Below are 59,900 nucleotides of genomic sequence, written 5' to 3'. Positions count from 1 at the left end.
TTTGTCACTCCTCAGAGAAGTTCTTGTTAAGCGCTGGCTCTGCTCCCAGCATTTTTGGAGTCTAAAAGGCGCCAGAAATGAGGGTAGTTGGAATTGACCGTGCTGTGGTGCTGGCCAACTGGGCTCTGTATTATATATAGGACTACATCCTCACACTGCCATCTGATGAGATTCAGGTTAAAAAATATTTTGGTTTTTGTCAAATAGTAAATTCTTATCCCCAAAGCTTAGGTCTTTGGGTTCGTCACTCTAGATTACTATAGTCATTGACTATTTTGTCCTTTGATCCTAACCTATTTCACTTAACCAGTATCAAATGGCTTTGATGACTGCTGCTTTATAATAAAGTTTTAGGACTGGCACAACTAGACCATCTTCATTGGTATTTTTTTTTTTTCATGAATTCCCTTGAAATTCTTGACTTTCTGTTCTTCCAGATGAACTTTATTATTATTTTTTCTAGATCTGTAAAATAATTTTTTGGGAGTTTGATTGGTATAGCATTAAATAAATAGATTAATTGAGGTAATATTGTTATTTTTGTTATATTCGCTTGGCCTACCCATGAGCACTTGATATTTTCCCAACTGATTAGATCTGACTTTATTTGTGTGGAAAGTGTTTTGTAGTTCCTGACTTTCCCTTAGCAGATAGATTCCCAAATATTTTATGCTATTGACAGTTATTTTGAATGGAATTTCTCTTTGTATCTCTTGCTATTGGACTTCATTGGCAATATATAAAAATGCTGATGATTTATGTAGATTTATTTTGTATTCTGCAACTTTGTTAAAGTTGTGAATTGTTTCTAATCGTTTTTTAGTTGATTCTCTAGGACTCTCTAAGTATGCCATTATAACATCTGCAAAGAGTGATAATTTGGTTTCCTCATTATCTACTCTAATTCCTTTAATCTCATTCTTTTCTTATTGCCAAAGCTAACATTTTTAACATAATATTGAATAGTAATGGTGATAATAGGCAAACTTGTTTCACCCCGATCTTATTGATCAAATAAAACTATTGTTCTAGTTTGTCCCTATTACATATGATGCTTGCTGATGGTTTTAAATAGATGGTTTTAAAAAGATGGTTTTAAATAAATCATTTTAAGAAAAATTCCATTTACTCCTATACAATTAAGTGTTTTTAATAGGAATGGATGTTGGATTTTGTCAAATGCTTTTTCTGCATCTATTGAGATAATCATAGGATTTTTGTTAATTTGGTTATTGATATAGTCAATTATGCTAATAGTTTTCTAATATTGAACCAGTCCTGCATTCCTGGTATAAATCCTACTTGGTCCCGGTATATTATCGTGAGGATGATTTTCTGTAATCTCTTTACTAATATTTTATTTAAGATTTTTACATCAACATTCATTAGGGAAATTAATTTATAATTTCCTTTCTCTGTTTTGACCCTACCTGGTTTAGGTATCAGTACCATATCTGTATCACAAAAGGAATTTGATAGGACTCCTTTTTTCCCTATTTTTTCAAATAGTTTGCATAGTATTGGAATTAATTATTCTTTATATGTTTGGTAGAATTCACATCCATCTGGCCCTGGAGATTTTTCCTTAGGGAATTGATTAATAGCTTGTTCTATTTCTTTTTCTAAGATGAGACTATTTAAATAATTTATTTCCTCTTCTGTTAATTTGAGCAATCTATATTTTTGTAAATATTCTTCCATTTCCCTTAGATTATCAGATTTATTGACATATAATTGAGCAAAATAATTCTTAATAATTAATCTATTTTCCTCTTTATTGGTGGAAAATTCTTCCTTTCCATTTTTGAGACTAACAATTTGTTTTTCTTCTTTCCTTTTTCTAATCAAATTAATTAAAGTTTTTTCTATTTTGTGTTTTTTTATAAAAGCAACTCTTTTGTTTATTAATTCAATATTAATTCTTACTTTCAATTTTATTAATTTCCCCTTTTATTTTCAGAATTTCAAATTTGGTATTTAGTTGGGGATTTTAAATTTGTTCTTTTTCTAGTTTTTTTAGTTACAAACCCAACTCATTGATCTTCTCTTTCTCAATTTTATGCAAGTAAACATCTAGAGATACAAAACTTCCCCTTACGAACTGCTTTGGCTGCATCCAATAAATTTTGGTATATTGTCTCATTATTGTCATTCTCTTGGATGAAATTATAGATTGTGTCTATGATTTGTTGTTTCACTCACTCATTCTTTAGCATTAGATCATTTAGTTTCCAATTAATTTTTAGTCTATTTTACCCTAGTTTTTTTTTTTTTTTTTTTTTTTTTTTTTTTTATTGCATCATGATTTGGAAAAAATGCACTTACTATTTCTGCATTGGATTTTGAGGTTTTTATGTCCTAATACATAGTCAATTGTTGTATAGATTCCATGTATTGCCAAGAAAAAAAAATATTATTTTCTGTCTCCATTCAATTTTCACCAAAAGTCTATGTACTTAACTTTTCTAGAGTTTTATTTACTTCCTTAATTTATTTCTTATTTATTTTGTGATTCAAGTTATCTAGTTCTGAGTGAGCAAGGTTGAGATTTCCCACCAATATATTTTTGCTGTCTAATTCTTGCAGTTCTCTTAACTTCTCCTCTAGGAATTTGGATACTATACCACTTGGTGCATATATGTTTAGTACTTCTGTTACTTCATTATCTATGGTTCCTTTTAATAGAATGTATTTTCTTTCCTTATCTCTTTTAATTAGATCTATTTTTGCTTTTGCTTGATCTGAGATCAGGATTGCTACCTCTGCTTTTTTCCCCTTCAGCTAAACCATAATAGATTCTGCTCTAGCCTTTTACTTTTACTCTGAATGTATCTCTGCTTTAAATGTGTTTCTTGTATACAACAAATTATAGGATTCTGTTTTTTAATTCAGTTTGTTATCCACTTACACTTTATGGGAGAGTTCACCGCATTCACACTCTCAATTAAAATCACTAACTGTATTTCTTGCCATCTTGTTTTCCCCCAGTTATACTTTTCTTTTTACTTTCTCCCTTTCCCTCCTCCCCAGTATTTTGCTTCTGACCACCCCCTCCTTCAAATAATCTCCCCCTTTTACAGCCCTTCTCCCTTTCTTATCCCTTTTCCCATTTACTTCTGTTCTCCCTTCTATTAGCTTCCCCCTTTCCTTTTCCCTTTCCCCTCCTATTTCCCTATAGGGTGAGACAAGTTTCTCTGTGAAGCTAAATGTTTTTGATATTCTCTCTTTGAGCCACTGATGAGAGTAAAATTCATAGAATGCTCATCCCCCTCTCTTCTTTCCCTCAACTGTAATAGGTCTTTTTTTTGCCTCTTCATAAGATGTAATTTATCCCATTTTAAGTTCATTTTCCTCTTCTACTGGAGTAGAATCATTTTTCCTTCTCTAGTTTTTTTTTTTTTTAATATCATCACAATAAAATTAAATTATACCTGTACCCTCTAAGTATACCTATAACAGAGATACATATCTGAAGAGTTAAACATATCATCTTCTGAAATAAGGATATAAGATTTTTAACTTTTAATACAAAGTTATTTTCTCTTTCCTTTTTACCTTTTTATGCTTCTCTTGAATGCTACATTTGAAGACCATATTTTCTATTCAGCTCTGGTGTTTTCATAAGAAATAAATGAAATTCATCTGAATTTCATTGAATATCCATCTTTTTCCCTGAAAGATAATTTTGCGGGATAGTTGATTCTAGGCTACAATATAAGTTCCTTTGTTTTTCAGAATATCAGATTCCATGCCCTTTGATCCTTTAAAGTGGAAGCTGCTAGGTCTTGGGTAATGCTGATTATGGCTCCTCAATGTTTAATGTTTAAATTGTTTCCTTCTGTTTGCTTGCAATATTTTATCCTTGATTTGATAATTCAGAAATTTAGCTATGTTGTTCCTTGGAGTTTTTATTTTGGGATCTCTTTCAGGAAGTGATTGGTGAATTCTTTCAATGGCTATTTTACCTTCTGCTTCTAGGACATCAGGGCAGTTTCCTTGATGATTTCCTGAAAAATTATGTTTAGGCTCTTTTTTTCATCATGGTTTTCAGGAAGTCCAATAATTCTTAGAGTGTCTATCCTATGATTTCAGAGAGGCCTGGAGAGACTTACATGAACTGATGCTAAGTGAAATGGGAAGAACTAGGAGATCATTATACACCTCAACAACAATATTACATGATGATCAAATCTGATTTACAATGAACTGATGCAGAGTGAAGTAAGTCTGCCAAGAGCATGATACACAATGACTATAACAATGTATATGGAAAGAATAACACAATAACACAAACAAAAAAAAAACAAGTATGGCTACAAAAAAAGAGATCTGAGAAAGCTCTCTCCTATGCCTTTGTAGTGGTGGGTGATCCATCAATGGTGTATTTTCAGACTTTTTGTAGGTGATCAGTTTGCTGAAACTTTTTTTTTCTCTTTAAATAGTGTTTAGGACAGTACCTTGCACATAATGGGCATTCAATAAATGTTCATTGAATTGTTTAATTGAATTGAATATGTAAAGAAGGATAGGGGAAGAAATAAACTTTGTTTGATCCTAATTTTTATGGGATGCCTTTTACTTTTGTGTTAATTATTTCCATATATGAACTTCTTTTCCAGCCTTCTGTTCATAATAAAGGAATATATATTCTCAACTTTTGTGGAGATAACATTCCTGGAAAATGCCATGAAAATAAAAAATACCAATGCTGATTTGTTGAACTTGTGAGAAATAGGGGCTTACGTTTCCAATCATCAAAAATTGTAATCTTTTAAAATATAATTGGTTACATGGCATAGCTCTCTGAAAAAGAGAGAAGAATAGGGGAGAACTTTTGTGATATTAAAAAAAAACACAATACAATTTTATTTTAAAAACTTGCATAAACTCATTGAGAGAAAGAACCATTTCCCCTTTGCATATGTATATCCGGTGCTTAAAGTTCAGCATAGTAATAGGCTCATAAGTACTTAATAAATGCCTGCATTCCTGAGGCGCCACAACTTGACTTTTAACTCTCTTTGTCTGCTCCATCTTGGACCCCTCCTCATTTGGCAATCTTTTCCCAAAGAAAAGTTCACTGGGAACACGGCCTCCTAATACTCTTAACATTTCCTTAAAACACTAGAAACATAGTAGGTATTTAATAAAGATTTAATAAAGTTCATAGTTTATAGTTCTTTAGAGCTTATAAAAAAACTTAATAATAAGCTTAGATTATAGAAACTATGTAAATCAATCTTAGTTATAATCCTTTATAGGCTATACAGTTCTTTCCATAATATGATCATATTTCATTCACACAACAACCCTAGGAAGGAACTGCTATTACTATGCCCACTTTACAGATGAGAAAATAGAGAAAAGAATACATGATTTGGCCATGATCACAAAACTGGTGAGTGTCTGAGGCAGGATGTAGGTCTTCCTGGCTCTAGGCTCGGTGCTCCATCCATTATACCTTTAGAAATTACCTCAGATCAATCCCCCCCCCCTTTTTTTTTTTTTACAGATGAGAAAACTGCCTTTTTTGTTCATTTGTTTTCTTTTTGAATATTTTATTTTATTTAATATTTTCCACAATTACATTAAAACATTTTTTTTACATTTTTTTTTTAAAATTTTGAGTTCTAGGTTCTCTTTCTTATCCTCCTCACCCACAATTAGGAAACCATGTGTGAAGTTACACAAAACATTGAGGAAATTATATCTTAAAAGAAATTGGGGGACCTTCCCAGTGTGACAACTAAAATCCACTTCTCCTGATTCCCACCATACTCCTTTTTAAATTTTGTTTCGAGATCCAGGGACCAGGAGAGTGGTGAAATTTGCCAATAGGCTTCTAGGAAGCACAATGGACCATGGAGTTAAGAAGACCTGAATTCAGATCCTTCCTAAAACCCACACTACCCTCGTCTCTCTCAGTTTTCTCATCTTTAAAATGGAAATAATAATAACCCTTACTTCCCAGGGTTGTTTTGAGGATCACATGATACGATCTTTATAAAGCACATAATAGGCACTACAGTCAGAATTTATGGTGGAGAGTTATGATTGTTGATTAACCACTGTGCCCTCCATGTCTTTGAAATCCTCACTGTGGCAATGAAAAAAATGTTAACATTTTATTTTGTTATCACAGAGCAGAGGAAAAAGTGTAGTTGCTAAGTTGATAAAAACATATAAATCCCTGAATCAGAATCCAAATTAGGACGAGAATTACGATAAGAACATAGAAGTCTCTGACCTCCTCAGGCTTAAGTCAAGTCTGAGTTCAAATAGTGCAGTCAAGCAAATAAAATGAATGCAATATGCAGAGTCAGTATGATGTCTAAAAGTAAGTAGACTAGGGTGGGGAAATAGAATTTGAGAATTGAGATGGACCTCAATGATTGCTTGGTCCAGTCCCTTCTTTGGGACCGGTCCTTTCTTTTTAATAGATCTCAGAATTAAAGGACTAGAAAGCTCAAGCAATTTGCCTAAAAAGAAAAATGAGCTTTAATTCCTCCTCCTCGTCTCCTAATGACTTTCCACTTGACCTTAGCTGGTGTTGAATTTCGAGAGAACAGTACATCTATAATCAAGAAAACCTGAGTTGAAATCCAACCTCAAACACTAACTTTGTGACCTTCGGCAAGTCACTTAGCCTATCTACTTCATCTGTAGAATGTAGGGTGCAGAACTTACTCATCTTTAGAATACGGATAATAATAGCATCCACCTCCCAAGTTTTTTGTGAGAATTAAATGAAATAATATTTATAGAGCATTTTGCAAACCCTAAAGGGCTAATACAAATGGTAGCTATTTTTTTGAGGGACATGATTAGAAGAATATGGGGACAGGGGGTGGGGGGAAGATAGAACTTAAGTCAAAAGACCCTTCATTTCTTTTCTGTTCCAAAGAGAACAAAAAGACTACAGCAGGAGAGAACCATTCTTTGGAAACTTCAGCTAACCCCCCCCCCCCCCAAATGGGAAACTGAATGGCGTTTTGTAAAAGCTGGGCTGAGGAGGGACTGCCCTTCTCCATCCATTTCCAAAGGCCAATGGCCAAGGAAAACAAGAAATGGAAACAGCCATCAGTTTGGTAGGCAGACTGTTCTAGCCCCTGAAGCTGGGACCAAAGCCAGTGGAAAATGTTGACAGCTGGGGAAGCTGCTTTGCACAATGTCCCCTGTCTTCTTTCGCTGGGATCCCAGATAACGGTTTCAGAGAATTGCACAATTTTATAGATAGAGGTCTTCTGGTCCAGCCTCATTTTACAGAGAAGGAAATGTAGGCACAGAAAGGGGGAAGAAGGAGGCTCTCCACACTTATTACATGCTAACTCCTCTTCACATAAATTTCTTTCCAGCCAAAAGGATTATGGATATTTCTTCATCTGTCTGTAATACAAGCTATCCCTTATCCCTAACCTGGAATGCTCCTCCCTCCTCCTCTTCTCCGATTTTGGACTCGCGGGGTGTTCCTGTACCAGTAATGGGAGGTGCTTGTGTGGCTGCCCAGGAGGTGCCTCCGTAAGCAGGCACGAGTGCCAGATGGAGGGGAGCCTTGCAAGTCAGGAGCCAGTGCTAAGATGGAGAGCATCGACAGCAAACCAGGCTCCAGTGTGCGTGTAGGCGAGGGGGAAGAGGCGGGGTAGACTGAGATGTAGGGGGGGCTGAGAGAGAAAGAGAGGGGAGGAGAGGAGAGAAAGGGGTGCCTTTGAATTCTCTCAGGCACTGAGATAAAGGGGGATTGACTGCAATCTGGGCAGCAATGTCCAGGGAAAGAGGGATACCTCGCTATCCAAGCACCCATGAGAAGAGGTCATATGCAATTCTAGCATACTCACCTCCCTGGCTTCTTTTTAAGTCCCAATTAAAATCCCAACTTCCACAGGATCCTCGCTTAGTCCCCATAAATTCCAGGGCTTTCTCTTTTTAAATTATTCCCTGTTTATCTTGTATATGGCTTGCTTTATATTTATTTGCACTGTCTCCCAAGCTAGATTGTAAATTCTCTGTGCCTGAGTCACAGTAGGTGCTTAATAAATGCTTATTGAATTTAATCGTGATGGGTGTTTGTGTGCCTTGGATTCATGGTGGGAGATATGTGGGAGTCAGGTGGTGGTGACGCAGGGAGGGGATGAAGGGATGCTAAATACTTGGGGCAGGGCATGTCCATTCACCCCACTGGCGCCACCCGGGTGGAGAAGTGCCCGGCTTTCCTAGATAAACCCTTGGGGATTAAACTAACTACCTAAAGGGTCATTTATGCAAAGCAAAAATTTCCCTATTGTTAGCTAATCTTAGAGCTGGGATGCCCAGTTAAGGAGGGGCCAGAGTTTCCAGATTCCAAAATCCTTCCCTGAGGGACTTTAGGAAATTCATTACTTATTCTGATTAATTCCTGCCGGTGGGGTGGAGTGGTCTTGGGGAAATGAGTTTAAATTTTTATTCAAATGCTTAGCTGGGCCCTTTGCAGGAGATTAGGGAGGATAATGGTGATTATTTTCCTTAATGTTCCTACTTTGATGTCTTCCTTCCTAAACCTCGGGGCAGAAAAGGTGAGCAGTGAATAGAGATCTAGGTCTAGAAATCTGATAGACTCATCTTTCTGAATTCAAATGTGACTCAGACAATGTGACCCTGAGCAAATCATTTAAAGACTCAGTTTCTTTATCTGTAAAATTAGTGCAGAAGGAAACAGAAAACTCTGACTTTGCCAAGAAAACTCCAAATGGGGACATAAGAAGTTAGACACAACAGCAACAAATTCCTCATTTTACTGATTCCTCATCCTTTTCCTTTTGAGGAAGGATTGACAGGAATGGGGCAGAATGAGGGGGAGGGATTCTGGGTTGGGGAGGGGTGCAGAGCAGGGAGGATTGTGTGAGAGATGTGATGGAGAAAAAAACGCTTTTTTTTGGTCAGCTTTTGGCCAAAACTGACAAGAGAAATCCTTAGTGACTAAAAATGGTGGCTTCAGTCTAAAGTAGGAATTCCTAAACTAAAAGTACCTGTATCCTTGGAATATGGGAAGTTTGTCAAGGGAATACAGGGAACTAATTTTAAAATCTCATTTGATTCCTTATATGGACATGCAAAGTAAACAATAGAATGTTTTATCTTTTCATATTGAAAAGATGCAAGGGTTGATTTTCTGAGGGTTAAGAGCATGAGGCCATGGCAAGCCCAATGGTCTGCATGAAGGCCCTTCACTCATGGGAGTACATCTCCAGTTTTGCTGTCTGACCATCCTTCCCTATCCACTTCCCAAAGGAGCAAGGGGGGCTTCTAGCTGCAGAGAAACAAGCAAATCCAGTTCCTCCCTTCTTGACCCAATTCACTTTCTGAGGGGAACCTTCACTTTTATACTCTCTCCTACTCCTGTTTCAACAAAGCTTCCTTGGGGAGCAGAGGAGTAGGCACCAGTACCCCGGGGGAGAAGGGATACCAAATAGTACCTGGAGGTGGAGGTGGAAGCAATGGTCTATGCTGTCCACCCCCCAGGGCTCTGCCCCCTGCCCAAGACTCAGGGCTGCAGCTAACACCTCTGCAGGGGCTTCCACTGTTGCTGCTTCTCCCTCTGGCCATTCTCTGCCCCTTCCAGAACAACAGTTTGGGGAGTGTTTATCCTGCAGCCACATTGCCTGTAGGGATCGGCCCCTCCATCTGCCTGGGGATGCACACAACCTCAGCCCCCAACCTGACAGTCCTGCTCACCTCTGCTTTCCCCAGGGAGGAGCTGCCCATGGCCAAGGGCAATAGCAATAGAGAGGAACATCTCTTTGCTCAACCAAGACAACAACCAAATCCTTTGAATGCCAAATAAGTATTCCCCCGGTTCTCAAACATTTTTTCCTTGTCAAAAATGCATCAAATAACTGAATTCCTTGAGTTCTGAAGCAGATGAGTGCCCAGATACTGCTGTATTTGTGAAGTGCTTAGTACAGTATCTAGCATGCGATGTTAAACAAATACTTGTTTTTTTCTTTTGAGGCCTTTTTTCATATCAAGGCTAGTTAATTCTTGCATTTTGCAAGGATCAATAATTTGAATTTAAAAGGCTGAGAAGATGGGCTCTGACCTTTTCTTGGAAGGACTTTTCTATGGGAGTTAGTGAAAGCGTGACATCGCATTTACTTCTTCCTTTTGAGTCTATCATAAATCTTTCTTACATTTGAACTCTTGTCCTCTCTCCCTCAACATGTCTCAAGACCCTCATTACATTTTCCCCAAAATTCCCTACTGTAGTGGCTTAATGACAAGGAGACTTGAGTTGGAATCTTACTTCAGATATTTATAAAATGTACAAACCTGGACAAATCCTGGATAGCTGACAACCCCATTTGTCTTGTTATCCTCAACTGTTACAGTGGGGATAGTTAATAATAGCACCTATCTCCCAAAGAAGCTGTGAGCATAAAATTAAAAAATACCTGTAAATCGCTTTTTAAACTTAAAAATGCTACATTCATTTCTGCTATTAGTACTGTTATTAATTAGTTAAAATTATATCCTATTTTTCTATTTCATTTTTTATCAGACTAATTATATAAAACAGGTTTGTAGATTACTAGCCTGGTACAGATAATTTTTCTATTTTGTTTATAATTTTTCTATGTGTGTATACACGCACAACACCCAGAGATTTATGGGGAAAGCACTAATCATTAAGGGAAAGAGTTCAAGATGAATTTGAGCTAAATTGGGCAGAGGCAAGGACATGCACTCAAAGCAAGTGCAAAGGAAAAGAAATGGAAAATGAAGCAAAACGTTTCTATTGGATGCTACTAGACATGAATTAATCAACAGAGGGCAGCAGAGCACCTATCACACAGTAGGTATTCAAAAAAATGGTTGTTAAATTGAATAACAATAGCTAGTATTTAGAAAGATCCTTAAGTTTTACAAATCACTTTTACGAATATTATCTTATTCTATTCTTCCAACAATTCTGGAAGGAGTATTATTTTTATTACGATTTTATAGATAAAGAAATTGAGGCAGATAGTGTTAAGTGATTTGTTCAGGGTCACACAGCTAGTGTTTTAAGGCCAAATTTGAATTCAGGTCTCCCTGAAAAGAAGTTAAGAGAGAATATAAAGTTAATATGCATAATTCTACTGTGAAGATGCTTAGCAATCAAGTAGAAAGGTAAGATTTCTGCTATATATATATATATATATATATTTTTTTTTTTTTGAGAATATGGTTATTATACAGGAGAACTTGACTTTTAAATGAGGAAATCAAGAAGGATTTCATAGAGGAGTGGTGCACGGTGCCATTTATTTGAGACTTTAACAAAGAAAAGAATTTCACTAGATCATAATAAGAAAAAAATTCAGTTTCAGAGCTCAGAAGAGACTTCCAAGACCATCTAGTCCAACCCTCTCATTTGTGGAGCAGTTAAGATCCAGAGGGCTTAAATTAGTTGGCCAATGTTATCTTGTTTTAGTTGAGATTTAAACCCCGGATTATCCTGCTTCCAAATCCAACATTTTATTCACTGTGTCATGCTATCTTGCAAAGATAAAGAGAGAACTAATTTCACCTAGAAATTAAAAAGAGCAAGGAATGACTTGCATCCAAGTTTAGCTGGACAACTGAATACTTGAGAGACAATACTGGAAAGATTATGCCAGATTATGGAGGACATAATTTCAGGACAGTATTTTATCCAGCGAGGGTTTTTGAATAGGACAAATTACACTGACCTTTATATTCTTAGAAGACAAGCAATGTATGATTGCCTAGATTTCATCATCATGATTCAGCTATCTCTTCCTCCTCCCCTGCAGTCCTTTTCTTGCAGGAGTGAGATCTCCCAGGAACTTTTATTTTGAAGAAGGGCTCAGTACAACCATCCTTCATTTTCAGAACATTATCTCCATGCCTCCAAGACCCACCTGTTTTCAGTCCCCTTTTCTGTGTGGTTTTCTCCATTAGAATGAAAATTTCTCTGAGGGCAGGGACTGTTTTTATATCTTCAGCATTTAGCACAATTCCTGATACATAATAAATGCTTAATAAATGCTTATTGACTTGATTTGAAGGATGAATTAGAAGGAAGAGGGATTAGGGGCAAGGCGGTCAGGGTTTACAATAGCCAGGTCCTAAAAGCCTAAATTAGGGCAAAGGCAGTAAGAGTTAGAAAGAAGAGGAAAATTATTGCTGAGGCAGAATTGATAAGACTTAGCAAATTATTGAACGTGGATCAAAATTTTTTAAAGTCCAATTCAAAAGTCTTTCTAATTCCTTTAGTAAAAATCTTCCCCTCAGAATTTATAGAACACTTTGTAGTTTTCTTAGTCCACATGATATGATATATGCTGTATGGTGTATCATTGTATTGTATGGTATCATATGTCATAGCACATTTCATTGTAATGTATCATATTATATTGCATTATATTATAGTGATTTTTGTATGTATGTGTATGCACACACACATATCATATATCCCTATAGGCTGAAAGGTAAATGAAGACAGGAACTGTACTGGGTAGATTCCATAGTGTGGTGAAAAGAGCATTTGGGTTTGAGTTAGGACTTTGTATGTCCATGAATAAGTCACTCAATTGTTCTAAGCTTAGTTACCTTATCTTTAAAATGAGATGCCGATATTTATTCTAAACCATACCTCATAAGTCTTAGAGTTCAACATAAACATGAGTTGTTAGTATTATAGTTTATATTTTGTATGTTCCTTTAAAACCATCTGTCCCTAAAGCAGAAATCTTTATGATGAAAACATTGTTCCTTATTTTGGGTTTTATTGCATGACTGTGCATGAAAGAATTTGTCTATAGTGGGGAAAAGTAGTATTTAATATTGAAAAATTGTTAGAATTTTTAATGTCCCTTAAAGTGAGTTTGCAAATACAGCTGATTCCCACTTTCTACAAGTAGCACTTGCTTAATAAATGTTTGTTGAATTGAATCATTTAATTGAATCTTAGATTGTTATTCAAAGCCCAGATCTGGAAAGGATGGTCTCTTCTGGTTTACCCTCTTGTTTCAGACAGTTTTAACCCATCTATATTAGAAGGTTCCATTTATGCCTAAATAATGCTTTTAATTACATTCCAACTACCAACTTCAAAACCAGGGGCCAGTTCCAAATTTCATTTCCACCCCTTCCCATTCTCCACACTAAGGATCACCAACAGATTATTCCTTTCATCTGGGTTTCTTAGGGATGAGGTTGTTTTGTTTTTTGTTTATTTGTTTGTTTTGTTTTTCCCTCTAAGGCACGAATTTCTTAACCATTTTTGTGTCATGGATCACCTGGGCAGTCTGGTAAAGCCTGTTGACCCCTTCTTAGAATGATGCTTTTAAAAAGAAATAAAAAGGACCAAAAAAAAAAAAAAAAAAAAAAAAAAGATTGGAAATGAATTCAAGGGGCAGCTAGTCAGCATAGTGGATCGAACATTGGTGCTGGAGTCAGGAGAGCCTGAGTTCAAATCCAGCTTCAGACCGTTAATAATTTCTAGCTGTGACCCTGAGCAAGTCACTTAACCCCAATTGCCTCAGAAAAGAGAAAGAAGAAAAGAAAACAATTATATTGGAGGACAATTATAAAACAATACCAAAATTGCAAGTTTAAGGACTCCAGGTTAAGAATTTTGAATGGTGGATCAGAAAATGCCGTGTTCATCATAAAGTCAGTTCTGTGTAAAGGGATTGTGTTACAGAACCATTTTCTCTAATTTCCTGTGACGTTTCCTCCCCCAAAGAACAAGAGCTTGATTCAGACCGCAGTCTCACTTGTACAATTTACCTCACATCTAAGTACTAAAAACTCAGTAATAGCAAATGCTATAGACACAATCATTAATTTCTAAATGCATTCATATTGTTTCCACCCCACAATTCCTTCTTCTAATCCAAGCCTACACCAAGATCTAAAATATATCCAAGAGGCATCAAATGAGAGAGGTATAAGTACTGACAGCCTCAGAATATATACGTAGCCCAGTGGTTAAAGTTTTAGACACAGACTCATGAAGACCTGAGTTTGAATTCCATCAATTGATCAATAAGAATTTTATTTAGTTTATTTTTATTTTTTGCCTCAATAGCATTTTATTTTCCCAAATACATGTAAAAATGGTTTTCAACATTCATTTTTGTAATATTTTGTTTTCCAATTTTTTTTTCTCCCTCTCTCCCTTACAGCAAGACAGCGAGTAGTCTGATATAGGCTATACATTTGCAATATTTTTAAACATATTTCCGCATTTGTCATATTGTACAAGAAAAATCAGACTAAAAGGTAAAAAAAAAAAATGAGAAGGAAAAATCAAATAAACAAAAAGATGAAAATACTATGCTCTGTTTCACATTCATTCTCCGTAGTTCTATCTCTGGATGTGAATGGCATTTTCCATCTCGAGTCAATTGGAATTGTCTTGGATCACTGCATTGCTTAGAACTAGGTCCATCACAGTCGACCATCACATAATCTTGTTGCTGTGTACAATGTTCTCTTGGTACTGCTCACTTCACTTAGCATCAGTTCATGTAAGTCTTTTCAGGTTAGTAAGAATTTTATTAAGCACTTACTATGAACCAGACACTTCTAAGATAAGAGTACAGGAAAAAAGAAAAGAAAATCAGTCCCTACCCTCAAGGAGCTTATATTCTATTGCTAAGAGATAACATGTATGACTTTGTGTGTATGTATAAGATATGTATAAGAAATATACAAATAGATACAAAGAAACAAAGGGGGAGGCACTAACACATTGGGAGAGTTGAAAAATTGATTGAACTGATAATTTAAAGAATATAGGGCTAGAGTGAACCATGACTATTGTCCCTGTGGCTGGGGAAGCTCTAAGGTTGTCCATCTGTCTATCCCAAGAACTAGTTCCCACAGATGTTACTGGAGATTGAATACCCCTTCCAGAAACAAAGGCAGAGTTAACATGGTCATAGTTTCAAAAAGGAAGAAAGGAGGGTGGAAACCTTTTGAAATTGTTTTTTTTTTTTTTTAAAAGATGCAGAATAGGGAGTAAAAAGGTGTGTCTTAGGTATTCTTCACATAATGATCCAGGTGAGGCAGAAGTGAAGTAGGGCTTATTTCCTAGAGATAAAGTGAATTAAAATCAACTGAAGCAAATGTCTTGCATTATCTCCTCTATTAGGATGTAAACTTCTGGAAGGCAAGGACCAAGACTTTTTGTTTATTTTGTTTTTGCCTTTCCTTTGAATCCCTAATCCGTAGCCTATTGTAAGTACTGAATAAATAAATGAAAGTTGGCCCATTGACTAACAGGGCTGGTGAGAAGATGAATGGGAAGTACAAAGAAAAATAAAGAGCTTTGAGCAAGTCTTTAACTCTTGGGGCTCAGTTTCTTTGTATGTCAAATGGGCATAATATTTGTGCTGCCTCAGAGGATTGGGATGAAGCTCTAGGAACATATGTATGTTTATTCATTAGAGAGGAAATGAATTTACTCGTAGTTAAACAAATAACATAGGGTAGCAGTATCAGGACATTTTCACAAAAAATTTCTTTAGAAAGGTAATAAATTCTCTGCGGTCCTTCCAACTTGAAATTCTATGAAAGCCTACCATTCCTTAAAGATGTTCTGGGTTCTTCAGTATCAAAATTATATGATCTCTGGCTAGGAAGGGAGGGAGACAGTTTGGAACCTAAAATGTAACAAAAAAATAAAATAAATCATACCAAGGTGGGGAGGAAATTATATAATCTCTGACATTCCTTCCAATTAAAAATCCTACAAAAGCCTACCATTTAAAAAAAATATTTATTTTTTCTGGTTACACATGTATATTAACTTTTTATTTATTTATTTATTTAGGGTGAATGTACTTTATTGTCTCCCCCCCCCCCCCGTGGGCTTTGCTTTTGCTACATCCCTTTTTTTTTTTTAAATAACTTTTTATTGATAGAACCCATGCCAGGGTAATTTTTTACAGCATTATACCTTGCATTCACAACTTTTTAATTTTTTAAAAGATTTTTATTTTCAAAACATATACATAGATAATTTTCAACAGTCATCCTTGAAAAATCTTGTGTTTTAAATTTTTCCTCCTCTCTTCCCTCCATTCCCTCCCCTACATGGCAAATAATCCAATATATGTGTGTTAAACATGTAATTCGATACATATTTCCACAATTATCATGTGCACAAGAAACATGAGAGAAAAAAGGGGAAAAAATGAGGAAGAAAACAAAAGGCAAGCAAACAACAACAGCAAAATGTGATAATACCATGCTGTGAGCCACCCTCAGTCCCCACAGTCCCCTCTCTGGGTGCAGATAAACCTACCATTTCTTAAGGAAATTCTATGTCCTTGGTCATTTTCACATGAAAAATTCTCCTTATTTCCCCTTTCTGCTAACAGGCTTTCAATTCTTAGGTGGCTAAACTGTAAACACCTAAAACCTTAATTCTCTGGGGACTGCTAATCCCACAGAGTCTTCAAATTGACAGAGACAGACTGGGCTTGTGAGTTAAGCTCTTTAAATAGCAGCAAATGCTCCAGGAGTCACTGGGGGCATGTGCTGGAGGTCAGTTAGCTCCCCGGTACGCTTTAACAAAGGACAGGGGCCTGGTGCTGAGTGGGAAGGAGGGTGAGGCACGTAGAACTATGAATTTTGTGGCCCGGTTGCTTTACTTGAAGGAACCACTGAACCGAAGTCCTCGGGCTCACTTTGGAGGTGAAGAAGAGTATGATCTATTCTGGCCAAGGTTGGAGAACTCTGGGATCTAAGTTAGAGCTAGAGCTGTGTCTGCCCCTGTCCACCCCTAACTTCTCTTAGAGGCTCATGGATCGCCCCCCAGCTAGGAACAGACCTAGGCTCAGGGGAACTGACCTCGTAGAAATCCAGTCACCCTGGCTGCCTCCTTACACTTCTGTGGTTAAGATTCTGCTTCAACTCTTTGTCTATGTGGCTGTTGTATTGTTTAGGTAATGCCTTTTACTCATTTTTCTCTTCTCGGTCCCTGGGACTCAGGTCTACAGCTTTTAGCTGGCTTTTATCAGGAAAGAAAACTGGGTGTTTCAGGGTGAGAGTGTTTGGGGGTGGGTAAAGAAGTAACCGAATTCCTAGTGAATTTTATCTCAGCTCTATAATCTTGGGAAACGATTTTATGTGTATGCATATATAATATATGAGGAAGTGAGCCATTTTCCTGTGAAGTCATGTGTATATTTTTATTTTGATGGGAGGGTGGTGTGTACAAATTGCCACTTTAGAAAACTATTAGTGACTGGCATTTGGGGTGTTCCCAGAATGCTTGATAGAGATCATCCAGTTTTGATTCTAAACTTTCTGTGGCTTTCATGGGCAGAAAAATGTTGTAATTGAAGTCATAGATTTTTCTTGGAGCCTACCATTCCTTAAAGATGTTCTGGGTTCTTCAGTATCAAAAATCTTATTGGAAAAAAATTCAATGAAGTTTAAAAACTTCATTCTATGTATAACATTTTTTCTTGGTTGTCACAAGTTTTTTGGGGAAGTAATTCTATTCCTTCCTTATTATTGCTACATGACAGCTTTGTCACAATTAGCTTTTTCATAGGTCGGAGCATGGATTATTTGAATCCAAAAGTCATTTAAATATCATGAGATCTTGGTTTTTTATCAACTGTAAATTGGTAATAAGAGCAATAATATTTATACTACCTCACAGGATTGTCATGAAAAAGTTGGTTTGTGCACCTCAAAATTCTACAGGATTCTGAGGCTATTTCCTAGCAAGGTCTAGTATCAGTGAAGAAAGGAAATACTTTCTACCAGCTGGGAATTTTTATTCACTACAGCACTTCAAGGACAGACTAGATGACCACTTGCTGAGCCTAGTCTATACACAGAAGGAATGCTTTGGATTAAATGGCCTCTGAAGTCCCATCTAAAAAAGAAAAAAGAAATACTAATCAACTCTTATATAGTTTTAAAGTATATGCATATTAAAATTTAATGTTTGCTTATTGCAATTTTATCTGCACCCCATAACAGTCATAGGTACTGGAGGAAGTCCTGGGAAGTCTCATAGATAGTAAACGTCTGAAGTTTTGAGTCCAGATCTTCACTTTGATGCTTCATTTTTTTTTTAAAGCACAATTGTATGATTATTTTTGTAATGAGAATTGGTGTTATCAATAACCTATCTCAGATTTCCTTCTAGGCATATTAATGCATACTTTAATACAATGCATTAGTAAAACTAGATTTTCACAAAATAGGTAGATGAGACTGGATTAAGGATATCTGTGACATTTTATTTAATAGTGGGTTCAGGCCCATAAGGATTATTATTAAAGCCTCTTTAAATTTACATATCTGTATGGAATGGGATTTCTTAAGATCCCTAACTTCAGTCACAGTTTAAAGTTTAAGAGGTTTTGATTCACAGTATTGCAATACCTTATCTAATTTGGTCCTTACAATACTCCTGTGGGGTAGCTTGCATAAATATTTTTATACCTGTTTTATAGATGAAGAAACTGAGGTTCAGGGAGGTTACGTAATTGGCCGTTCTTACACCGCCAGAATGTGGGATAGCTAGCTAATCAAGGCTTCATGTTTTCAAGTCCAGTTCTCTGTGCCCAATATTGTCGTGCTAGATAATCTTCTGCCTTGCTCAGATGGGACAAACGTCAAGAGTTCTGTTTCCCATAGGGCCTTTTGGGTCGGAGCATTGAGACTTCTCAATCAAATACAATATCACAGATGGGAAAAACAAACAAACAAACAAACAAACGGATTCGATATTGCCATTCAGGGAAATAAAATGAATAAAGTAAAAACGACAGCTTTATTGTGTGGTTTTGCAAGTCAGCCTTTTTCCTCAGAGTGGGGTTAAGAAATCTTTCCCCCTAGTCCCTAGAATGTGTCTCATGTGCCTTCCTGATCTCATTTTGCTGTTTTTGCAGCTATGCTGAGGAGATGATCTCCAAGAGGTAAGTTTCTTGAATCATAGCACTCCTTCTTGTGTACAATGTCTAACAAAACTAAAGACTCCTGAAGCCCACCTGGGTGAATGTGAAGGGCACAGAAGGGAATATACGTATGGTGGATGCATATATGTATACATACATATATATATATATATATATATTCACAGAGACACAGAGAGACAGACAGACAGATAAAGAGACAGAGATAAAGACAGGGACAAAGCGCACATTCAGAAGCATTTGATATTTGTAGGGAAGCGTAGTAACTGCTAGGGATACACATACAAGCAAAAGTCAAGGTAATTTCTGCCTCTCCTGGAGCTTAATACCTGAAGAGGGAAAGGCAATGCGCATGTACACACACACACACAAGCTGAAAGGGCGGTTGTATGGAAAGGAATTGGGATCATGGTGAAGTCTGGAAAGTCAGAATTGGAACTGGGAGAGGAATGAAGGTAAGCTGTCCCTGCCATTCCTCCAAATGGAAGAATCCTTTCATTAGTATATGATGCATTTGGTTTAAGTAGATGTTTTAGTTACTTGAACTATATGAAGCCACTTTATCCAATACCTACAACACCAAGTACCTTTACTCCACTGGCTCCTCTTAATCCCTACATGTGCTCAATTGGGACATGAAAATATGGTATTGACAGCTGACATATATGAAGTGATCTGTTATGTACGTTATCCCGGGGGAATCTAGATTCCCCAGACCATCGCTTTTACATAAATCAGGCAGCCAGGTGGCAGACTGTCTGATCTGGGAGTCAGAAAGACTCATCATCCCTAGTTCAAATCTCGCCTCAGACACTGACCTAGGCAAGCCACCTAATCTTATTTCCCTCACCTCCGTTTCCTGATTTGTAGATGAGCTGGAGAAGGAAATTACTCTACTATCTTTGGCAAGGGGAGAGAGAGGGAAAAATCCATATGGGATCTTGGAGAGTTAGAAAGGGCTGAACAACAACAAAATTAGCAAATCACTTTTGGAGTCGTTACAACAACCTTTCCGCTGGAATCCCAAAACCAGTAGAAAAGAGGTGTTTACTCAATGACCCAATGGAACAAGTCAAGAAAGTGATTCTAGAAAGCTGAATTTGTAAACACCCCTAGTTCTTAGAATAGTTCCGTATCAGGAGTGTTATGGGATTCAAATGAGGTAATGAATGTAAAGCACTTTGCAAATCTTATAGTGCTATATAAATGCCAGTAGTAATAGTAATAGTGGTAATAATAGTCCAATGGCAGTGCATGATGGCATCTGAGGTAGCAGCAGTAGCACCAGTACTACTAGTAGTAGTAGTACTAGTAGTAGTTATAGTAGTTAGTAGTAGTAGTAGTAGTGGTAGTAGTAGTAATAGTTATTATTGTTTTTACCTTCCTATCATGTGTTTGGTGATGATTTCATACCCTGAGTCACTTCCAATTGTACTTTCATGGAGTTCAAACAGTGTTTGTAGAGCACACAGGGTTGGGCAGATAAATGCTTAACACCTGACTCCAGAGGAAAAGAATGTTTGCATATACTGTTCAGTTTATTCTGCATTAACATTCTATTAAGCCCAATCAACAAAACATTAAATTAAACCCTGATTTGTAAATCTGAGATAGAGGTGTAAAAATTCACGTTGAAAATTTAAAATTTCAGCTCAATGGCTCCAACCAGTCTCTGAATAATTCCCTGTGAACGCCCTATGACCTGTATGACCTTATATGTATGTGTATATATGTGTTAATGCATGTTATATATGTATTCACACACCATTCCTATTTGTGTAAATTTACATGTGTTGATATAGGTTTCTATTTGCACATGTATATTTGGACACAAAAATGTGCGCATGTATATCTATGTGTGTATAACATATATTTACATAGTTAGTTATTCGCTTATTTGTGTCTCACTTGTTAGAAAGTTAGTTTCAGCTCCTAGAGAGCCAGGACCCTGGTTTTTTACATTCTTTGTATTCCCAGAAATTAATACACTGCCTGGCAATGATGGGAACTCAGTAAATGTTTGTTGATGGGCTGATTGACGGACCTTGGATTTCCATTGGGGGTGTGGGGGGCGGGGATGAGAAGAGGAAAGGGAGGGAGGGAGGGGGAGAGAGACAGAGAAACACAGAGATGACAGAGAGATAGACAAACAGGTAGAGAAGCAGAGACAGACACGGACACAGAGATAGGGAAAGGAGAGCTAGAGACAGAGAGACTGAGAGAAAGATGGTGGTGGTGAGAGCCAGAATTTGCCCTGGCAAAAGAAAAGTTTTTCTTTGTCCCTGATTAATATGCTAACGTTGATTCTAAATAATACTCAGACTGATATAAATCATTCCAGGATTATTTTCTAATTATGCATGCACCTGATAAAAGGGTGGGTTGGATCTGGAGGGCTGGTCTAGTTACCCCAGGTTATTTCTTAATGGGGTGGGAAACCCATTAAGTTTACTGATGTCGGGGCAACTAGTGGCACAATGGATTGAGCACCAGAAATAAAATACTACTTTAAGAACTTTATAACCTGTAATGTTAGGGCTGAAAGGCACTTTATATAGTATTGATTCTCGGATTATCTCTGATTGTCTTATATTTAAGGAAAACGAACCTAAATTGAATGATTTTGATCAAGCTTGGGAAGCTGTTAGGTCTAGGGCTAACGTATATACCCAAGCCAAGAGTTAGATAATCGAATGCTGGCACCTTTTTTTCTGAAGAGGGATGTAAAGGAAAGAAGTGAGCCAAGCTAGAGACTTGGAACTGGGAAGAACATGGAGGACTAGGAACTGATTTTACAATGACAACTTTTGGAAAAAGTAATAGCCTTTCCTGTGGTTGTGTTCCCTTATATTTCAAATTTGCTCAGCAAAGATTTCCCTGAGCCCTGAATGTGAAGGACATATTTGTTTTTCAATTATTCTTGGAGATTAAGAAATTGAGGACCTAAGGGGATGAAGGGGGAAGGAGAGAAGGGTAAGTCACAAAACCAGACAGTAAATGGAACTGGGCAAAGAACCCAGATGGCCCTGCTCCCAGTCCAGCTTTCTTTCCTTTATTGAATTTAGTAAACCTTTTTCCCTCGAGGCAATAGGCGTTAAATGACTTGCCCAAGGCCACACATCTAGGATGTGTTAAATGTCACAGGCGGATTTGAACCTGACTTCAGGGCAGGTGCTCTATCCACTGTGCAACCCAGCTGCCCTGACATCAGTAAACTTAATGGGTTTCCCACCCATTACATTCTAAACTCCTTAAGAGCAGGGTTTATTTTTGTTTGTTTCTTTTTTGTTTCTAATCTTTCTTTGTAAACCCAGTGTTTAGCATATGTGTGCTTGGAACTGAGTCAGTCAACAAGCATTTATGGGGACTGGAGGGGAAGAGGTTTGGGGGATGGGATAGTAGATAATCTACATAGTCCATTTCATTAAATGACTATATATATATATATATATATATATATATATATATATATATATATATATTTTTGCTGAGACAATTGGGATTAAGTGACTTGCTCAGGGTCACACAGCTAGAAAGTGTTAAGTGTCTGAGATCAGATTTGTATTCAGGTCCTCCTGACTTCAGGACTGGTGCTCTATTCACTGCACCAACTAACTGCCCTATGACTATAATTTTTTAAAAGTAAATATATATTTTGCAGGTTGAAGGACAAATGTGATACATTTATTTATACATATTTATACATATACATATATATTAAAATATAGAGATAAATAATAGCTATTATACCAATAGTAATTAATACTAACTAAAATACAAGTGCAGTTAAAGGGATTATCAATTACATAGTAGCTTTTTGATATTGCATAAATTCTTAATTGATTATTACAAATAGCATTATCTAGAATTAGGAAGGAAACAAATTTGAAAAAAATTTTAAGATATAAATTTCATTATATCTTCAGACAAAGATTAACCTTCTTTCCCACTCTCTTTTCTCCCCTGCTTCCCTATCCAAGAGAGCAAGAAAAACAAAATCCCTGTTACAAACATCTATGGTCAAGCAAAACAGAATTTTTCAATGGTCATGTCTGAAAAATTTACATTTTAATCTGTATTCTAACATTATTTCCTCTTCATCAAGAGGTGGTGAGCATGTATCATCAATAGTCCTCAAGAATGATAGTTAGTCATTGCATTCTTCAGTTCCCATGATGTCTCTGTCTCTCTCTGTGTTTCTGTGTGTGTGTGTGTGTGTGTGTGTGTGCAAGCCTGTCTCAGTCTCTACTCAGTCTCAGTCTCAGTCTCTCTGTCTCTCTCTCTCATTGGCCTAGATCTGCATTCTTATCCTCTTGAACAGGTAGAGTCAATCACAACAAATTTCTACATTGATCATATCCTAAATGATATTTATCTCATTTTGCATTCTGAGTCCTTCACTTCTCTATCAGGAGGTAGGTAATATGTTTCATCATTAATTCTCCAGAACTCTGGTTGGAATAAAAATGGTCATATAGATATTTATCTAAGCACTTTGACATGAGACAATTTTGTTCCTAGCTGTGCATAGAAATCTAACTCACCCAAAGGGTTAACAGGAGGGGAAGGAGATAAGAAATAGAAGGGCAGGAGTTTGTTGATGAAAAGGAGAGAGGATTAAGAGAGGCAATAGTTAAATGCAAAATAGACTTTTAAGGGTGGAAAGGATAAAAAGAGAAGAAATGAAAGCAAAGGGGCTGGAGGATAATACAGTTAATAATCATAACTGAATGTGAATAGAATGAGATTATCGTAAAATGAAAGCAGATAGCAAAATGAGTCAGAAACCAGAATCCAATAATATGATGTTTATAATGATGCTTGAAAGAGAAAAACACAGACTTAAACTAAAGACCTGGAGTAGAATTTAATATGTTTAAGCTGAAGTAAAAAGGGGAGAGAAATCAAGGTCTCAGACAAAGCAAAAGCAAAAATAGACATAATCAAAAGAGATAATGATGAAAACTACATTTTGCTAAAAAGTATCATAGACAATGTAATTTCAAAATTTTTACAGCAAGTTTCTCTGATAAAGGCCTCATTTCTTAAATATGTAATGACTCTAGAACTGAGTCAGATTTATAAAGAATCAAGGGCACTTTCTAATTGATAAATACCCTAAGTATATAAATGGCAAGTTTTCAGAAAAAGAAATCAAAACAATCTATGGTCAAATGAAAAGATGTTCTAAATCATTATTGATTAAAGAAACGAAAATTAAAACAACTTTGGGGTACACCACACACATGAGAAGTTACAAATGCTGGAGGAGAGGTGAGGAAAATAGATACACTAATGAATTATAGATAGTGTTCAACCATTGTGGAGAACAATTGGAACTATACTCAAATAGCTATAAAACTGTGCATACCTTTAAAACCTGTGCATACCCTTTAACCCAGAAATCACTGCCAGGTCTTCATCCCAAAGAAATAAAAAAGAAAAGAAAAAAAAAGAAAGAAAAGGAAAATAGTGTTATATGCAAAAAAATATTTATAGCAGCTCTTTTTGTAGTGGTGAAGAATTGAAAATTGATGGGATGCTCATTAATTGGGAAATGACTGAACAAGGTGCAGCATATAATTGTGATAAAATACTATTCTTATCTAAGAAATCACAAGGAAGGTAGTTTCAGGGGGGTAAAAAACCATGGAAAAACCTACATAAATTCGCTGAAATAAGTAGAATCTATCTAAAATCATTAGCAAGCACAATCTGTAATGCAGATAAGCTAGAAGCCTTCTCAATAAGATCAGGGGTGTAGCAGGGATGCCTATTATCACCACTAGTATTTATTGTTGTACTAGAAATGCTAGCTGTAGCGATAAAGTACTTGGGAGTCCATCTGTTAGGAAGTCTATGGACATAAATACAAAACACTTTTCACATATATAGTCAGATCTAAACTGGAAAAGCATTAATTGCTTGTGGGTGGGACGGGACAATATAATAAAAATGACAAGTCTATTCAAATAAATGTACTTATTCAGTGCCATACCAATCAAACAACTCAAAATTATTTTATGGAGCTGGAAAAACAATAAAATTAATTTGAAAAAATTATCAGGAATATCAAGGGAATAAATGAAAAAAATGTGAAGGAAGATATCCTAGCTGTATCATATTTTAAACTATATTATGGGGTTGTAATCATCAAAACAATATGACTGTCTAAGAAATAGAGTAATGCATCAGTGTAATAGATTAGGTAGACAATATATAATAGTAAATGACCATAGTAATTGAGTGTTTGATAAATTAAAAGAGGCAAACTTTTGGGACAAGAACTTAACATTTAAAAAACCTGCTAGGAAAACCAGAAAATGATATGACAGAAACTAGGTATAGATCAACATCTCACACTATATACCAACATAAAATCAAAATGGGTAATGATTTAGACCTATCATAAGCAGATTAGGGAAGCATGGAATAGTAATTGAGAAAACTATTTTTTTTTTCTTTTTTGGCTGAGGCGATTGGGGTTAAGTGACTTGCCCAAGATCTCACAGCTAAGAAGTGTTAAGTGTCTGAGGTCAAATTTGAACTCAGGTTCTCCTGACTTCAGGGCTGGTGCTCTATCCACTGCACCACCTAGCTGCCCCTCAAAAAAATTATTTTTTAAAAAAACCTATGTGAAATGATACAAAGAGAAAGTCTGCAAAAACAGGAGGTCATTGTGCACAGGAACAGCAGTATTGTAATGAAGATTAACTGTGAAAGACTTGCCTACTCTGATCAATAAAAAACTCATGATGAAAAAATGCTATCCATCTTCAGTGAAAGAATTGATGAATTCTGAATGCATATCAAATTATAATTCTCTATTTTTTCTTGCTTTTTAAAAGATGTGGCTAATATAGAAATATGTTTTGCATGATTTCAATGTATAATTGGTATCATATCTCTTGCCTTCTCAGTGCATGTTGGGGGTGGGTTGGAGAGAAAGAATTTGGAACTCAAAATTTAAAAAGAAAAGAATGTTAAAAAATAAATAATAGTGTTTTCTTTCTTTCTTTCTTTTTTAAAGAAAAGGAAACCTTTGGGATTATAATCAAAGCTAGATATGGATTAATGGACTATTCATCCAAGATTGGTTTAATATCCCAAGATGTGTAGTTTTAGTGATGAAAGATTAAAGAGAATCTTATAACCTCAATACCAAATCATATAAAATAATTTACACTGCAGAGCACTATTATTTCATATTAATTTTTGTAAAGATGGAAAAAAGAAAGAAATATAAGTTGGGCAGGAGAGAATTATAGATTCAGCTTTGAATATGGTGAATTTGAGATGCTGCCTATAGAACATCCGATTGGAATTGTCCAGTAGGCAGTTGGTACTGGATTTCTAAGGAGACAGTAGGGCTGAATACATAGTTTTAGGAGTCATATGCACAGAAATAAGAATGGAACCCATGGAAGCTGATGAGATGATCAAGTGAGAGAGTGTAAAGAGAAAAAAAAAATAGGGCCTTGGAGGACACCTATAATTAGATGATGGGGTGGGATTGATGACCCAGAAAAGAAAAATGAGAAAAGAGAGGTGGGGTAAATAGGACAAAAACTAGGAAAGAACTTTGTCATGGAAACTCACAGGAAAGAGAGTTGACAGCAGGAAAGGGTAGTTTAAAAGTTGGTACAAAGAGGTCAAGAGAGATGATGACTGAAAACAGGTAATATTTGTTGCTGTTTAGTCGTTTTTCAGTTGTATCCAACTCTTTGTTACCCTTTTAGGGTTTTCTAGGCAAAGACATTGGAGTAGTTTGCCATTTCTTTATTTTTGTTTAGATTATTTTTGCAGATGAGGAAACTAAGGGAAACAGAGTTAAGTGTTAAGTTCCAGGGTCAATCACATGGCTAGTAAGTATCTGAAGCAAAATTTGAACTCGGGTCTTCTTGTCTCCAACCACGCTCTGCCCCCTTTGACACAGCGTGCTACCTTGCTGCCCTTGAGAAAAGGTCACTGTATTTATTAAATAAAAGACCATTGATGCCTTTGGAGACAGAAAGTTAAATTGAATAATATGGTAGGAAGTTAGATGGCAAGAAAAAATAAAGTGGTGGACAGAGTTTGTTTTTTTAAATGGAGTTTATCTGTGAAAGGCAAGAGAGAGAGGACAAAGTAGCTTGAGAAGATTATGGGATCCAGTGAAGGTTTTTTAGGGATGGGAGAACTTGGGCGTGCCTTTAACAAATGATATCTTACTGAGAAATTCCTAGTACTTAGATCCCCCATTGCGAGTAGCTTCTTGGCTAGACAAACTTCTAATGCTTCCTTTTATTTCTCTTTCCAGGAACGATGATAAAGAAAAATCTGAAGCTCCCATCCTTCCAGAATGCATCTATGAAGAAGAGCCCTTGGAAAACAGCAGCCTTAGTTCATGTCAGTCACCTGATCAGCTTGAGCAGTTAAATGATTATTTAGAAGAGGATGATATTGAAGGGAATATTAAGACATGGAAACTGATGGTGCTAGAGCATGGAGATGAGCATCCAATCATACCATCTACACCCCCACTCTGCATCCAAACAACCAACTTCCAGTTGATCGAATTGGAAGATATTAAAAAAGCAGCCTCGCAGATCGAAGGGAGTGTCCAGGTCACTCCATGCATGGTATGGTATAAAATAAACAGACCTAGATTTTAGTTGTATCTTTGCCACTAACTAGCTGTGGGGTTTTGGCCAGGATATAACTTCTCTGGTCTGAGTGCTTTCTAAAGTATTTTCTAAATATTGTTTCTGTGGCAAATGTATCATTTTGAAGACCAAATGGGATGAGGTCTTTAAAAAGTTCTGGATGCTAGTCCAGTGTGAGGGACTCTGAGTATTAAAATTAGTTCTCTAATTTACAGGCCATTTTGGAATAGAAAAAAAATGCTTTGAAGCAATTGGTGATGGAATCAACAAGCATTTTTAATTGCTTATTATGTGTGCAGCAATGCACTAAATGCTAGGGATGCAAGAAAAAAAGCAAAAATCTGGGTCCTTGACCATGAGGAAATTACAGTCTTATGAAGGAGACCATATGTAAACAACTGTATAAATACCAAATATACGTAGGGCAAGGGAGGAAGAGTATAATCTCAGCATGTTCTTAATAATAGCTTTTTTTTTGCATTCTCATATGTTTTACTTTATGCCTTTTAAAAGCAATATTCTGATAAGAGGTTCTGAAGCTTCATAAAACCATCAAAAGGATCTGTGGAATATGATTTTAAAAACTTTGTCTTAGAGAGAAAGAGTCATTCTCTATAGGCAACTCAGAACAAAGAAGGGACTGATATGGTGATGACTTTAGAACTCTAAAGAGAGTAATAGCATCTTTCTAATATCCAACTTAGTAATTCCATGCCATTTCATTAAGATCACCGATGGCTGTTTTCTGTTTTCCCCTTTTCAGCTACTCTTAAAAAAGAATTCTACATAAGATGCCTACATTTCCTCTCCTTATACTCTGTTCTTAACTTTATGTAATATGACTTCTGACATCATTTAACTGGAATTGCTCGTTCCAAAATTACTAATGAATTAAGTAACAAATCTAATGACCTTTTCTCAATACTCATCATTCTTGATCTCTGAGCCATCTGTCTTTGTTGATAAATGAAGAGATTGTAAGAGACCATTTAGGTGGGCTTGAATTCCAATCATTTGTACTAGTTGAACTAAATCATTGATTTTTTTTTGAAAGAACAGGCAAATAAAATAATTAAAAAATTCAAATTAGAGCAATTTCTGAGGTTTCCTTTATATTCATCAGAGTGGCAAAGGTAACCAAAAAAAAAGAAAATGATAAATGTTGAAGAGGCAATGGGGAAACAAGCACATTAATGCATTATTGGCAGAATTGTGAATACTGCCTGTAGCATCCTGCTGAAGACTTCCAGCCAGGCAAACATCCAACAATTACTGTTTGAGTCTAGTCAGGCTAACTTTTTAAAAAATTCTGAAATTAACAAACAACAAAAAAGAGGCAATATTAATAGCAGAAGAGAAAGAGGTTAATGTGAAACCACAAGTCTCTATTATGTACTTGCTTTTAAATTTTTATGTAATAAATTCTGTAATTCTCAGAACTCTGTTTCCTTCCAAACTTCCTCCTTTTCTCTTCTATGCCTTAAAAAGTGCTTGGGAAAAAACCCTTTTTTTCCTTCCTTCTTCTCTTTCTTCCTCTTTCCCTTTCTCCCTTTCTCCTTCTCTTCCTCCCTTTCTTCCTCCCTCCCTCCTTTCCTTCCTTCCTTTCTTCTTTCCTTTCTTCTTTTCTTTCTCTCTTTCCTTCTTCTTCTTCTTCTCCTCCTCCTCTATCACCTTCTTCTTATTGTTATTCTCTTCTTCATAATTGCTGAGCCACTACTAGTAATAATTGAAAAAACCATAGAGAACAAGAGGTATCAGATGACAGAAGAAGAGAAAAATATCTTGATTTTTTTAAAATATAGAGATAAGAACAGGATTTGCAAACTTTAGGGCAATTGATTTGATTTTAATTCCTAGGAAAAGCACAGATCATTAAAAAGAAGTCTTGATTACAAAAGACCAGCATGGTTTCATCCAGAACAACTCAGGTCAAACTAACAACTTTTTTTTTATTATAGCTTTTTATTTACAAGATATATGCATGAGTAATTTTTCAGCATTGACAATTGCAAAACCTTTTGTTCCAATTTCCGCCCCCCTCCCCCAGATGGCAGGTTGACCAATATATGTTATATATGAAACTAACAACTTTTTTGAACAGGATTATTAAACAAGTAGGTGAGGGAAATGCTACAGATGTAGTTTACCAAGATTTTAGCAAAGTTTTTGAGAAAGCGATTTCATTCTTATGGTGAATATGGAGAGATGTAATTTAGATGAAAATATAATTTATCAATGAAAGACTCTTGAAAATCAATTATAATAAAGCATGCTAGCCATCTCCTGACACAGGAGTGATGGACTTGAGATGTGGAACAAGACTTATTTTTTGGACATTTTACTTGATTTTGATTCTTTGTTTTATGGCTATGCTTGGAGGAAGGCAATGTATGTGAGAGGGGAAGCTAGTGGTTATATGAGTGGAGAGAAGAATGAGAGCTACTATGAAGGTAAAAATGAGAATTGGTGACTGAATAGATAAAAAGATGAGGAAGAGAATGTGGAAGAGGAAAAAAGATTTTAGATCTGGACGACTAGAAGGATGGTGGGTGATACCCTCAAAAGAAATTGAGAAGTTTGAAAGAAAGAGATTACAGGGGATGTTTTGCTGTCAATGAGTCCCTATGCAGTTCCAGAACAGAAGAGAACCTTCTGGCCAGTCACAAGGGAACAGGGACCTGATCAAAGTTTCAAGGCAAAGGGAAGCAAAGACCCTTCTTTGGTAAAAATTAAAGCTCAGACCAAAAGAACAGGCTTTCCTGGATCACAACTCCTTGGAACATCAAAAACTTGCTCATTCCCAAACTAACTCTGAAAACAGCATCATAAAAAATCTTAAAGCTTGGGACAGTGCCTCTCTACCCACAAGTGAGCAGAATCCAATTTTTATATAAAGTTCAGAGCCAAGATATAGCCTAGAAAAATGAGCAAATAACAAAAATAGAACTATGATGGGGAAGATCTAGACATGAACTCAGAAGCTGAAAACAGCTACCAAAACCAAACCAAAACTTTTTTTTTAAAGCCTCAAAGAAAAATGCCAATTGGAACCGAGAACAGGAAGAATATCTGGAAGAATTAAAACAAGACATAAAAGTGGTAGAGAGAGCATTTTCTTCTCGAGGTCATTCCCCTCCCACCACATACCTTACTCCTATGGACCCTTGTACTTTGGTTCCCCTTATTCGTGTTAATTTTAAGTTTCTTAAAGCTTCTCCCTTTTCAAAATCCATTTATCTTCTTGTTGGGATCCAGGTGGTTCTTTGAGTCTGGATAATTAATAGACTCATTTAAATTCACCTCCTCTCAAACTGGTCACCTCTTAAAAGAGTCACCTTAATGATGTGGCCAATCATTTCATGGCCAACTATAATGTGGTTCTAATCCAGTAAAGGAATATTTTTCATACCTTATAAAATTTTTATTTTTATTTTGAATTAGTTTAACACTTCCTTTTGTGTTCCTTATTTTCAGGATTTGATCAGGATTATTCTTCAATTTGTGCTCTAGAGTTTATCACTTTTCTCTCTAGAGGTGGGAAGCATTTTTCATGGAGTCTTTGCTAATTGTCTTGATTCATTATATTGATCAGAGTAGTTGTCTTTCACAAGTGATCATATTATAATATTGCTGTACTGAATATAATAATCTCCTGGTTCTTCTTACTTCACTTGGTATCAGTTCACATGGACCTTCCCATGTTTTTGGAAATCATGTCCCTTGTCATTTCTTATAGCACCATAGTATTCTATCACAATCATAACACAACTTAGCTGTCCTCCACCTAATGGACATCCCCTCAAAACTCTGCCACAATAAAAGAATTGTTATAAATATCTTTGGATATGTAGGTCATTTTCCTTTGCTCCTTGGGATACAGACCTAATAGTGGTATTGCTGGGTCTTTACATATATTTTCAATGTAACACTCCTTTTACTCTATCTTCTCTTATGACCAAGCTGTGGAATCATGAAGCTTTGTGTATATGTGTGTGTGTATGTGGGGGGATAATCAAGAAATTTAAGCCCTATTTTTTTTTGCAGATTTAATTTTTAAAATTAATATAGCTTTTTATTTAGAAGATATATGCATGTGTAATTTTTCAGCATTGACAATTGCAAAACCTTTTGTTCCAATTTTTCCCCTTCTTCCCTCCACCCCCTCCCCCAAATGGCAGGTAGACCAATACATGTTAAATATGTTAAAGTATATGTTAAATACAACATAAGTATACATGTCCATATAGTTATTTTGCTGTACAAAAAAGATCAGATTCTGAAATAGTGTACAATTAACCTGTGAAGGAAATAAAAAATGCAGGCAGACAAAAATAGAGGGATTGGGAATTCTATGTAGTGCTTCTTAGTCATCTCCCAGAGTTCTTTTGCTGGGTGTAGCTGGTTCAGTTCATTACTGCTCTATTGGAACTGATTTGGTTCATCTCATTGCTGAAGATGGCCACATCCATCAGAATTGATCATTATATAGTATTGTTATTGAAGTACATAATGATTTTCTGGTCCTGCTCATTTCACTCAGCATCAGTTCATGTAAGTCTCTCCAGGCCTTTCTGAAATCCTCCTGCTGGTCATTTCTTACCGAACAATAATATTCCATAATACTCATATACCACAATTTACTCAGCCATTCTCCAACTGATGGGCATTCACTCCAGTTTCTGGCCACTACAAACAGGGCTGCCACAAACATTTTGGCACATACAGGTCCCTTTCCCTTCTTTAGTATGTCTTTGGGGTATAAGCCCAGTAGAAACACTGCTGGATCAAAGGGTATGCACAGTTTGATAACTTTTTGAGCATAGTTCCAAATTGCTCTCCAGAATGGCTGGATGTGTTCACAATTCCACCAACAATGTATCAGTGTCCCAGTTTTCCTACATCCCTCCAACATTCCGCATTATCTTTAAGCCTTATTTTAAGCACTGTCTTGTTCACTAGTTTGTATATGACTATACAAAGTAGAAGAATGAGAATATATGGGCAAATAGGAGCTAGATGTATTGCATTGAATAAGGGAGTTTGGTAAATTTTTTGTTCTCATCACAGCAGACTATTTCCTTCCATCTCCAGCACTCTAGACTGTCCAAGAAATATGGCATGGAGCTCTTTCTAAAGAAGGAATTTCTCCAGTACACAGGCTCAGTGAAGGAGCGAGGAGTATTGAATATCTTGACATCCCTGAAGCAGGTAGGAATTGATGGAAAAGTAGCTTGTCAGTAAGCATATATAGAATATTATATTTGATTGGGAGAGTAAGGAATATAGGTTGGGAGGGTAGAAGCTAGTGATTGGTTAAATAGTTATGGACAGATAGGTGATGTAGTTTATACTTGTAAGTAGACTGTGGCAATGGCAGTGCTTTATTGAGCATATTAGGCATTCTGAATGCTGGCAGATGTTGCAAATATCAAAGAGATTAGAGATGGAAAGAGACCCTGCCCACACTCTCTGAAGAGTTCTGCCTTATAATACTTCTCTTTATAATTTTACCTGCTTTTTCCTTCTTTCCTTTATGGTGTCACAAAAAATATATATATATCATATTTGTTTGTATGTTATATAAATTTAAATATTTAAATACATTCAAAATATTTATATTAATATCTGATCTTGGGGGGGGGCAAGTCAGGGTCAAATGATTGCCTAGGGACACATTGCTTATAAGTATCTAAGTTCAGATTTGAACTCAGGACTGGCACTCTAAACCTGGGTCAACTAGCTGTCTCAAAATAATTGTGTTCCCAAAGCTACCCCCAAAATGGGGTAGATTTGAAATATTGGGTTTAATTTTTACTACCTTATTTATGGCCTTGCTTTGATATTTAATACTCAATATATTTTAGAAGCTGCTTATTATAGTGAGCAGGGCACCTAGGTAATTCAATGAATAGACCACTGGGCTTGAAGTCAAGAATACTCATCTTTCTGCATTCAAAACTGGCTTCAGACATTTATTAACTGTGTGTTCCAGGACAAGTTACTTTGCCCTGTTTGCCTCAGTTTCCTCATATGTTAAATGAACTAATGAAAGAAATGGCTAACCACTCCATTATCTCTGGAAGAAAACTTCACATGGGATCATGGAAAGTCAGAGAGGACTGAAATGACTCAACAGAAAAAAAAAAAAAAACAGTGGGCAGAGCTGTAGATTTACTTAGAAAGACCTGGGTCTAATCTTACCTTTAATGCTTAATAATTATGTGACTACATGCCAACCACTTTGACTTTGAGCCTCAGTTTCCCCATCTGTAAAATGGAAGTAATGATATTTATAGTACTTGCTTTATAAGTTTTGAGGATCAAATGAGATAGGCATTTAACTTCCCATGTAAATAGAAGCGAGGTGCATTACTTAGCTACCTACTTTATATTATTTAAAAAATTTTTCCCCAGATCAAAGAATATGTGATGGGGAATAAGGTGTGAGAAGATGTGGGGTGGGACAGAGTATGAAAAGTTTTGAACACCAAACAGAGGGTTTAGGAGTTTAGGAGCCATTGGAGTTTATTGAGTGGAGTTGAATGGGTGACGTGGTCAGACTCTGTATTTTAGGAAAATGACTTTAGAGGGTAAATGGAGGATGGATTGGTCTGGGGAGAGGCTTGTGACAAGAAGACTAAGCCAGTGGGGTATTGCAATATTACAGGAGATGAGGGACTATACCACGGTGGTGGCAATGTTGGATGAGAGAAAGGAGACTATATGAAACTGATGGGAATCTAAAATGGGCAAGATTTGACAAGGTGGATGAGAGGGTGAAGAATTAAGGATGACATTTAATCTCTATGAGAAATGATCCAGTTGGAACCCTACACTGGCCCAATAAGTATTGATCAGTATTGATCAATTGATCAAATTGATGATAAATATTGATAAAATTCCACAGGGGTAGTGATTATTGTAAGTTCTATATGTAAGACTCCGGAGCTGCAGATTTTAAGTTTACTTGCTTAATCATAAGAGACTAATTAGAGACCCTCTTGGTATTCCTTGATACAGTGACCGAGCCCAGCACAGCAGAGGTGACTCAATCACATGGAACGTCCTCAAACTTATTTTTGTGTCTTTGCATTGCTCTCTCTTGTCCAACTTGAGTAGGTTACTACCTTATGAACTATGAGCGGAGATGCCCCATGATTTGCCCATCCCAAGATATACCATTTTAGATGATGTGCCATTTTTTTGACCCTTGAAGCAATTGCTGAGGTTCTGTAGTGTAGTAGCCTTTCTAGAGTATTCACGGATCAACTCTATCATCAGGCCTTATAAAAATAAGGCCCTGGCACAAGGGGGACATCTCAAACCATGAGGAAAGTCTGGGGTCCACTTCATTAGAGGGAACTGTGGACCTTTAGTAAAGTGCTGTTGGCTCAGAGTTCTGCCTCAGTTTCTTTTATTGTAGATTGGACAATTTTAAAATCCACACCTGGAATACTTGTATTTTCTTTGAACAAATCAAAACCTAGGTAGTCGATAACCAAGGGGGAACAGATCCTGGAAAATTGCACAAGGCAAGGATTCAAAATTCAAACTACCAGATTTCATAGGATCTGCAGGAGTGGAGTCAGAGTAGAATTAGCAAGAGAACAAATTCAGATTTGTGTATATTCTATCTCGGGTAACTGGTTCCTGCAAGTGGCTAGTTTGGAGCTTTTTAATAGAGGTCAGTAGTCACATTTGATTAGAGTGGAGGAATAGGGGTGCTTCTAAGAATCAGGCTTTACCCCAGGCAGAAGCTGACAGGGTCATATGTTTGTACAGATCCAGCAGAAAAAGGGAGTGATCGTTGCCTCTGACAGCAACTTCTCCATGGCTGTGGCCTTCCATGCAACTGAACTTCAGATTCCGGTGTTTGTCATCATGCCCAGCAATACCTCTGTGGCAAGCGTGAAGATGTGTCGGGACTACGGCGCTGTGGTGATCACCTTTGGTGGGTCAGCCAAAGACTCCCGGACTCATGCCCAACAGCTAGCCAAGAAGAATGATTATCTCTTTTTGGAGGAGTAAGTGAACCAGACCTGAAGTCTGTCAGGTTCGACTGGGAGACAGGAGGTAGTGACCATCCTAGAATCTAGAAGTCTAGAGGGCAACTTTTATCATGAGAATCAGGTCCTGAGCCCTTTCCCTCCCTTTTCAGAAATATTTATTAGGTGTCCATTATATGTATAGAACACTTTGTTATACAGAGAAGAGATACAAAATGCATGTAATACATAGCGTTTGTCCTCAGAGGACTTATTATATTTAGTTGGGAGAATCTGTGAAGCACTCAAGCTATTTACCTCTTATTATTTGTTCTCACAACATGACTAGCCCATATAACTTATTTTAAAATTTAAATTGTATTTTTTCAATGAAATAATTACTTTCTCTACCTCCTATCTTAGCAAATCCCTTATATACATTGAGAAAAAAGAAAAAGAAAATCCTTGTATCAAATGTGCATTATTCAATAAAACAAATGATAGATTTTAAAAAGTCCTCTTTCACATTCATCACCTTTATGTTAGAAAGTGGATAATATGCTTTGTCATTTGTCCTCTGGAATCATGGTTAGTTACTGCTTTGATTCGAAATTTCCAATCTCTCACGATTGTTTTTCTTTATAATGTTGCTGTCATTGTGTACATTGTTCTCCTGGTTCTATCCACTTCATTCTACATCAGTTCATACAAATCTTCTGAAGCCATCCCCTTTGTCATCTACATTTTTTTCAGCACAATAGTATTCCATTAAATTCCTATACTATTATTTGTTCAGCTATCCTTCAATTGATATGTACCTCTTTAGTTCCCAATTCTTTGCTGACCTGGAAAGAGCTGCTATCAATATTTTTGTATATGAGTTCTTTTCCTTTCTTTGATCTCTTTGGGGTTTCATCCTAGTAATAGAACCACGATTATATAATCTGCTTGTACCCACAATACATGTATCCATTGCCATCTGGATCAATTCTTTGGAGATGGCAATTTGCAACTATACAGTATCATTGGGAGAACATATGTCTTAAAAAGATTGGTTTCTGCCCCAAGGAGTCACTTGGGATCATTAAAGGCACTGTTCAATATCCTAATTCAACCTCCTTTCTTCCTATTAATCATTGATGATCTACCTTAATGAAATTATCAAAGAACTTCCTGCCTGATCAAAATTCAATTTGGGGGTTCAAAGAACTTTTGAGGGCAAGAAGGGGTAATTAGGTTCTTCTGCCCATCTTCCCTACCATTTAGCAGCAAATGTTTTCTAAGTGGTTGATTTTGTGCTGGGTCAGAGGAACCCCCCAGAAAAAATGAAAGATCACCATACTTATGGATCCTAACAATGTTTAGTGAAGGACTTCTTCCAATTAGCTAAGACTTCCATTAAAAGAGCAAAGACCAAAGATACCAGGACTTCAGTTTCCTCCAGGTAGCAGATGAAGTCTCTCCCCCAAGTACCAGTGCTTAATAATGCTGCTGTTCTGAGATCAGTTTGTGAGATACAGCTTCCACAAAGCATTTTTTGCTTGTTAATAAAATGAAGGGTCCTGTTCCTTACATAACATTTTTATAATTTCTCTCACTTCTCAAAGATTCTAGGGCAATGGATTATTAAGGAGACAAGGTATTACCTGTTGCTCTCATCCCAAATCTAGCTGTGCTGTAACTGTGTTCTCTACACAGCTGCTAATCTTTCTAAGACACGTAGTTGACCATATCCCTGTCTTGCTCTAAACTCTTCAAGAAATCTTTACTGTTCTTGTATACAACGCAAATGTTTTAGTCTAACATTCTAGGTCTTTCAAAATCTGGGTCCTTCCAGAATGGGGCCCCCTGTAGCAGGAGGGCCTGCAAACTCATAAATTGCTCCCTCCCTTCTGCCCCATTTTCTTCTAAGAGAATAAATCAATTTTACCCTAGTGGCTTTTCTGTCCACTGGTTTCTCACAAATGGAGGTGCCCAGTATGTCCATAATTCCAATAGGCCCTCTGAAGGACTAGAAACCTCATATACAGATGAGGAGAAGTTCCATGTTTATATAGTCTCTTTAAATCACCTTTGCATAAAAAATAAACTTTTTGATTTGTAAGAAAAAAAAAAATCTGGGTCCTTCCAATCTTTTCAGTTGTTTGACATTAGTGGTACACACTTTCCATTCTGGTCAAATTGGATTAAGTTGTTCCTGAGTTCAAAACTCTTTCCTCCATGCATCATTCCTACCCCTGGAATCTTTTTTTCTCATCTCTGAAAAATCTTTGAGACTTGTTTGCAATGTTCTGGTTAGCTCTCTGGAGGTTCTCTGAAAGGATCTTGGTTTCAGCAGAATAATCACAAGAATAGTCAGGAATAAAGTCCAAAGTCTTTATTATCTCCTTCACCTGGGGCTGGACTAGCTTTGGGGGGACCTTCACATGGACCTTGGTCTTAATGGAGAAATGAAAGAGACAGGACAGCTCCCATGAGGGTCTTTATCTTCCATTCTGTCTTCCAGTCCACTGTCTTCTCTATCTCAGAGTCTGTCTTCCCTTCCAGATCTCTTAGCTCTTATGTACTCTATTATGAATATATCATCATAGGTGTCAATCTTATAGAATAGGTATCAACTTGTGGAATTATATATACTAAGTACTAAGTACCTGTAAACTAGAGAATCATTATCTCAATTCCACTGAGTTAACACCTTGTTGTAAGATTACTTGTTTCAAGTACATTTGGCCCTCTCCACTTGTTACTTTCTCTCTCTATTTACCTTAGGTTCCCTCTCTTTTGAGAAAACTTTGCAGGTCCCAGAAGATTCCTAGCTTTTAATCTACCTTAAATTACTTTGTAATAATCTTAAATGGAAGAAACTGGAATTACCTAAAATTCAAATCACACCACATCCACTTACTAGCTTTGACTCTAGAAAAGTCACTTAATCTCTTCAGCTTCAGTTTACTAATTTGGAGAAAGGGAAAAATTATGGCACTTCCTCCACAAAACCATTCTTAGGATCAAATGAGATCATCTATGTAAAGCTCTTTGTAGAACTTTGTTGTCCTTGTTCAGTCTTGTCTGATTCTGTGACCCCATTTGGGGTTTTTTTTTGGCAAAGGCACTGGAGTGGTTTGCCATTTTCTTCTCCAGCTAATTTTACAGATGAGAAACTGAAGCAAACTGGGTTAAGTGACTTGCCTAGGGTTACACAGCCAGTTCAGGATCTGATGTCATATTTGAATTTGGGAAGATGAATCTTTCTGGTTCCCAGTTCTGTGCTCTATCATTCAATCAACAACTGTATCACCCAAATGCCCCTTCCTTGCACATATTAGGTATTTAATAAATGTTTGTTTAATTTGTTGATCCAGTTTTCACTGAGTCAGAAGTGGATTTTGTTTTTCTTTTCCCCTCTCATATTTTCTTCTATCTTCCAACAGAGAAGACAGCCTCGAGTACGTCTCTGGTCTGGGAACTATGGGGTTGGAAATCTTCAGGCAGGTACCAAGCCTGGATGCAGTGGTGTTCCCTGCTGGAGGCCCTTGTGCACTTCTGGCAGGCTCTGCAGCTGCACTGAAGCAGCTGAGCTCCCAAATCTCTGTGATTGTAAGTTCCCACCTCCTCCAACACTCCTGGCCTTGATGTGAGATTCAGTGGTACTTGTACTAGTACTCAGCCTGCCCTGAACTCCTTATGGGACAGCTGATCAATTCCCAGCCTTTCATTGGCAAAGGAGAAAGAGCAACATGTAGAAAGGAGAGCAGAAGAGAACAAATAGGGAGCCAGGCAGAAAGCTAGAGCTGGTATAGACTTTGAGGTCATCCTCCCAAACCCCCTCATTTGACAGATGAGCAAAATGAAATAAATGCTTTTCCACTTGTGCTAGTGGCCCCGCAGGGAGGGGAATCGGGGCTTCCTGGTTCCTCACCTCAATGTTTTTTTTTCCATGCAACTACATTTCTCCTAGTCACTTGATGCCATTCTCTTTCCCTAGGGTGTCCAACCTGAGAGTTTCCCTATCCTAAAGCATTCTCTGAAGGTAGGTCATCCAGTGGAGAGCCAAGCCGGGGGCGGCCACCTGTTCTATAAAGGTAGGAGCCCTCCCAACCTCCTCAAGACCTTGATTTTATAATGGTCTTACCCTGGGTCCTGGATCTATCCCTTATTGTATGTTTTTCATATACCAATTGATTAATTAACCAACCAATTGATTTAGAAAACACCTACTATCCATAAGGCATTATCCTGTGCTCTAGCATTGTGACAGGGAAAAGGATTTTGCCTACTATACCACTGGTACAGTATGGATGCGGAAACTCTTCCCATCAATGCAGGTCATCACCTTCTCTGTAACTCAAAAGTCCCAGAGTTATTCAGAGCCCTGAGTTGTGATAGGCAGCATATGCCAGACTGACTCTCTGACAATGTGGCTTCCTGGGGATACAAAACAACAATAAAACAGTATCTGTCCTCAAAGTAGTTATTTTTTTGATCATAGGTTTCCTATTTCATTATTAAACCAACTTTAATTCAACATTGTGTCTTAGTTAACACCAACTATCAAGCTAACTCCTGCCATACTTTCAACTTTGTAGAAACTCATAAATTCCAGTCTTTTCCCTAAGAAACTGACTGGAAAGGTAACTAAGATGGGCCAATAGGAGCTTTATCTTAGGGCACTGAATTTAGAAGGTGCCTTATTACTTGAAGTATTAGAGCAGAAGTTAAAGAGTAAAGTTTTTTTGTCTCAATGTCACAAGAATAGATAAAGTTGAAAGTTATTAGGTGGTGGCTGGTGGATCTTTTCCCCTAGCCAAGTTGGGGCCAATTTGACAACTTTCCTAAAAATTAGTGTCACACTTATGGCCCAGATTGCCTATTTTCTTAGGGATTAGTATCCTGATTCCTTCAACCCAAAGGGTATCATCCTGATACCTCTCTTTTCAATGTAGGGCTTTTGCCTTTCTTTGGACAAGGAGTATGATACTTGGCAGAGAGCAGAAATCCCCCGTTTCTGACTCTGCCCCTAAATCTACCTGACTACAAAGTTAGTAGAACTTTGGGAGGGAGCTCCTTAATCCAGGACATTTTTTCTCCACAGACTTGAGTGAACCATGCTCCAGAAAAAATACCCTGCAGCTGGTGGGGCAGCTTGTGGACAAGATTGTCACAGTGACGTATGTTTCCTAGATAGCTCCCATGTGTAGAGGGTACTCAAGACTTGCAGCTATCATGGAGGGAAAGGGGGTCCCGTCTTTTTTTCCTTATTTCTTTATTTTACATCCTTCTGACAGGGAAGAAGACATTTTGATTGCCATGCTGAGGCTGCTGGAGTATGAAAGAGCCACTGTAGATGCAGAAGGTGCCATTGGTCTAGCTGCTATTGTGGCCGGGAAGTTACCAGAGTTAAAAGGCAAAAGGTACCTAATGGATAGACAAAATCCTGAAAAACTAATTTATTTGTGGTTGTCTATGTGCTCTGAGAGCTGAATCCAGATATTTGGCATCCATTTACGTCAATATCAAATCAACATCCATATAACCCTTATTATGTTCAAGATGCCATGATGGGTCTGTGGGAACACTGTTACTCAGGATGTAATTTGCCCTGACCCATCTCCAGTCATTCTGATTTATGTCTGGTCATTGGACCTAGGTAGGGGAGAAAATGAGGCTGGTGATTTGCAACTACTCCCTCCCTTAAATCCAATTCATCGCCTCCTTAATATCACGGTCCTCTTTAAGAACAAAGAACATACAGCAATAAAAACTCTAGTTGTATATAGGAGATAAAATTCATACCTAAAAGACATAAGACCTCTGTCTTATCTGTCTCAGTGGAAATTAAGTGATTAAGTGATTTGCCTAAGTACAGTTTGATAGTATCAATACCTGTTTTTGAACTCAGGTCCACATGACTCCAGAGCTGGTACTTGCTCTATTGTAAGGCTCTATTGCCCTCCCCTCCCACCTACTATTTGTTCTCTAAACAAATACTATGAACTTTGAAACTTCAGTGGAGTGTGATCTCTTTTATGAAATCCCTTATTGTGGAACGAAAAATTCTTTTTAAGAGAATCTAGGACAAAATTGAGCTGTAGGAAAAGGATCCGGCTTTGCATAAACACAACTTCTTGCTATAGGCTTAAGTTTTTTCTTCTCATTACTTTATACATTTTTGCTGGTCTCCAATCTCTGGCTCAAGGCACTCATTCCCCTAATCTGATTGGTTGGTTGCCTGAATATTCATATACAAGCAGTCCTCTCCTCCAATTATTTCAGCCGCCTTTTTTTTCCATTACCACTTTTGATCATATGACTGATATAGCATCCACTCTCTCCCTTAATTGAGCACTATTTAGACTTGATAACATGCTGTAATTCCACATTTACTCTTTGACCATTGCATGTAAATGAGAGTGTGTGGAGAAATGCTGATGTGAAGATGAGGCAGGATAAAGGGTACAGGTCAGCATGACTTTCTAATGAAAGTTTGCTTTCTCCGGTGCTCTTGGAAAAGAAGTTAAAAGTGTGGACATTTATCTTTGAGATAAGAATCTGAACACAAGAGATTAAACAAAGTTCCTCAAAGTTAATGAGAATATCCAATTCAGAGTCTTTTAGCAGATATATCAAATGTCCAGCCAGCTTTTTGAGACATTCCCAAAAGATTTTCCTTGAAAAACATTTTCCTCCTTCTAGCCCCAATATTGCCAGAAACCTGTCCATTAGAAATAGAAGGAATCTATGTTGCACAATGGCCGGAACGATGGATTTGAAGTCAAGATAACTTGAACTAAAATCTCACCTTAGTTGTTTATTACCTGGGTGATCCTGTGCAAACCATTTAACCTTTCCTAGCCTCAATTTCATTATCTGTAAAACTGAGATTTATAAGTCATTGTGGGGCTCAAATGGGATGGCATTTTGCAAACAGTAAAACACAAGGTGAATACCAACTAATATTCTTTTGGATTAGATACTGCCCCCAGCCCATTACCTACTTAACAAAATATACATACGCACTAGAAAAGATAACATAGGCAGTCCGGAATGCCTCAATGGGATTGACTTTACCAAATGACTCTCTTGTTTGGACAGGCATGTCGCCTTATAGCATACGGGGTCACTAAATACTAGATTAGGGGAGAGGGTAAAGTGGGGAAAGGAGGTCTAGAGGGAAACTGAAAATGGAGAATTGGGAGTTCTGGAGAAAAGAAAAGGTTTGCTACCTTTATAATTGTCCTAAGGCTTAGTGTATACCCTTGAATAGCATGGATGATGAACTTTGACTGATGTGCAAGGAAACTATAGTAAAATATATGTTTAGGCTTTGAGTAAGAGAACCATATGTCTCTGATCTGAGAAAAGTCAGATGAGGCTCATGGTAAATGATAAACTCCTTCAGGAATGGACCCTTTGGAGATTTTTTCTCTCTATGTTCCTAGTGCCTTGCACATAATAGGAATTTAACAAAGGTCTACTTTGAATTATAGATTAACCTGCAAGCTTTTTCTGGATGATTGTTATAGTTCTAGGTGGGTTTTGTCCTGGAACAATTATGAATGCTAATTCTAATGGGGAGAATAATAATGGAGAACCTCCTATGTGTTATGTACTGTACACTGTGTATGTATAAAAAGCAAAGTGAAAGGGAAGGAGCCCAGATGGATTTTAGAGGATAGGTAGAATTTGGACAGACTGAGACGACAGGGAGAGAGCCTAGGCATAGAGGAATCGAGAAAAACACCAAAGTTGGAATATGCAAAAATTAATGACATGAAGATGAGCAGCAGAATGTACACATCAGAGAAAGATCACAAGCTTATCGAAGTGATTCTCAAGGCCGAGATCTAGAGGAAAAAAAATTGTCTAAGATCATGCATGTGCTGAGTGACAGAGCCAGTCCAGCCTAGGGACTCTGCCTCCAAATTCAGAACTCTAGACAGGAGGGTTTAGATTTAAGCCATTGCTGACATTAAGAATCTCTGCTCTCGGGGCAGCTAGGTGGCGCAGCGGATAGAGCATCAGTCCAGTCCAAATGTGGTCTCAGACACTTAACACTTCTTAGCTGTGTGACCCTGGGCAAGCCAATTACCTCAGCAAAAAAAAAGAATCTCTCCTCTCACCAAGTCCCTGCCTCCAGTAACTTACAATACAGTGGGAGAGGCAAGGAAAATTAAAGTGAGCAGGGTTAAGAAACCCTGAGACATATCCCATGGGGTTTGAGGAAAAAAGAACCCATAATATTGAAAAACTGTCGTGTGGCTAGAAGAGAGCCAAGCTGGGGAAAAGCTTCGCTGGGGAATGACTGCTGGAGAAATAATCATAATCATCTTCCTTTTTAATCAATCTTGATTACTAAGATTAATTTTTCTAAAATGATACTTGAAAGTATTCCCCAGTGTCCTACAGATTTTGGTACTCTTGAAAAAAGTTCTGATTGTTTTCCCCTTGTAATAGTTCTGACAAATTCCTGTGTGTGTGTGGTATGTGTATATGTGTGTGTGTGTGTGTGTGTGTGTTGTGTGTGTTTAATACACAAATCTATGTCACACAAATGATCTTGGTAATTATTGGGATGTTTGAGAAATAGTTTTGACAAAAATAATCTGAGGGAAAATGATATTAGTTATAAAATAAAGAAGACTAAAACTAAACTGCTAAAATACCTAATCTATGTTAACATGTTGTCTGAGCTTATAAATGTAATAATGAGGTGCCTTTCTCTTTATAAACAGAGTTCTTTGTTTTACTAACAGCTCAGCCACTCAAAGAAAATCTTTGAACTGTGAAACCCCTTCCACAATGTCGTTTTTAAAATACCTTCCATTTAAAATGCATTAAGCTTCTTAAGGAAATAAATATTGGAACCAAGAAAAGGAATGTCTGTACTATGAAAAATAGAGGCTATATCTATAACATAATGAAGAAAAAAAAAGAATCTCTCCTCTGCTTGCTGAGAATAGGGCCTGTTTCAAGAGATGTCCTGGGAAATCTATTCATTTCCCAGTTCAGGAGACAGTGGTGATTCATGCTAAGAAATTCCTCTTATCTGAAGTAAACCCAGCCAAAACGGGACACTCTAGCATAGAGACATCCCTTTCTGCATCTAGCCAGGAGACAACACTTCTAGTTCCAGGCCTTGTGTTTTATTCACTCTGCCATTGAGCTGCCCCTCTCCAGGACCCAAGCTCTTGGAGGCATAAATCTGAGAAGTTATAATCTGATAAGGGAAATAATATGTAGACACACATATACAACCCTGGAATATATAGAAGAATGTGATAATGATCATCAGAGAGGTATAAACTAAGTGCTTCAGAAATTCAGAAGAAAAAAGGGATACTTTTGACTGGAAGAAATCAGGGAAGGCTTAATGGATGAGGTGACTTTTGAGTTGGGCTTCTAAGGTTGGCTTGGAACTGTGTGGAATAGAGAGATAAGGTGAAGAATTTACAGGAATGTGTGAATTCTTTTTCTGTATTTTATTTTCATTATTTCTGTGTTTCCCCTATGACCTGTATAATTTACCTAACCAGAGATGATGACATTTATTCTTGTTCAATGTTATCAATATTTAGACTATTAGTTTAAACGCAGTCAGCTCGGTAATCTGAAGTTTGAAGGTCTGATTGATGATTCTTCTCGGAACTAGGGAAACAAAACATTCCATTCTAATCTGCCTTTGGCACCAATGTTTAACATTCAATTAGGGGAAGAGGGCACCTATTTCTCAATGCTCCCCAACTTATGATGTAATCCTTTATAACAGAACCTATAAAAGCTATATATCTTTACTAATTCTTTAGAATTTAGGTTATTTATTAATAAACAACCTTTCTGCTTTCTACTGAGTGATCTCTGCGTAGTCATTTTGGGTAAGGGTCTTCTACATCCCTCACAGTACCATATAGTTGGAAATGGAGAAACTATTCTGAGTAAAGAGACGAACCATGGGGATCAGAAATTGTGGCCTATGTATAAGAAATCTTGAGTAGTGTAGTTTGGCTGATACACGAAGGGGAGTTTTGAGAGGTACGGAACCACGTCAGAAAATCTTGAGTTTGGACTCATATTCTAATTACAACTAACCAATGTCAATCATGAAAGACAGTGTGGGGCAGTGGGCAGTGAGCTGGGTTTGGAGTTAGGAAGACCAGAACCCCTGGAAGACCAGAACCTCTGGAATTTAGCTATATGACCATGGACTACAGTCATTTAACTTACAGGCAACTGAGCAGTGCCTGAAGCAAATCATAAAGATCATTAAAATCAATGGTTCTCAAAGTGTGGTGCAGTGAATCCTGGAGGGTCTCTGAAATCCTTTCAGAGAGTCCACAAATTCAAAATTAGTTTTTTTTTTCTATTTATGATAAATATCTATTACGTAACCCACATAAACAAAAACTCTTTGGACATATTCTCAATAGTTGTTAATACCGTAAAGCTACTGAGGAAAAGAGTTTGAGAACCACTGATTAAGATACTCATCATTTTTAGAAAGAGGAGCCCTAAACTGGTCTCAAGGGCTTCCTCACTTGCTGTTTTCCTTTATAGAGTGAGCGTGGTCCTGTGCAGTGGAAACCTTAGCCTGCCCCTCTTACAGCAATGCATCCAGAGGGCCCTGACCCTGGATAGCCAGACCTGCAAGTTCTCTCTCTGGATACCTGACAATGCAAGGGACATGGCCAAGCTGCTGGAGGTTCTTGACCGAGAGGTAGTAAGGTAATTTCAGAGTTTGCTCTAGATGACTAAGTCTTTGTCAGAGTCTGTGCTGGGTGATAGAGTTGCTCTCTTAGGAAAGAGAGAAATCAAGGGGACTTAATAAACAAATGGAAAGGGAAAAGGAGATTTAGGACCCAGGGTAGAGATTAGAATCCTAAAAAGCTTGGATTAGCCAAATAGCTTCACTTCCTCAGGCTAAAGAATTATGCAGATTTCAGGGGAAATCTTGATTTTAAAATCAGTTTTTATCCTGAGGCAGTTAGAATCTAAAAGGGCTTTCCTTCCCAAGAGTTTTAAGTTAAATGAAGGGTCTTTGCATCTCTTAAAGTAGAAAAGTACTTTCTCTTTGCCATGCTTTGTGCTAAAGGTTGCACAGACCAGCTGAAACTTTTTCTTGCCCGCAAAGAATTCATTTTCTACTAGGCCTTCAGAACAATTGGAAATTTAATAAGATAATGCTCAGTAGAGAAGGATTGAATTGGAAGAAGCCGGTTTTCCTTAGAAGAAATGGTCACTTTTATTATTCCCTAATCAGGGGTTCTTAAACTTTTTCTACTCATGGTTCCCTTTCTCCCTGAGAAATTTTAGGCAATCCTGGATATATAGATATATAAAATAGATAAATAAATCAAATATTTATTGATGATAATCATAATTTTGTGACCCTCACATTTAGTTATGCAACCCTGTATATCACAACTCAGTTTAAGAAGCTTTGTCCTAGGCCAAGTAGGAGAAATTGAACTATTAGGAGCATATCTTAAAGTTTTAGGTCACCCTTCCAAGAAATATAATCTACTCAGAAAGTGGTCTTTGGGAATTATAGGGATGGAATTTAAAGGGAGGAGGAGGGTACATAAGAAGGAACAAGAGAAACTGTAGAATTATAGATTTGCAGCTGGAAGAGACTTTAGGAGTCCCATAATTCCATATTTCTCATTTTAAAGATGAGGGACCTAAAGCCCAGAGAAAGGAACTGCATTGTCTGATGTCATACAGGTAGCAGAAGCGGGATTTAAGCCATGGTTCACTGATTTGAAAGTCAATGTTCTTTGCATTGCTCAATGCATAATATGCAAGTATCTTTCAAGCTTAAAAAAAAGGAAGCTAATCATGATATTTGTGGAACTATGTATAGAAGAACTGCACATGTTTAACATATATTGGATCACTTGCTGACTGGCAAGTCAGCTGAGGTGCTGGAAGGAAGGGAGAGAAAAAAATTAAAACACAGAGCTTTGTAGTGGTGAATGTCGAAAATTATCCATGTATATATTTTGAAAATAAAAAGCTTTAGTTAAAAAGTAAATATTTTCAATGTTTACTCAAATGTAAAAATAAAATAAAAAGGAGACTAATGGACTATGAGAACCACTGTCACAAGCCTCTAAGTAGAAATATAGATTAAGCGGGTCAGAGAGATAATATATTGTAATAGAACACTGTTTGGGAGTTTTAAGACATTCTAAAAAGAGATGTTTCTAATGCCCCTACTTCCTACCAGCTGTTTGACTGGCAAGTCATGCAACTTTGGGTTTGGTCAACTTTTCAACAGTGGCTCACTACCTTGCAGATAAGGCTCAAAGAAAGACAGGAGGTTAGTCTTTTGTCAAAAGTATTACCAACAGTGAAATAAGAGCTCTGCTTGCAATGTCAGTGGCAAGGCCCAGTTGGAAAGCAGAAGAGAGAGACAGTATTGTCATCTGGCTGTTGACTTAGTCATGGTGTAGTTGTGACTATTCATTTAAGGACAGTCATGGAGCACCTCAGTGCATTTTTCTGTATGACTCTCTGTATCTTTTAGGGTGCTGGACATTCAGAAGGAACATGGATTTATGACCTCTAAGCTCTTCATGACAAAGGTAAGAAAGATAGGATTGGTAGGCATCCTAAAGATGGATGATTTCTGAGCAGTACTTGCCAATAGCTTGCTAATTCAATCAAGGGATAGAAATATACCACCAGTTCCATTGTGTCCTAAATTCTATTCTATTATTCCTAAGAGAAAAGGTTCTTGATCTGGATTAAATGACTTGGAGTTTTTTATTTTTAATTTTAAACACTTTTCATATCTTTTGTTTTTAACATAACTTTCATCTCCAAGTGTAGCTTGAAAAATATGTGTATTTACATGTATCTGTATAAATATGTGTGTGTGCAGATATATGTCTTTATATGTGTATTTATATGTGTTTATCCATATATATTCTCCCCTTCCCTATTTATATGTATCTGTATAAATGTGTGTGTGTCTGTGTGTGTGTGTGTCCATATATGTTCTCTCCTTCTCTATTCAGAGAATAATCCCTTGAAACAAAAAATAAGAAAGAGAAAAATAGAAGGGAAATCATTAATGTTAGCAAACATATCAACTGAGTCTGAGTTCTTTACCCATCTTTTGCAAAGGAAAGGGAGAGGTATATTTTCTCTTTTGTTATAAACATAAATCAGTCATTATAATTATACAATGTTAATTTTCATGTTGTTGTTTCCATTGACATTGTATTCAGTGAGTATGTTGTTTTTGATAGAACTAATCTACTCTAGATCAGTTTACATAAGTCTTCCCATGCTTCTCTGAATTCTTTTATAGAAGTGACATAGCAATATTCCATTCTATTTTATGTAACACAATCTGCTTCGTCATTCTGTATTCCATGGCCATCTACTCTGTAGAAATCCTGAGTTCTGATCTCAGCTTTGCTATTAGCTAAGTATGGGTGACCTTGGGTAAACTCTTTCTTCCATACCACATTGACACCATTGGTCCAAGAAAGCCGGGTTTTTTTTTTCCCCCTACAAGAGATAGGAAATAGATACGCAGAAAAAAGTTAAAGTTGCCTGCTAGGAGTATTCTTGTTGACTTGTTTGGTTAAATATAGCTTTTAAAAGAAGAAAGAAAGAAAGAAAGAAAGAAAGAAAGAAAGAAAGAAAGAAAGAAAGAAAGAAAGAAAGAAAGAAAGAAAGAAAGAAAGGAAGAAAGGAAGGAAGGAAGGAAGGAAGGAAGGAAGGAAGGAAGGAAGGAAGGAAGGAAGGAAGGAAAGAAGAAAGGAAGGAAAGAAGGAAAGAAGGAAGAAAGAAAGGAAGGAAAAAGAAAAGAAGAAAAGAAGGAAAGAAGAAAAAGAGAAAAAAGAAAAAGAGAAAGAAAGAGGAAAACATTCAAATCTGGTTGACTTTTTTTTTTCTTGTACAAGATACATAATAGAATGTATCACATAGGGACAATATATTATTCTTTCTCATGCTCACAAAGTAGACAATGTCTCCTTGGTATCCTCAACAACTTTATGGATAGAGTGCTGAGTTTGGAATCAGAAAGACTTATCTTCCCGAGTTCAAATCTGACCTCAAATATTTACTGTCTGTGTGGCCCTGGGCAAATTACTTAATCTTGTTTGCCATGGCAAACCATACTCTAGTATCTCTCCCAAATGGAGTCATAGAGAGTAGGACATGACTAAAAACAATTAAATAAATGATTAAATAAAACAACAACAAAGAATAAACATCATTTACCTTGTTTACACTGTCCAAAAAAGTGATGCATCAAGCAGTACTCCAGAGGAAAATTAATGAGAGAATTTATAAAATTGATACCAAAAACAAGTGGAACAGAAAATGAAGGCACTACTGAGCTATAGAAGATTGTTGTCATTAATCTCAGAGATTTCTTTTTAATTAAGAAAGGCAATTGAAAATTATGCTTGGTACAATGGGAAAAGCTGAGTCAGTACATCTCGGTGTGCATCATTGTTCTTCTAATTCATTGCGCCTTCAGACAAATTATTTGTATCTCTATGGGTCTCCACTTTCTCATTTGTAAAATGATAGTATGTAAGATTCCCTGTCTGTAAGATGTAGGATTCCCATGGGCTTGCTTTCCTTCTTCCTCTTTCCCTACATATCAACATCCTCTTTATTCCACTTTGCAAGCTAATTTTATTTCTTTGAAGAGTTGCTTGCCCCCTCCCCCTCTTTCTGAGTTTCCTCTTACATAAAATGAGATTGAATTTACTGGCCTTTGAAATCTTTTCCAGTTCCAGATATGAAATTCTATAGTTCATAGCTTTTTAAGAATGCTACCCTTTCCTCATAAATACATCAGGAAATAGAGCAAACTCTACTCCCATTTTACAGCTTACAACTGGATTTGCATCCAGGTCTTATGACTCTTGGGACAAATCATGAGAATGTAATGTTTCCAATCAGGAAAACAAGGAAAGCTGGAAAGAGTGGCAATGGTTTTCCAAGCTGTGATAGTCCTAGGCAAAATATGGTTCCCATGCCTCTACTCTCTTTTTCAGCAGTCACCAGCATCATGATCAAATAAGAATAAATGTTCAGATACACATTGTGTTGTGTGGAACACCACAGAGACAAAAGAAATAAGCACATCTTGGAGAGATAAAAGAAGAGGAAAGGAAATGTAAGGAGGGGATATGGGATAATAATGGTGCTTGAGAATTATGAGGCAGAAATGTTAAATCTCACCTCTCACTTCCTGAAAAACCAAGCAAATTACATCACCATCGGGTCTGTTTGCTTCTCTATAAAAATGGGAAGAAGAATGGCTAATGGTCTATCACATGTACAAGACTCAAGTGTTTAATGCCTTAGGAGCAAAAGGATAATGGAACTGACTAGTATTAAGAAACTTGACCAGCATATTCAAATACACTAAGACCATGCAAAGTGTCTATTTAAAAACTTCATAGCTAGGTCTGTGAATTTTGATGAAAAACCTGTCCTCTCTCTTTTACCCTAGGTCACCTGTGTTACTGAGACTAGAGACAAGCAACAAGCAACTCAGCTCCGGAATGCCCTCTTAGAACGCTACCCATCCCTGGAGTGGATGTAGCAGTGAGGGAAAATTACATCACTAACACTAGTTACAGAAGCCCTTATGGTTGTAGACCCCTCGTGGCCAGAGCAGGAGGTGGGCTTGTGAAAAGCAGTGGCAAAAAAAAATGCTGAGGGAATATCCATAGAGTGTAAATGAAAAGAAGGCAGAGATCACAATGTTGTAGAATGGGAAAGCATTCAGTTTGGAGTCAGAAGTTCGAAACCTGGCTCGGTTACTTACCACTTGTGACCATTCTAAGAGAGTCATAACCTCTGTGGGTTGAAAGTTCCTTATCTGCAAAAATAATATTTAAGACCTCAATTCAGATTGGACTGTGTGCATATAAACATTTCCTGCAGCACCTAGTGTAGTGCTCTGCCCACAACAGAAGCTTAATAAATGTTGGTTGAATCAATGAATGAAGTTTCTGTAAGGTCATTGGAAAACTTAAGTTGCGTAGCAATTCTAAAATTGTCCTATTTGCAATAAAAACCACTAGTCAGAGCTCTGAACCAAAGGTACTTTATTGAAGAGTCCATGACCTCCAGTAATGATGTCGATCTCAGATCTTCCTCATGATCCGAGACACTTGCTCTAGAGCCTTAGTTTTTATAGTGCTTGATATCCAGGCAATACAGGTGAAGCAGACCAAGAATAGAGTTTATTGGGGGATTGAGATTGCCCTTGACCCTCTAGGAGGGTCTACCCAAAATACAAATTCCCTTGATTGACAAATAGCTAGTGAGCAGATCTTATCAGGCATATCTAGACCTTTCTGAAGGTCCTACCAAGTCAATGAGCGCACCCATAGGCTAAGCTGATAAATATGTCAAAACAGCTATATGGGCCAATAGATCCATAGAAAGGCAGGCTGCAAGCCAGCAACCAGAGTCACTCATTGACCAGATGTTCATAGTCCTCTCCCTAAGTTGAGAAAGAGATGTAAGAAGACAAAGTGAAAACAAAAATAGCTGGGGGGCTTTCTGTGTAAATTGAGTTCCCTCTACCTAGCTGACCTTAAATTACCATAAAAAGGAAAAACAAGGGTGGAGATCCTCTAGTCGGCTTCCTATGATTAAGAAAGTGAATTTAGAACCTGCAGTTCACAGCTCTGTCGTCCACTATCAGAACTCCTATCAAACCGATTAATACTGATTGGAAATAAACAGAGATCCAATAAGCCATCTATCACATTCCCACCTTTGATCCAAAAAAAGGGTAGATGTTCTATGGATTATCGCAATTTAGGTGTATAGAAGGCACTTCTTTATGAGAACCAAAGGGGGCAATTAGCAGTGTAAGGGGGGAAAAAAAGAGATTGATTGAAGCATTGAAAAGAGGCATTAGAGGTAGTCCCCTTTGGTAAATAAATCTTACAATGGCATAATCCCTTTCTTAGTAACCCATTTCCTTTTGTGTGTTTTTTTGAGTTCATTATACCTAAGGTTCAGACATCTCATCATATACAGTTACCTGGTTTCTGATACTGATGTAATGTTCTGGGGCTCTGGGGACTTATCCTCTTAGGCACATGTGAATGGGTGGGGTCTTAGAGTAGCTTCTAGTGTAATTACTTCTTCAATTCTGTCACTTGTAGAGATCCCCCTTTCTGTTAATAAATCTTAATTCAAGACAACTTTGCCATGACAATAAAGTGAGGTAGTGAAAGCTAGCTCAAACATAATAGCATTAATATGAATAACAAATGAAAACGCCAGAGAATCTACAATTTTTGGCATATATAATTATCTAATTTTTGTTATTATCTTTTATAAACAAAATTAATTTTCAAAATATTCCCCTCAAAGTAGGATGGGAGTCTGCTAAAGAACTAATAACACTTTTTATAAGGAAATGAATTCATTTAAAAGTTACAAAGCAGCTGCAATTGTCAGAAAAAGCTCTGGTGTGGGATACATAAGATTGAGTAATCAGTTTCATGACAGTGCATATTATATAAGTTGTTTATAATAAAACACATTCACTTTTCAAGAAATGTTCAATGTCCAGATGGTAATAATAAATCCAATTAAATTGGCTTTTTCCATTTAGATAACACAAGAAATTCCATAAATAACTCTTCTCCAAGGAAACTGCACTAAAATTCTTTTCTTCAAACCAAAATGGAAGATGTTTTCATTTTAGATTTAATTAGAACAATAACTTAATTCCATAAACTTTCCCACTAATACCCAATTATTCTCATATTAATTTTAGAAAGGACTAAAATTCTAGGCTAAATCATTGAAAATGTATACCTCTATCTTATTATAGTAGCTCAGAAGTGCTTCAGTATTAGCCTATAGATAAAAGATTCTATCTTGTGTTCACACTGATGACCTTTCATGAATATAGAAACTTGCCATAGAATGATAAAGAGGGTATAGTTACAGTGAGGGGGAAAAATACTGAGCTAAATTAATGTCACTTCCAGAAAAGATAGCCAATTGTGCTGACAAAATGGTACAAGTAAGCTCAGACTTTTAACCAGGTGGGAAAATCATTCAAGAGAAAATCAAGTCAGGAGAGTTCTACCTATGCTAATGCTAAAAATTAACTTTCTCCACCTTTTCTTGAGACCAAACTCCACTTGAAGTAGTTTGCAGATATTCTTGTTGCTTTCTGGTTTCATAGATCATTGGCTCAATAGGATTTCTTGATAATCATATAGTTGGTGAAAACTCTGGTACCAGAGTGTGGCTTTAGAACTAAATAATTCAGTCTTGCTCACTGTTTGCCTTGGTCATCATAGTTTTTTCCTGAAGTGTTCAAGAAGAGGTAATAGCTAATGTGATAATACACAAGCTGGTTAAAACTTACACAAGTTGGACAAGAGTCTGTTATGCAAGTTGCCACTTTTTTCTATTATCTATTATCGCTTTCCCCCCGACCCTCCATTAATAAACTAAAAAAGAATACCTGGTAATAGAAACTCTGGGAAGGAGTAGCTTACCTTCCTCAATCAACTAGACCTAAGAGACCTGTTTATCATTATTACCCTTCTATTCCCACTTCACTCAACATCATTGTGTAGGGACAGGATGCTATTGTTTTAACGAGAGTTAGGAATTATACCCATATTTAGTAATACAAGTTCACACATACACACAGTAAATTTTTGGATTCAGGGTTTAAGCTCATGATTCTCCAGATAATCTGTTGGCATATTTATCCACTTTGGCCAGAAGACAGTTTCTCAAACGCCAGTGCTACAAAGTTTCACCATATCCTGTCAGCAGGGTTGTTAAAATTTTACAACTCACAAAAACGTTGGAACAGGATTTTGTCACTTATTTCTCCCAATTGCAAGTTATTTCAGGTTCACCAAATCATAGAAAGCCATTTATGTTATAAGGCCTAAATTTTTTTTTTCACGTAATAGCTCTTTCTAGGCCACTTTAAAAATTGTTTTAAGGAATTTCAAAGGTCTATTTTCAGAAACACTTTAAAATGTTTAATCTATGACTTTTCAGTTAGAATTTGCATTCCTGAAACAAAGCAGCAAATTTGTTAATTTTTCATGCTAATTAGGAAAAGTATCTATATCTAATTGAAATCCTACACAATTCGGGCATTATGCTTCTCTCAACAATTCTGGGAGATTGCATACAAAGACAATAAATTCTTCTAATTTACTACAATAAAATTTTTAGCCCAATAAATTGACATAATTGTTATTGGCAGTACTTAAATTTCAATTTCTTAAAAACAATAATTATTTTTAGTTAGTTCATCTCAAAAATTTGTGGTAACACTCCCAATTCCCCTTTATTGCTTTTTAATTTCTTTAAATTACCCAAAGATCCAAATCAATGCCTTTAAATTTTCTAAATTGCTAAATTTTGAATTCCAAATTTTCTAATTCCTTTCCTCCCTCCCTCATTGAAAAAGCAAACAATTTGATATACATACATATTATACATGTGCAGATATGCTAAACATATTTCTACATTACATTAGTAATATAAAATAAACACAGACCAAAACCCTCCAAGAAAAACAAAGCAAAAAAAAAAAAAGTTTGTTTCAATCTGCATTCAGATTCCATCAATTCTCTTTTTGGACATGTATAGCATTTTTCACCATGAGTTCTTTGGAATTGTCTTATATTGTTGTATTGGTTAAAATAGCTAAGTGATTCACAATTGACTATTGTACAATGTTGCTGTTAATTGTGTACAATGTTCTCCTGGTTTTACATATCTCACTTTGCATTAGTTCATATAAGTCTTTCCAGGTTTTGTGAGAGCATCCTGCTCATCACCCACACACACAAATATTCACATACAAGTATATACATGCACACACACATATATAATATTGTATCAATCATAGACCACAACTTGTTCAGTCATTCCTTCTTGATAGGCATCTCCCCCCAATCTCTAATACTTTGTCACCACTAAAAGAACCACTCCCCCCAATCTCTAATACTTTGTCACCACTAAAAGAACCACTATAAATTTTTATGTACACACATGTCTTTTTACTTTATAAAACATATTTTTGGAATACATACCTAGTAATGGTATTGCTGGTTCAAAGTGTATGCCCTTTTTGGGCATAGTTCTCAACTGTTCTCCAATATGGTTGAATCAGTTAATAACTCCACCAATAGTTCATTATCATCCTCTTCAATATTTGTCATTTTCTTTTTCTGTCATATAAGACAATCTGACAGGTATAAGGTAGTACCTCAGAATTGTTTCAATTTCCATTTCTCTAATCAATAGTGATTTTGAACATTTTTTCCATGGATTATAGATAGATTTGATTATTTCATCTGAAAACTATTTATATCCTTTGATCATCTATCAATTGGAGAATACTTTTTATTTTCCCCAATTTTCCATATATTTGAGAAATGGGTCTTTATCAGAGAAATTTACTGGAAACTTCCCTCCTCCCCATAGTTATGATTACTGTGTATTTTCCTCCATGCCATTCCCCCCAACATTTGTCCTTCTCTCTGTCCTTTCATCCTGTCCATCCTCAAAAATGTTTTGCTTCTAATAACCACCTCCCTCACTCTGCCCTCCTTTTTATCATGCTTTCCCTCTCAATCCCCTTTCCCTTCTAAGATATTAGAATTTTGTTAGTCTCTTGATCAATCAACTAGACACTGCAGTGTAACTCAGGAATAGGCATGTGATTCCATGGTTTTTTTCTCTGGTCTGGTTCACACTGGCAGTTTGGGATTCTCAGGAATAGAACACTAAACTACTAGATCATTCTTGAAATTCTCTAAGCATTCTACACATTCTTAACTACTTATTATAGTTCTTCATGAGTTCTCATCAATATGCTTTTCATTTATACAATTACAATTACATTAACTCTTATTTAATAATAGGGGAAAGCAAGAATAATTGAGGCATTACAGTTACTCAATATAAAACAAATATAGTAACAATAAGTACATTACAGTTCATATATAAATCAACAATATATTTAGCATCTGTGGTGGAAAACAGGCACTATGCTTAGAGACTTAGCATATGAATAAGGAAAATTCACATGCTCAATGCAACTCACAATTCCAGTCTAAAAATCACAAGTTCCATGATCTTGTTCTGATAATTAAATAATAAATTTAAAAGGAATTATCAGAACAAAATAGCAAAATCACCTCTCTTTTATTAATCAATTAGCTCTGATAATTTAACCTCGGTTAATTAAAGTCATTTATTAAATAGAGAAACTTCTTTTTCCATAAGTTTTTACTCATTTCTCTATCTCTAAAAACTCTCTAATCTGACTTGACTAAACAACAAGTGTATTGGTGCTATAATTTATTTAATAAGTTAACAAATGATAAAACAAAAATAGTAATTACTTATAATTTATCAATTGTGTTCTGGGCTACATCTGACTTAATTCACTCTCCTAGTAGTTTAGATTAAGTAATAAGATGAAATGAAATATTTGCAAGTCATTCAACAGTTAACAAAAAGGACATTATTTTAGCTATAGTTGGGGAATGCTATTTGACAATGATATACATTGAGTACTTGAAGAATTGACTTAATTGATTGACATTTCCATGCCTCTGAGTTGCCTATTATGATCCAATAGCCAAGCTTTAAAGGAGCTTTACTCCTCTTGATTGTTTTGTACTCAGGATACCAGGAAGTATCCCTTCAGACCTTCTGTGTATTCAAAAGTTATAGAGTTAAGAAAAAAGGAAGGTCCTGGGAGAGCATTGCATCTTTTCTGTGGGTTTGAAAAGGAGAAGAGAAGGTAAGTAAAAAAGAACACACTAGTGTAAAAAGGAGGAGGGAGTGGGCTTGAGAAGAAGAGTACAGAAACTTGGAGGAAGAAAAGCAGATAGGCTTCAGATGAACTTCACTTATCTGAAAAGGACAAAGGATTGAACACATGCACCCATGCATGGTTTGATGCAAAGGTACATCAGACTTAACAGGGAAATCAAGAAGGAAGATAGTATAAGGGAGTTAAATAGAAACAAATCATATTTCCTGATCTTGATCATAGAAGTAATACAGTCAGCAATATCAGATATGAATACTTAGAATCATTTTTATTCATTTCAAAAAAGAGCCTTAAGATAACGGTACTTCAATGTGAGAGAGTTGCTTCCCCAGCCCACCACCCTACCATCCTCTCTCCATGTAATCACAAGGAGATGTTTGTGTGTTTTGGCTGAAAACTGGTTGTTAGAAAACTAAGGAATCCTTATATAGTTAAGTTGAAAATGCAATTCTGAGAGTTCAAGGCAGTTTAGGATGGGAAAGATTTTGTGGGGAAAGAACATTGTTTATATTGGAGGGTAGAAGTGGGGTTGGGAGAAAGAGATTTTATTTTTTCCTCATTCCCCACCCCCATTGCTCATCAGAGCTATTTGTCCCATAGGATAGGTTAAATGCATTAGGGAGTAGAAATCCATACCCTCCAAACAGCTTTAAGAAGAGAATTTTTGGTAGCAGAAGTATACCAGCTTTGTAATCAAGAGAGATCTAGCTCCCAAAATAGAGATTCAAGTTGCAGAAAGAAGCAGGTTTTAGGACTAGCTAAGCAAGTGATTTAACAGAAGCTGTGAAGACAAGAGGCTGTGTGAGAACTCTATGAGGAATGAGCACACTAGTATCTTGAGTTGTCTTGGCCATATAATCTATGTGTTCCTTGCTGCCATATAATCTATGTGTTCCTTGCTATAAATATATTATTTGTTCTCACTTTTCTTATAGATGTTTTTGTGGGAGAGTACAACGCAGATTTTTTTAAAGGAGGGACTTGTTTGGGGTGTTTTCACTATGTCATTTTAATGTTTTTGTTTTGAGTTAATTGTGTCTACTATTAAAGGACAGCACACTGATGGAGGCTTGCTTGATATAGATGTAGGAGCCTGGAACCTACACTACTAAAGGTAGTATTCATTAATTGCTCTGAAGATCCAACTTTGTGTGAGTGCAATGACTATATAAGCAAAATGGAGAATGATTAAGAACTTATAAAGTTTGATTTTTCCTCTTTAATATATACCTTAATAACTTGGAAGTTTAGTCTAAGTGCCATGTGTCCCATTTGCCCTTTCCCCTCAAATACCCTTGTTTTTGGCACACATATTTCTTTCTTTTCTGAATTCAGCCTGCTTATCATTTCTTTTTTTTTTTTTATCTTTTTTTTCTTTTATTGTCCTTAATCATATGTAAAAATATCATTTTTAGTACATGTACACTCATTTTTAAAAAACATTTCCTTATGAATCATTCTGGAAGAGAAAAATCAGAACAAAAGGGAAAAATAAAAATAGAAGAAAAAGAAAAAAAATGAACATAGCATATGTTGATTTACATTCAGTCTCTATAGTTTTCTTTCTGGATGCAGATGACATTTTTAAAATCCAAAAGTTTATTGGAATTGTCTTGAATCACTGAACTGCTGAAAAGAATCAAGTTTGTCATAGTTCCATAATCTTGCTGTTGCTGTATACAGTGTTTTTCTGGTTCTGTTTGTTTCACTCAGCATTTGTTTATGTAAAGCTTTCCAGGCCTTTCTAAAATCAATTTATTCATCATTTTTTTATAAAACTGATATTCCATTACATTCATATGCCATAACTTACTCAGTCATTCTCCAATTGGTAGGCATCTACTCTTTTTTCAATTCTTTGCCACCAGAAAAAGAGCTGCTGCAAACATTTTTGCACATATGGGTCCATTTCCCACTCTTATGATTTATTTGGGATATAGACCCAGCAGCAGCACTGCTGAATTAAAAAATCATGCACAGTCTTATAGCTCTTTGTGTTATAGTTCCAAATTGCTTTCCAGAATGGCTGGATCGGTTCATAAATCTACCAATGATGGCATTTTAGTCAATCTGAGAGGTGTGAAGTGGTACCTCAGAGTTGTTTTAATTTACATTTCTCCAGCCAATAATGATGTAGACCATTTTTTTTTCCATGTGACTTTAAATGGCTTTAATTTCTTCCTCTGAAAATTGTTTGTTCATATCTTTTGACCATTAATCAATTGGAGAATAACCTGTATTCTTATAAATTTGAGTCAGTTCTCTCTATATTTTAGAAACGAATCCTTTATTTCACATGTTTAATCTATGTCTGATTGCTCGCTGTCTTGGGGAGGAAATGCATGAGGGAGGGAGAAAAATTTGGAATATAAATCTCATAAAAATGAATATTGGACACTATGTGTTTAGAAAAAAAAAACAAAATACTATTGAGGAAAAAAAATAACAGCAAAAGGCTAAGAACAGATTTTTTATTTCCTTTTTTTCTTTCACTTTTTCTTTCTTT

At 36.5% G+C, this 59,900-nt stretch overlaps 1 protein-coding gene and 1 long non-coding RNA gene across 2 annotated transcripts; one reads left to right on the top strand and one right to left on the bottom strand.

Annotated features, from left to right (window-relative positions):
* Nucleotides 1-14,232: 14,232 nt before the first annotated feature.
* Nucleotides 14,233-16,434, bottom strand: LOC127547165 (uncharacterized). The gene is made up of 3 exons (XR_007950083.1): nt 16,295-16,434; nt 15,570-15,650; nt 14,233-14,571 (listed from the first exon to the last, which is right to left on the bottom strand). It is a non-coding gene; the product is annotated as an uncharacterized LOC127547165 (long non-coding RNA).
* Nucleotides 16,435-16,502: 68 nt separating this feature from the next.
* On the top strand, nt 16,503-51,536 carry LOC127546963 (L-threonine dehydratase catabolic TdcB-like). The gene is made up of 12 exons (XM_051973835.1): nt 16,503-16,717; nt 18,906-18,932; nt 27,229-27,550; nt 32,666-32,782; nt 35,357-35,598; nt 38,991-39,156; nt 39,545-39,641; nt 40,652-40,727; nt 40,845-40,970; nt 46,111-46,278; nt 48,083-48,140; nt 51,044-51,536. Exons 1-12 carry the CDS (start codon nt 16,503-16,505, stop codon nt 51,134-51,136), a joined length of 1,707 nt encoding a protein of 568 aa, XP_051829795.1. The 3' UTR covers nt 51,137-51,536.
* The last annotated feature ends 8,364 nt before the right edge of the window (nt 51,537-59,900 follow it).

The sequence above is a fragment of the Antechinus flavipes genome, chromosome 2 (genome assembly GCF_016432865.1).
Source record: "Antechinus flavipes isolate AdamAnt ecotype Samford, QLD, Australia chromosome 2, AdamAnt_v2, whole genome shotgun sequence".
In the NCBI taxonomy this organism is placed as follows: Eukaryota; Metazoa; Chordata; class Mammalia; order Dasyuromorphia; family Dasyuridae; genus Antechinus; species Antechinus flavipes.
The sequence above is the reverse complement of the archived record's forward strand: the minus strand, read 5'-3'. Positions and strand labels throughout refer to the sequence as shown.

What these genes read in the sequence shown, in the direction of transcription:
- LOC127546963 (XM_051973835.1), top strand. Translation starts at nt 16,503, where the DNA reads ATGCTCCAGGAGTCACTGGGGGCATGTGCTGGAGGTCAGTTAGCTCCC. An exon ending in TCCAGGTCACTCCATGCATG is followed by an intron (nt 27,551 to 32,665) that starts GTATGGTATAAA and finishes TTCCATCTCCAG; the next exon opens with CACTCTAGACTGTCCAAGAA. An exon ending in GCTCCCAAATCTCTGTGATT is followed by an intron (nt 39,157 to 39,544) that starts GTAAGTTCCCAC and finishes CTCTTTCCCTAG; the next exon opens with GGTGTCCAACCTGAGAGTTT.